We start from the raw sequence: 72089 nt of genomic DNA, 5'->3' as shown, positions 1-72089 counted from the left end.
ATCCTTACCCACTGAGGTCCGACAAGGCAGCTCTAGAGACTGAGCTGCACATCTGCTACATATGTGGGCGAAGGGGCTTGTTCCAGCTTGTGTGTTCTTCTAAGAGCTCCCAAGGGTCCAGGTTAGTTGACTCTGTCGGTCATCCTGTGGAGTCCCTGTCCCATCCAGGACCCTCAGTCCTTCCTACAAGTCTTCCATAAGAGTTCCCGAGCTATTAAAGACAGGGACACCATGAATTCTTCAGGCAAATGGATGGACATCATCCTGAGTGAGGTAACCCAGACCCCAAAGTACGTGTGTAGTATGTACGTTCTTCTAAGTAGACATCAGCCATAAAGTACAGGACACCCATTGATATATACTATGGACCCAAAGAAGTTGAACAAGAAGGAGGGCCCACGTGAGGATGCTTGAATCTCACTTAGAAGGGAGGATAAAATAGTCATAGGAAGCAGAGGGAGGGATCTGGGTGGGAGAGGAGATGGGGAAGGGACTGGAACAGCAGAAGCAGACATGGGGAGAGGCAGGAGAGAGGCCCAGAGACCGAGGAGAATGAATAGAAATCCGAAGCTTTGGGGGTTGAGGTTATGAGGGGAATCTCTAGGAAGTCTCAGAGACCTGGGATGGGGGAGACTCCTTGGAGTCGATGCGGGTGACCGTAGTTAAGGTGCCTAACATTGAGGATGTGTAACAGAAAGACGCCACATCTTTATTTAGCAAGGCTTCTTTACCTACTGGCGTTTGCACTTTTGCAGAACCTGACCTCCTCACTGAAGAGTGGGCAGCTTGTATAAGGTCCATCTCACCCTATCACACAAGAGCCAGAGAAGCCAGCCCAGGACATGTGGCATTGGACTTCTGCCTGGGTAAAGGGTCTTAGGGAGACTCTGACCATGCATCCCAGGAGCTGAGGGTAACAGTGTGCAGTGGGCGTAAGGGGAACACACCTCCTGTCACTGTGGTTCTAAAAGGACCGAGCACATAGAATGGGGCTCCTGGCTAACTGTTCATTGCAGGGCTCTTAAAAATTTCTCCCCCCAGTCCAGTGTAACATCACACACCTGAACTCACAACACTTGGGAGGTGGAAGCAGGAGGGTCAGAAGTTCAGTACCATCTGGCTACATAGAGAGTTTGAGGCCAGCCTCGGTTACTGAACCCGCTTCTCACAAAATGCATCAAAAGGGAGAGTTGGCTCTCCTTGTGAAAGGGGACTGTGATGAGAGCTCATTTTTTGTTGGTGGCTGGGACATGGCTACATGTTTCTGGTTGCTGGTGGCCAGGCCTCCAAGGATTTGCACCAAGAACTAAAGTGGAAGTGAATTATTCCTTCGAAGCAGCCAATACTTAGAGAATATCTGTGAGGTTCCAGGCGGAAGACAGCAGTAGTAACAAGCTGTACTATAGGAAGAGAGACTCAACAGAGGAAGGTGTCCATGAGGGAGGACATAGGTGAGGGGTTGAGGGCCCTGAGCTGAGTGGTTGGGTTTTGATATGAGCTCCTGGAGCACCAGGAATGAAGGCGCCTTGCTTCCCGCAGACTGCACAAACCTTTAGCATAAGCTCCTTCAGGACACTGGGTTGTCTGTCATGGGAAGTTTTCAGGAGGAATCTGGCTGCGCCCATGGAAGAGCAAAACAAAGGGGAGCCTGGGGTAGCTGACAGGAATTATTGTGAACATGTGTGAGTGAGCCACCCACAGGAACACAAGGAGCTACAGGGAAGCTCTGTCAGTAAGAATCTGCAGCGAGGTTCACCTGGTGAGGCTGCCCTACAAAGGGTCCCACACAGGAGCATGGGCAGGTCCCAGGGTTTGGACAGTCAAAGGCAGCAATGAGAGCCACAGAGAGGTAGAAACTGAGTCCTCCTGTGGCCAGCACCAGAGGCATCATCTTCTCACCTAGTGGGGGGTGGGGTGGAAGCTTGGAAGAACAGGCATTTGAGGAAGTAGGAAACACAAAAGTCACTAATCCTCAGAGTCAGAGAAAAGGGAGCATGTGGCCACTAGAGCTGTCCTCACATCTGAAGGACACACAGCCTCTCTATCCCCCTTCACACTGAGTCGGTCCATGTGAGCTATACACACTGACCATTTCCAATCTTAGCTCTAGTGTGAATGTGTATGTGTACACAAGTGTGCCTATCTGTAGAGTATGTGCATATGTGCAGAGTGTGCGTGTGTGTGTGTGTGTGTGTGTGTGTGTGTGTGTGTGTGTGTGCCCATATGTAGAGAGCATGCACATATGTCTATGTGTGCATGTACAGAGTATGTGTGTGTATGTGTGCATGCTTATGTGCAGAGAGAGAGAGAGAGAGAGAGAGAGAGAGAGAGAGAGAGAGAAGCACACATATGCGCATGTCTGTGGAACCCATAGGTCAGCCTTAGCTATTGGTTCATCTACATTTGTTTTTGTTTGGTTGTTGTTGGTTTTCTTTCGGGGTGGGGTGAGTGTTGGTTTGGTTTGGTCTTTTGTTTTTTAAGACAGGGTTTCTCTGTGTAGTCTTGGAGATCATGCTGTAGACCAGACTGGCCTCAAGCTCAGAGATCTGCCTGCCTCTATGCCCTGAGTGCTTGGATTAAGGTGTGTCTCACCACCACCTGGCTCACCTTGCTTTTTATAAAATAATAATAATAATAAAACCCTTTCACTGGGGCCTGAAATCTACCAACTAGGCTAGTGTGGCTGGCCAGCAAACTCCAGAGACCTCATTGTGCAACAGTGGGATTTTTGTTCTACCATCAAGCTACCACCCTAGCTTGATGTGGGTACTAGAAACTGAACTCATGTCCTCATCCTTGCAAGGAGAAGACTTTACTGACTAAGCCATCTCCAGTCCTGTTTATTCTGTTCACTTATAAATAGCAATGTCACCATGTTCTTCCAAGGGTACACATTTCAGATCCTGCCTTATATCCAGTGACCAAGTTAATTTTGACTGGTGTGGCTTAATGCTGTCATCACTCGGGGGAGGGAACTAAGTCTGTCAGTCTGCTTCTCTTAGAGGATTCCAGGTTATGTTGCTGCTGTGACTCCTGGACCACATCTTGAGTTTCAGCAACTTAAAACCCCCTACCCTCCTTTTCCCCAAATGTGAAACAGGGCCAACAATATTTATGATTATGGTGAAGCCAGAATAGAAAGACCCACTTGGAACCGTGTCCAGCAAAGTTTGTAGTAATATAAAGAGCTTTAACGCTACTTGTAGGATTCATTTTGTGTGAGACCCATGATGTTTGACCAGGTGCTTTTGATGAGACTGAATGTGTACGTATGTTCTAGAACAAATATCCTATTGAACATTTTTTTAGCATTTCCAACCATTTCGGTAATTCCTTTAAGTGGTTATTTTTGGTTGTTTGCACAGTCTCCTCTGGTGCAGTGGATAAATTTATTAGTGGTAATAATAAAAAATAATCATGCACTTGCATTTGATGCAGTGTATCAACTCTCTTAGTATGCAGGCCTCTGGACAAGCTACAGAAGGGAGGAGACCTTTCTTCTCCCCTGGTTGCCTTGCCCCTGATTCTCAACGGTGGTAAATGTTTGTCCTGCTGTACATTGTAGAGTTACCTTTTACAGCGCAGTTACAGACCCCACCATACTAGTAACAAACTGCTATGAGATTTGTAGCAGTTTAGGGTAAACAGTAAGCAAAAGGCAACATTGCAAAAGTCAGCATTGTGAATTTATAAAATGGTAGAAAACTATTCATGTTTATCTCAAAATAGCTTTAAATTTCTTTAGTGAGCACACCAATACCTAACATACTTTTCCTTTGAAAGACTGAAAAGAACTATCAACATTTTAACAGGTTCTGCTTGATAATCTCTTTATTTACATGTAATAATTATTTTTGACTTATTTTAAGGGATTTTTATTGCTCTTGTTTCTGCATCAAATTTTGTATTCAGCTATATTGGAGGGCGTATGGGTAATAAGTCTTAAACAATTTTTTGAGTCATGCCAAAAAATCTCTGTCCTTGGGAGGCAGTGTCAGGTAGCTCCAGGTGAGGCTCAGCCACACAGAGAGCTAATGGTTACCCAGAGCTAATGATATAGACCAGGCTGAGCTCAGACTGGTAGAGATCCTCCTGCCTACAAAAAGTGCAGGAACAAAGATGGAGCAGAGACTAAGAGAACGACCAACCAGTAACTAACCTAATTTGACACTATTAATGATACTCTGTTACACTTGCAGACAGGAACCTAACATAACTGTCCTCTGAGAGGCTCCACTCAACAGCCAATGGATAGGGATGCAGAGACTCACAGCCAAACATTAATTAGATGGAGCTGGGGAGTCTTACTGAAGAGTTGGGAGGATTGAGGGCCTCCATAGGAAGACCAACAAAGTCAACTAACCTGGACCCTTGTGGGTTCCCAGAGACTGAATCACCAACCAAAGAGTGAACACAGGCTGGACCTAAGCCCCCTGAACATTTGTAGCAGATGTGCAGCTTGGTCTATATGCGGGTCCCCAACAACTGGAAGAGGGACTGTCCCTGAACCTGTTGCCTACCTAAATGGACTGCCTTGTCTGGCCTCAGTGGGAGAAGATACAACTAGTCTTTTAGTGACTTGATGCATGTGGGATGGGGGAGTTAATAGTGAGTGACACCCCAGAAAGGAGCTTCCCCTTCTCAAAAGAAAAGGGAAAAGTAGAATAGGGGTGGGGCTTGTGTGAGGGGGTACTGGGAGAAAAAGGGCTGATATCGGATTGTAAAGTGAATACATAAATACTAAAAAAAAAAAAAAAAAAAAAAAAAAGAACCTGCAAAATAAATAAATTGCAATGCACATGACCCTCACAGAACCCAAGGAACCATGCCTTTATCGGAGCAGAGGCCAGGAGAGGGGGTGACACACAGTGGTTTCTTTTTGAGAGCGTGGTGAAGGCGAGGGGTGGCTGAGCCCTGGGGGTAGGGGAACGAACTCTTCTTTCGGGACCGGAGTCTTCCTCCTGGAGGCTGAAGCACTGTAACTGTTTTGCCTCCTTGGGATGGTGCTAACTCCTACTCAGCTGTGACCCAGGAGATTCAACACCAGAGCGCCCACAAAGTGGAAACCCAGACCTCTGCAATCTTAATGCCCCAGTGATTCTGCTGAATAGAGCACCCTATTCAAGATGACACAAGATAACTATGTATTGGTAAGGGGAGAGTCTTGAATAATCCTCACAAGTGTGAAATCAGTGTTTGGTCAGTGCTTAGATATGTGCCTGGGAGAAGGATCAGCCCGGTTGTCACAGTGCCTCCCGGATGAGTGGCAGATTCATGAACTGTACCCACAGCTGTCTATCCCTCCAGTCCAGGCACACTCCACAAAGCCATACTGCAGGATGTAAAAGTTAAATTATTAATTGCTCATTTAGAATTGTAGCGACAGCAATTCTTTCCTGTCTTCTAAACAGTCTTACTGCAACCTGAGCCCAGGAAGACCTAAAAGGATGTATGCTTACGAAGAAAGGAGAAAAGAACTCCTGAGATGTTTGTAGACTGGGTAATCAAGAAATAGCTAAAGAAAGCACAAATATCAGTGGCACTTCTGATATGTAAATATACCATGAAGTCCATCTGTAATGTAACCAGTAGAGTGACTAATGTGTGTTATGAGAGGATATATGTTTGATTGGCTTACATGACAGGACTGGGTGGGTGAACATCCAATACTCAGCCTGTAAATCTATCTGTTAGAAGGCCAAAGGAGTTGGAGTGTGGTGTCAGCCGAGTGTGATGCTCACACAAGCAATAGCAGTGAATGGCTGACACACTTGCTCTTCTTTTCTGGGCTGCTGTTGTGTCTACTTAACTGTCTATCATGGTTTCCCATGGAAGCTTCTTACATAAGTCAAAGGAATCTCAGAAAAGGTCTCTCTCAAATGGTGTGATGAATATGACATGCTTTAGTTCCATGAGGAATTGCAGCAATTCAAAGGGCTCCGTTCATGCGGCTTCTAGGTTGGAAGAGGAAAGATGTAACCATACTGGACCTGTGTCTGTGAAGAGCCTGTGGCCATGGAAGTCTCAGCTAAGAGAGGAGCTACGGTCAGTCAGTCTCTGTAACTAGAACAGCCTCCACCCTTAGACTGGAAAAGCCTTTCCCTCAGTCATTCTTCTCAGCCCTGGGGGTGTCTGCCAATTAATAGCACTCTCAGAATTACCACAGAGAGGTTGGGAGCTCAACTGGTAGAAACCACACAGGGACACTGCTCACCCTAGCTTCATGTTCATCTCAAGTACTGTAAGAATCCGTAGTAGGATTTGGAGGGCATGAATCTTGGAGTCTTGGCATAGGCACTTATAGCAATGATTCCTATCACAAGAAGGGAAGGAAAAACCCTTTGTGATCACACAGTTCCATGGGGCGACAATGTGTAACGTTAAAGTGTTAAAGTACCACATTAATAACCACTTAAATGCCAATATTTGACAGCAATTTGGTCCACACAGTACCCCTACTCCACACCCAGTATTGACCCCCTCCCCTCAGGCAACTGGAATTTGAAAAACTTTAGAAGCAGGGGGGAACAAATATTCATCTGTCCCCAAGTTCTCTAAATTGGTGTGTGTGTGTGTGTGTGTGTGTGTGTGTAGGCCAGAATGTATCTTGGGTGGTACTCCTTAAGGGTCCTCAGAAATGTTGTCTGCCTTAATATTGGAGATATTTAGTTATTGATCTCCCAATCTCTGACTCCTCAGTGCTAGGGTTTTAAGTGTGTTCTACCATATGGGGTTTGTTTCTTTTTGTTTGTTGTTTGTTTAATGTGGATGCTGGAGATTGAATTCATGTTTTTGTGAGTGCTTGACAAGTGTTTTATGACTGAACTTTTCTCAGTTCCTACCCTGTTGATCCCCCCTTTACTCTGACAGCTGTTTATCGTCTCTGGGATAATGTTCTTCAGTGAGCCCACTGTGTCCCTAAGATCCATTTTCACCCTGTGGCTTCTGGCTTCCTTTCCTAACAGACTTCAGCCCTGCCCTCTTCCCTGATGCTCTCGCCTGGCACTTCTTCCCCCTGCTCGTCAGCAGAGCCCCGTGTGCAGCCTCAGCCTCTAGGCTGGAGAGTGAGTCATAGTACCAGGACATCATGGATCTAAGGGATTCTGTTTGCTCCTTCTAATGTTTTCAAACACAGTGTTCTGACACATCATGAACAATTAACCAAATCTCCCTGATTTTCCCCTTAGGAATGTCTGGCTTTCTGCTTCCTTTCCTTCGAATTTTCTCGGAAATGAAGGGAATCTTATGCCTGCATTCCACCTTGGTATTGTTCCTCCGTTAAGTCAGCATCCATTGACCGGCATGATGCCATCTTAGGCATCTATGAGGAGCAAGACCAAGTGTAAGCTGGGAAAACTGAGGTCTGCAGGTGTCAGCTAAGGATGATGTAATGCCTCAGAGCTTAACAAAACAAAACAGAATTACAAAAGAACAACAAAACCCCAGAGTCCTGTGGCCTCCTGGGGCTTCTGTTGTTCCTCCCATTGCTTTGCTTTTGGCAAAGACAAACGTCATTTTTTGTTTAGGATGTTGTTCAGTTCCATTTTCATGCTGGGAGACACAGAACCTTGTACCACTGTGTAAGTTGTACAGAGAGGGGGATGGGTTTCATGTCCCACCATCAGCATCTTCACATAGGACCACCTGACATGTCCATCTGGACAGTCACCATGGAGAGCTGTTCATCCTTTTGCTTTTTGTTATAACTAGATGTCCAACAAAAGAGCTTGTGTGGCCTCAAAACACTGTGTTTGTCATTCATGGTCCATGGTCCATCGTGGTAGAGAAAGACCAGCAGAATGTGTGCCAGTGGAAGTGTGGGGCTGGAACTGCTCACGTCCTGGAAGAGTGGGCAGCAGAGGAAAGGAACACTGGTGTGCAGCTGGCTGACTCCCATTCAGGGCAGGTCTTCTCTCCTCTGCTAACCTCTCTGGAAGAGCCTATAGACATTCCTAGAGGTGTCTCCCACTAGGTGATTCCAAATCAATCCATGCCAGCGAGGAGGAGCCATTAGGTTTTGTTTCTGCTGAGGACAGGCTTCTGCAATGGTATTGAGTGGTTCCCATCTAAATAGAAGCTTGCCTTGGTGTTCTGAGGCTTAGACTGGCTAGCCTTTCCCTGTCTCCACTTGATGGCATTTAGGTCCCATACAGCTTTATGTCCAGGCCCCTTGTCAATCATGACTCCTGTGAGAACAGAGTCCCTCCTTTGCTTTTCCACAGTGTCACTCTTCTGTTTCTCTTTTGTCCGTGATCTATAAAATCACATGCAAAGAAACTCCCAATTCCCATCCACAGGGCATCTTGTGCTGCTGTGCTTTCTGTGTATAGCTTCTACACAGGCCTAGCACCGCGCCCTCCCCTCTGTTCCTCACTAAGCCAGGAACGCTGTTCAAAATTTAAAGCACTTAGGAGAGCTTTTAAAGATAAACTTTTATTTTCATTTATGCTAATGTGAATTTGTTTACAGGAATGTATACCACATGGATGTGGATGCTCTTGGAGGCCAGAATAAGATGCTGGACTTCTTGAACCTGAGATTACAGAAAGTTATGGCCACTCCTTGTGGCCGCTAAGAACTGCACAAAGGTAAGGAAGCCGTAGACTGAAGTTTTGAGTTCTGACTCCTTCCTTATACCATTCCTGAGTCATATGGTCTTGGGCAGCTTGGGGCCTACGTGTGGATCTCCTTATGTCTTAAAATTGAGCTATTGTGTGCCCTGCTCAGGTGCTGGCTGTGAGAAAGTTTTGTTCATGCAGTGCAGGCTTTGAGCACAAAATACCTTTAGTGTATGCATACCCTTAAGGGGACCTTGGGGAGGTTTTAGATGCAGATCAGACAAGTTCTGAGCATCAGCTATTATTCCACAGCTAGATTGATTACATGGTACTTTCTTCTCCCCAGTGTTTTCTTCACCTCCCTCTGCCACCTGGAATTTTAAAGGGAAAATACAATATTTTGTTTTCAAAAAAAAAAAAAAAAAAAAAAAGAACTGCACTTAGGTCCTCCAGAAGAGCAGTGAGTTCCCTTAACTGATGAACCACAAACATGGGAAATTTTAAGTCCCCAATCTCTCTGAGATGGTGGTAGGATAGAACAGGTCATCAGTGAAGGTGGGATCGGGCTGTGGACCATGGTAGGATCAAGCCATGGACCATGATGGGATCGGGCTGTGGATGCTGGTGGGATCAGGCTGTGGATGCTGGTGGGATCAGGCTATGGACAATGGTGGGATCGGGCTGTGGACCATGGTGGGATCAGGCTGTGGACCATGGTAGGATCAAGCCATGGACAATGGTGGGATCGGGCTGTGGATGCTGGTGGGATCAGGCTGTGGACAATGGTCGGATCGGGCTGTGGACAATGGTGGGATCGGGCTGTGGACCATGATGGGATCGGGCTGTGGATGCTGGTGGGATCAGGCTGTGGACAATGGTCGGATCGGGCTGTGGACCATGGTGGGATCAGGCTGTGGACAATGGTGGGATCAAGCCATGGACAATGGTGGGATCGGGCTGTGGACCATCGTGGGATCAGGCTATGGCACTGGTGTTAGAATTAGGCTGTGGTATTCAGGATGGTGTGATCAAGTTGTTGTAGTAATGAAGGTGTCACTGGACCAGAGAATTACTGGGGGTTGGGGTTTTCAAACTCGGGACCTGCCAGGAGCAGCTCTACACCATGGGGAAGATGCTGAGCTCTCAGGTCTCACTGCTACTGACTGCATCGCACCAGACTTGGAAGGCAAGGTCCTAAAACATACTCGTTGTCATTTTGTACCAATTGTATTCTGAGGCTCATGTTTTATTTTATTTATATTGTTTATAATACCCTTAGTATGACCATATAGATATTGTTCCTTTCTGGTTGTCCTTCCTCCTCCTGTTCTTAGCACCTAGAACAGTTTTGCTTAGAATGTAGTTCAGTTCCGTTTTAACCTGGGAATGCAGATTGGGACCAATCTCAGTTTTGTTTTTTGTTTAGTTTTTCAACTGAGCCTCTCCTCCTCCTCTCCAGAATAAGTGCTGAGTTGCAAATGTGAACCTGAGAATGGAATCCAGGACCTCCTGCACAGTAGGCCAGCAGTCTACAGACTGAGCTATATCCCCATACATGATGTATGTCTTAGTTAGGGTTTCTATTCCTGCACAAAACGTCATGACCAAGAAGCAAGTTGGGGAGGAAAGGGTTCATTCAGCTTACAGTTCCATATCACTGTTCATCACCAGAGAAAGTCAGTACTGGAACTCAAGCAGGTCAGGAAGCAGAAGCTGATGTAGAGGCCATGGAGGGATGTTACTTACTGGCTTGCTTCCCCTGGCTTGCTCAGTTTGCTTTCTTATAGAACCCAGGTCTACCAGCCCAGGAGGATCACCCACAAGAGGCTGAGCCCTCCCCCTTGAGCACTAGTTGAGAACATGCCTTACAGCTGGATCTCATGGAGGCATTTCTACAGCTGGATCTCATGGAGGCATTTCCTCAACTGAGGCTCCTTTCTCTGTAATAACTCCAGCTTGTGTCAAGTTGACACAAAACCAGCCAGTACAATGTATAATTCATTTTCATGTGCCATTGTGGATCCATTTTCTGCTGGCCACAATCCTAACTTCACTAACTTACCACTGTATGTGTTCAGAGACTTCTTTTAGAAAGTTATCACTTAGGATAAGTGTTATTGTCCTGGGCACCATGTCAACAACTAAAATGCAGAGACCCAGCCAATAGAGAGACCACGACCTTCCATTTTCTGAAACTCTGTGGGTTACTATCCAGACAGACTTCTGAGAGGGTGATCTCAGCAGGAGTCTCTGCAGGGTGGTAGCCCACTGGATTATAAAGTCATCTTTGTAATAAGACACTTCTGACCTCTAGTGTGGGAGAGATCACGGGTGAGCAAAAGGGAAGATCTGACTTTATGCTGGAAGGGGTCTTGGAGGTCTGGGTCATGCTGGGGCAAGGAGGCAGGGCAGAAGCTTGGAATCTGGCTGGGTGACTTAACTCTGATGACCATAACACTGGAGGCTTGCCTTGACCTTCTCAAGTTCCCATGGATGGCCCAAGGCATGAGCAGGGAATTGATTGTCTTAGGCTGGGCTTATGCACCACAGAGCAAACCTCTGTGCACAGGATCACCAGCTTCTTACCAAATGTTCCTCCACCCTGATGCAACAGACGGAACACAGACTGCCTTGTGTTTTCTCCTTATCTCTGGCACACTGGTGACGAAAGTGGTTTCCAGTAAGTAGAGTGAAATGCAGAAAGTAAGAACATCACCCCTCTTTTTCAAGCCAGGGAATAAACTGTGCCTCCTGCTATGACTTTCCTAATGAGCCATAGCCAGATAAGAAATGAGAGCAGGTTATGGACCATGAAAATGGGTGACCTATTATTTAACTGCTTTAAAATCTTTCAACAATGTTTTTTATTTTTTTCCCCAAAGCTCGAGTCTCACTTTGAATTCCACGCTGTCCTCCTGCCTCAGCTTTCTGTTTGGTAGGACCACAGGCTGCTCTGCCCAGTGCAGCTCTGTGGGAATGCTGCTTTTCAAAGCCGTTGTCTTCCGTGGTAGCTCCTGTTGGGAAGCTCTGTTCTGGGCTGGGAACAGAAAGTTCCTCATCTTTCCTACAGTCTAGATTCTATCCTCTGAGTTCCTCTCACCTGCAGAGATGAAGAGTCGGTGAGGAGGAACTCTGGGAGTGCTGAGACTCGGAGCTCAGTGACACAGAGGGATGGGGAAAGTCTGTCCCAGGGGTCTGGATCTCTCTTGTCCCACATGAGTTAGGATTCTAGAAGCCTCACCAGTGTCTCAACTGCCACACTGAATGTCTCTCTGCGGTCTGAGAGGTTCTCCTGGCAGCTTCTACTTCCTGGACTGTTGTATTTCTAGCTGAGCACATCTGTCCTAGCATGACCTTACTCCACTCTGGTGGTGTGAATAGGAATGGCCCCCATAGATTCATATGTTTGAATGTTTGGTCCATGGGGAGTGGCACTATTAGGAGGTGTGGCCTTGTTGAAGGAAGTATGTCACTGCAGAGGTGAACTTTGAGATCTAATACGCTCCAGTTAGGCCTAGTGTGGTATACACTTCCGCTGCCTTTGGAACAAGATGTAGATTCTCCAGCACCATATCCACCTGCATTCTGCCATGACAATAATGGACTGAAATTCTAAGTCCTAATTAAATGTTTTCCTTTATTAGAATTGCTGAGGTTATGGTGTCTCTTCACAGCAATAGAAACCCTAACTAAGATACTCCACATTTATAATGTTAAATTATTTAGTATTATTATAATAATTGCATATATATAGTAATAAAAACAGAAAACTCTGAGTTTCACAAGAAGCATTTCTAGAAGACACCTTTCTACGACAGACATCAATCAGGACCTACAGGACTTCCTGTGTGCTCTTTCAAAAACACAGCCTCCTTACTCAGAGTAGGACTGGCCCTATAGTTAGGGCTTCCTTGAGTCTGAATAATTGGCACAAAAATATTAATATTATAGACACATCATCAGCCTATAAATTGACACACATTTAGCCTGGCTGGACAATATAATTTTCTGCACATAGATACGTAAAGATGCCTTTAACTGTAACTGTATGTGTGTTAACATGTCCAGTTAGAGGGGGGTCTATGTTCAAGATAATTTTGTCATCGATCCACGTGTATATAGAATGTATATATACTATGAAAGGTTGTTAAATAAATGACATTAAACAATAGAAACTGGGAAGGTTAGCAGCAGCTAGATGTGTGCGCCGAGACTGAGAACCCAGCAGCTGCTCAGGCCAGGAGGCTGGGTGTCTCATCAGTCTTAGTCTGGTACTCAAAACCTGGAGATTTCTGCAAGAGTGCTGTGCTGAGTCCACACCAGAAAACTGAGAGGCTGGATCTGATGTCACAGAGGATGTCGGAAGTGATGTTAGAAATGCAGTAAGTAGAAGTGGACAGGTCCACACTACCTTTTCCTCATACCCTCAGAAGGCACTTACTGGAGGTGGCTTCACAGACCTGCCTGGGGTGTCTCCTGGGTTATGGTATGCAGCATTAAGTAGACAAGACCAACCATCACAAAACAGGATTACAGAAAGAATACCAGAACCCAAAATCAAGGCAGATGAGCGATTTTCTAGAGACAATGAGGTCTCAGTATCGAAGACCACAATGGTCTAAATCCAGCAAGCTAAACTACAGTGAGAAGAAGTCTGGAGTTCTCAAAATTGTGCAAATGCATCAGACAACAGGACTGTGTTCTGACATCTCCCCCCTGTTTATTTTTTTAACACAGTAAGGTTTTGTTTCAAAATGTTGTTGATAAATCTAATTGTCTTCCAATGCATGAGTATCCTACAGACACAACAATCTTGCTGTAACTTTTAACATCAGAACTTAAATTCCCTCATAAATCCTGCAAATGGTATTTAATTTGACTGCTTTTCTAGAGGTCCTGAGTTTAATCCCCAGCAACCACATGGTGGCTCACAACCATCTGTAATGGGATCCGATGCCCTCTTCTGGCGTGTCGGAAGACAGATAAATAAATAAATCTTTTTTAAATATTCACTAAATTTATTTTAAAAATCATAAAACATTTCTTACAAAGCAGCATTGCATTCTGCACATGGCTCTGAACAAAAGCCAGGGACATGTGGACTTTTACTTTCCTCCCCCTCCCACCCCCCAGTGTTACGGTAACCACAGAGCACGGTGCTCACAATAACTGCACAGGAGAAAATTTTAAACCACCAACAATGAACAAAAAATAAAAGTCGCTCACTCTGCTGCTGTTTTGAAATTTCAGTGTTGGTTTTCAAAAGCCCCCACCCCTGTTTGTAAGGAACTAAAACCTTACATCTGGTGATCAGCAAAGATTTCACTACAGCTCAAATTAAGAACACCTATGAAGCAGGGGAATGCTGGCTCTTTAAACAGAAGCAGATATAAAAAGAGATGCAGGACTCCTTGAGCTCCTCTCTAGCCTTAGAAAAACTTTCCAGAAAACTGCTTCTCACTGTTCTGCAGAAAACACTGTGCTCCGTCTCTGGTCCTGTGTTTCTGTGATGGTAATGATCCGATCTTCAGATCCTTCTAAGGTTTTATCTGTTTCAATTGATGCTCAGACTCATGACAAATCTGTTTAATCCGCCAACCACCTTTGCCAATAACAGATCCAGCCAAATCCTTAGGAATAGTTACTTGTGTAGTGATAATAGGTCCGCCAAGATCACCATATGAGCCACAACCCCCTGCATAAGAGTAATCCTATCCAGAATCACCCTGTGGTTCATAAGTCGTTTGCCATTCCTATGGGCACCAAGTGTCAATTGCAGAGTCTCAAGTTTCATCAACACTGAATCCAACCATACCATCCTAGCCGTCTCCAGGCCTTTCTCTTCTGTCGGAAGCCATTAGCTCTCCCGCTCTGGGTGGTGGTGGAGGCCCTCAACCAGAAGGTGGAGGTCCTTGACCAGAAGGTGGAGGCCCTCGACCAGAAGGTGGAGGTCCTCGACCAGAAGGTGGAGGTCCTCGACCAGAAGGTGGAGGCCCTCGACCAGAAGGTGGAGGTACTCGACCAGAAGGTGGAGGTCCTCGACCAGAAGGTGGAGGAGGTCCTCCATGAGGGCTCATATCATAATCCCTTCTAGAAGGAGGCATGGGATGCCCACCTGGACCATTCTGTCAAAACCACCTCTTCCCCGCATGGGGAATGCCACAGGCCGTCCTCAGCGGTCATCAGACATCATCGTGAAACCGCCATAATCCTAAGCTTCATCATAAAAGTTGGTATCAGAAGGTTGTGCACGTCCTTTGATGGGAGACTCAGATATAAGGTCAAGGATGATCTTGATGCGTTCTACAACCCTATCGGGTTTTCCCCCAATGAGAGAGAACAACTCTGTGAGGAGAGTGAGGGCAGCGCTCTTGGAAAAGCTTGAGTGTTGTCTGAGCGTTTTCTTGAAGTTCTTTGATTTTAGCACCTTTAACACCAAAGTCCTCCTGCCAGACTTTGATGAATCAACAGTCTCAACTCACACTCAAAGTGACTTCCTTTATAATGCTGGTAATTTAAGCATTCCACAGCATCGGATTTGAGCGGCCGCTAGCTGGTTGCAGTGGGTGGCAACTGCAGGCCCTCTTTCCTCTGGATGATTTTCCTCAGAATTTCTCCTCCTCAGCTTCTCTGCTGCACAGACATTGCCATCTCGCTAGCCTCCCACTCAATTGCGGCCTATCGGTGGATCCGTTTAATTCAAGAAAAATGGAGATCGAACAACCAGAAGAAACCTTCCCCAACACCAAACCCAACGGTGAATTTGGTAAACGCCCTGCAGAAGATATGGAAGAGGAGCAAGCCTTTAAAAGATCTGTGCATCCTGGTGAGATGGTTGAATTTCGCATTTTGCTTCAGAGCAAGAAAGCTGGGGCAGTGGTTGGATAAGGCAATATTAACGTTCTGCATACAGACTACAGTGCCAATGTTCAGTCCCAGACAGCAGTGGTCCCTGGTGCATACTGAGTATTAAGGCCGATATTGAGACAGTTGGAGAAATAAATAAATCTTTTCAAAAAACACTGTTGCATAAGCATAATCTAGACTACATCCTGTACTAGTGTATAATAGGTATATATTATTATAATAATATTGTATATCACATTATGTAATATATTAATATTGTATGTAATGATGGTTACATTATTATATTGGTTAGGAAAGTCCAGAGAAAAGCTCAAAGAGAGACCCATGTGATTAGTAATTCTGGGTCAGATAAAATATAAGTACATATTTTCTTTCTAATAAAGATATAGATTTTATGATGTCCTATGCAAATGAGGAGTTATTCGAATCCAAAGGAAAATTAAACTCTATCCGACGGATGAATGAATCTATTGTGGCCCCGAGGTCCAGGCATAAATACAGAGCCATTAGTAAAGATACTGACAGACTTGGTGAGAGGCAGGTGCTCACCACAGATACAAAGCAGGTCAAAGCAGTCAGCAGTGCCAGAAAAGGCTTCTCAGGTGACATAGGGCTCTGTGTGTTTAGCAGAATATGTTTTCCCTTGGGGCATAGGGCCTTAACTTGGCCCCAGGCGTGCAGACTTGTCCTCTGATGACAAGACCCATATCTCCCTTTGCCTCTCAGGTATAGATTCATTATCTTTGTGGTGTCTTCTACTGTTTCCGTGCCCTAAACCCATTGGTTATGGTGGCCCGAGGCCACAGGAGCTGGACAGGAATCCATAATGCCTCAGTGGATCCATCTGCAAGGATAGATAGGCATCCACACATCTCCTCCAAATCTCTCTCAACCAAGCAGGCTTCCAAGTCTTAAACCACACAGGAATGTCTAAAGGTAAACTCTTAAATGTGTTGCCTTTGTTGGGATCCAGGAGTTGCCCCACAAACCACATGTACACTGATCTCAGTCAGACAGGGATAGCTTATTGAGCATGAGCATTTGCCCCAGGATTGATTGATCAGGGCCATAGATCAGACACGGGGTTGACTATGACCCCAAGACAGAATTCTACAAAGCATTTTAAGCCTGAAATCCACAAACATCTGTGCCAAATTATTCTGCCAATCAGGAATTAGGGATAGGGAACTTTAGGAACATGTCTTTGCTGTACATTTATCGTGTTCCCATTGGTTGGTTTATTCAACTGTGGAAGGGTGACTTGGCTTACCCAGCATTCATGTCCCAACTTGTCAACCAGGATGTCAGTTACCCATGTACAAGTCTCCTTCACCAAGTAGGATGTCAGGTCCCAGGGCAGTCTCGGGTTCAAGCTTATCACGGCTAACTACAGGAAGCGGTTCTAACTGACTCTTACTGTGATTGGTTCTCAAGGACAAAGCATAGAATATAACAGAATATGCGCTCAACCAGGGCATGAGCAAGGTTTTTCGTAACATTAGTAACAGCATAAAATGGCTGACTAGACAAGCAACACTTACCCAGGCCTTGAGGCAATTTCTTTTTTTAATTAAGAGTAAATAAGGAATGTTCAAGAATATCTTTTGGTATGCACCACCCTTTATTTTTTAAGTAATTGTTATTTTAATAGTCTGTCTCTTTTAATTATGCCCTGACCTCGAGAGTTGTAAGGAATATCTGCAACATGATTAATATTCCATTTTTTTTTTGCAGAGGTTTTAAAGTTTTGCTGCTGTAGGTTGACCCGTAGACGGTTCCCATAGACATGAACACTCGCATGACAGCAGAAGTTTGTGTAAGAGAACAGGCACAGATGTTACTGTTCTGGGATTTAAATCCTCTAATTGTGTGCATTCATTTACAGTGAGGGCTGTTTACTTTAACCTCCTACAGTCCCAGTGACAGGCAACCTCCTACACCAACAGTTGGAGCAGCTTTTCAGCTTTTTAGCATCGATAACCACAGCTGCCCTTGACATTTCTCCTGAGTGGGTCTGTCCTGACTTTCCTCCTGCGCAGGTTTGTCCTGCTTCTATTCTTTAGAAACAGAGGCACTAGAAACATTTCAATTGCGTTTTAACAGGATTTAAATAATTAAAAAGTTATTTCGAAAGCAAGGGCACTCGTCTGAAGGAGCACAATAACCCTTTATCCCTTTCTTGCCTCCTCCTTTGACTTCTGCATGTGAGCTCTCTTGTCTCATCCGTTCTGACTCTGTCCATTAGACTCCATCCTTGAAGCATCTTTAAATGCTTTTTTCCATGATACCCTTTCTATATCCACAACCCTTTGCAACATTCGCTTTCTCTTGTTAGGTCAGTTTTTATTCTTAGTACATCTCTCCTTCCTGTGCCAACTTACCCGTGAGGTCAGTTAATGCTGAGCCTCAGTCTTCCTTCAGGATGAAGGTGTGCAAACTTGGGTTCCAGAGCTGTCCATAACAACTGGAAGACACCGATTCTTCCTCAGTCCACCCAATAAACTGTCATCTAAATTTAAATAAATAGCAGAGTCAGTAAAAACATTCACTGGATCCTGAAAGTGTGTGTGTGTGTGTGTGTGTGTGTGTGTGTGTGTGTGTGGTCAGATCAGTTGAAATTCAATTGCTTTGCCAACATCTATCTTTGAACAGCATAGATTTCTAATGTTGCTAATTTTGCAGTTTCTAAGTCCCGACATTTCAGCCAACTTTAGAAAGTCTATAACACTTCCTGTCTCTCTCTGAGGCCCGATTAACCCTTTGCAATCTTCACTAGCACTATCAAAAGTTAATTGTTTTAATAATAACTTCAAACCTTTTTCCCCTTTTACTTGCTTTACAATAGCATCTTTGGCTCTCCCTATGAAATCAGCATATGGCTCAGAAGACCTTGCATAATTCTCTGTGTGTGTGTATGTGTGTGTGTGTGTGTGTGTGTGTGTGTGTGTGTGTGTGTGAGAGAGAGAGAGAGAGAGAGAGAGAGAGAGAATTGAAGACAGAGAGAGACAGAGACAGACCGACAGACAGAGGCATACACAAGGATAATTTCTTTTTATTCTTACAAACATAGTTGCATGTTTAAAATAAATCATGGCACATACTCCAGCATTCTGAGGACCTGTACTAAGTTGATGTTCAGTTTATCATCTGACCCACAACATTGCTAAAACTGGAAATTCTTCAGCTGATTCACAGCAGCTTAAGTGTTGGAGGGAATGAAGGAGTTAGCAATGGAAGAACACGGTGAGTACGCTGGCTCCTCAGCCCCTCCTCCAAGAAGGGCCCATTTGGTGCCTGATACTTGCTGGTAGAGCTTTCCTATTAGTTGCTATTGTCACTTCCTTTGCATTTATCCATGAAATGGTACCTTGCCCAAAGCTACAAAAGTATAGCCTCTTATTAAGAAAAAAACAAACAAAAAGCAAAGGGAGAGAAAGAAGAGACAGAAGAAAAAAAATCCCAGCAAATATATTCAATTTCCTTCAAAAAAAATCTATTTATTTTATGTATACAGGAGTTTTTTCTGCCTGCACATGGGAACAGAGTGTGAGATTGCATTATAGATGGTTGGAAGCCACTATAAGGTTGCTAGGGATTGAACTGAGGATCTCTGGGAGAGTATCCAGTGTTCTTAACTGCTGAGCCATCTCTCCAGCCCCCCTTGAATACCTCTTTTAAACTCTATTTTGTTTTTTAAAAAGAAAGGAAGGTTCTCATAAGTGCCCCAGGGGCGCACGTGTTCTCCTGACTGTGGAGGTGGAGCAAAAGCAACACTGGCTCCTTCCTCCTACCTGCTAGAGGATGCGTTCAGGACACGGTGCCTGTACCACACAGAAACCCTGAATCACAGCACAGGAGGCCAGCTCCATCAGGTAAGAAATTCACATGGTAAGGAAGCGAGGCTTTGAGTGGAATTTTGGGAAGAACACAGTGTGTGCAGGGAGAGGACATACCCAAACAATTAGCCCCAAAGCTGAAGCCAAACTAGGCCAGGTAATATTGGTCGGATGTCTGAGATGGTCTTGTTGGCTCACAGGCCCAGGGCTGAAGTCAGCTCACAGCTAATGAGCACAGGTCGGGGAACTTTAAGGGATTTGAGGATAGAGTCCATAGTTGCTTTCTTTTGTCACATCCTTTCTTAGGTTTATAGAGGGTTCGTTCTTCTAGCCTGTTAATGAAGCTATGGTCACTTTCCCTTTTACCTCAAATTCTAAGCCTGCTCATATCAGGAAAGATACCCCACTAGATCTTAGAGTCAGTGAAGGCACCCCACTACATGCAGTCAGACACTGCAGTGCCATGTGTTAGTTAAAATTCCTTACATATATCAATTCATGCGACCACCAGGGAGGTCATATGAAGTAGACGCACTTCCTCTCTCCTGCCCCGGGGCCTGCCTTGGTACTCACTAAATGCTGATGATTCCTAGAGATCCGGGATTTTCCATGTTACCAACAACTTTCCACAGTGTTTGGCTTGATGTATAGGCAAAAGTCTACTTTCTTTTCTGGCCTGGCTATTACAGTTTAGTAGACACAACCTATTTCCTCTTTCCTTCCAAGGGGAACATATTTCACAGCATCTAGGTGACCTGGTTAGGACACTGCAACTGAAGAGAGGTAGGTGGCATTACAAGGACCCTGAGCCAAGGCAAACCTTCCAGCCCAGCAGCTCTGATGCGTCTCCAACACAGGGCACAGCTCTGTTTAGTGCACCCAGCCCTCCAAGTAACTTGTCACTGCCTGGCTCATATAAGAGTGTACTGTGTGTGAGCGTGTGCGTGCATAAGACCAAATTTCCTTCCTCTTTATATTCCAGTCCAAATGGCTCCAGGAACATAATTTAAGAGGACTGTATGCGAAAACAGTTCCAAGTTGCTTTTCTGTCACACCTTTCTATGTAGAAACTCTTTTGGATTACCCCCCCCCCCAAAAAAAAAAGAAAATCACCAGAGGAAAATACTATTTTTATTTTATATACAAAAATAGGTTATTACTTTTCAACTCTGAAGTACTGAATTGTTGTGAATTGATTATAAGACTCCTGTAAGTAATATTAGTGAACCTTGCTCTGGAAATATGCATGGGAGAATTGAGTTAACAGCTGGGCTGTAGTACTTCATGATAAAATCTATGCCTCATTAGTTAGGAATGACTGTATGTCCACCATACACTCGGATATTTGGATAATTGGTTCCCAGTTGGTAGTGCTCCTAGGGGAGCTTAGGAGGTGTGGGCTTGCTGGAGGAAGCGCTCCATTGGAGCTGGCTTAGAGCTTTCGAAGCCTTTTGCTATTCCCTGTGAAGCACACAGCACCGCACAAAGATTCTCGAATCACTGAGAAGTCATAGAAGAGAGAAAGTCACTATAAGGGCAGAGGAGATGCAGTGACACGGAGGGAGGGGTCTTCTCAGAGAGAGTGACTACAGAGTTGCTTCAGACAGAGAAGGATGAGGAGGTGCTGTGGTCAGAACTGGTACCATGTGTAGGGAAAGAACTGTTCTGAGAGTTGGCCGTGTGGCAGAGTTGTAGACTCTGGTTGTGTAGGAATCGAGAGGGTTAAGAATCTAAGTGAAATACAGAAGGCAGACCATCATTACTGTATTCTCTGATAAAGAATCTAGACTCTTCTGGACATGGTGGCTCATGCCTTTGACACCAGAACTCAAGAGGCAGAGACAGGTGAATCTCTATGAATTCCTGTTCAGTCAGGTCTACACAGTGAGTTCCAAACCAGCCAAGTCTACCCAGTGAAGTGAGCTCCAGGCCATCTGGGCTTCCTGATATCAGTTTTGAAGAGTTATGTGCATGAATGGGAAGATAGGAACAGGGTAGAGTGTTGGGTGGGAACAAGTGGTGTTTGGATTCTAACAGAGATAGTCACAACAGAAGCAACGCCAAAGAACAGAACACTGCTTTTCTCCTTCAACTTGAATGTAGTCTTTTTTTCAATGAAGGACGCAGCTTATCGAGACTTATTTTTAATTCCAAAACTCAAATTCATTCTCTAAAAATGGGGAACTTGTGGCTTTCCTTGGTTCTAACTATAAAATGATTCCTATTGCTTCTTCGTATTTTCATCTTCTGTCTCGTAGACGGGAACTGTCAGGACAAACAGCTGTTCTGTGGGGTTGGTTCGTAGTTAATCTCTCTACCCTGAAGCAGTGCAACAAGGAAATGCCTTTCTGTATGAACCGGCTTATTCTGTCAGAGGAGAAGACACGGCCAAAGTGAAAGTTCTGGAACATTTCAGACACTTGCATTCTCACCTGATTGTCTCAACCACTTGCACACTTCTAGTCAGCTCGAAGTGGATGGAGCTCTGTACTATTAGCAGCTAGGGGCCTGCTCCCCTGTCCCTGAACCACAGGGAACCACCACCCCGCACTCTGTGCCCCTGAATTATGTCAGTCCAGAGAGCTCAGAGCCATGGAATCATGGGACATTCATCCTTTGGAAGTGACTTGCTTCATTTCCCTACATGTCAGAAAACCAAAGTCCTTTCCTCCAGTGTGGTCTTTCTGCTTTCTGACCCCACGCAGGAGCAACAGCTCTTAGGCGCTAACCAGGCATACAAGCACCTGCCAAACTTCCTACCCAGCTCTTGAAGGCCACGCCCCTGTCCAAAACCCTGAAGTGAGCTTTACCTCCTTCTATAGATGAGGATGAAAAAGGAGAGGTTTTGGTAATTAAAAAGGTTTGTGCAATTTAAATAGGCTCCAAGCAGCAAAGCGCTTTCTCCTGTGGTGTTTGTGATGGCAGCTCTCTAGTGCAGAAGCAGCGGGTGGTGATGGAAAAGCCTGCCTTGGCAGAAAGGGAGAGATGGGTTTAGCAGTTTGAAGAGCCGCAAAAAGCATTTCTAAATTAGCGCATAAATCAGTCAACTTTTATTTTAATTAACCTAGCCAAAAAACACTTGTATTAAAAATAAAACTCCTTGCTGGGGTTCAGGACAAACTGTAAATCATTCGCTAATTTAAAGTTATATAATATGCACACAAGAGATGCAGAGATGATACATATACTGTGGACATTCATAAGTCAATGGACAAGTCCTGAGCTCTGTCCAGATGCAGAAAACATTAGTGCAATTCAAGCAGGAGCTCTCTGACTTCTCCCTCCTTTCTCTAGTCCACAGCCACCAGTTTTGACTTCGAAACATGTTGATTAGCTTTGCCACAGTAAACAGGTGGGCTGGCTGGTGCTTTCCTGTTTGTCTTCTTTTGTTTGCTGTCAAATTTCGTTTGCTATCTGTTTCTGAGATAAATTCAGATTAAAAAAAATTTTAGAGGTTTTGTCCCCTTTGTCATCCTCATATAGTACTCCATTGTGTAAATATACTAATGTTTAATCTTAATTATTTTTAAAGATTTCACATATATATAATATTTTATATATATACATATATGTGTGTATGCATATATACATATATGTGTGTATGCATATATACATATATGTGTGTGTATATATACATATATGTATGTGTGTATATATACATATATATGTGTACGTGTGTGCATGTGTATATATATATGTGTGTGTGTGTGTGTGTGTGTGTGTGTGTGGTGTTGCAGAGGAATTTTAATCCAGCAACATGGTTACTCTGGCAAAGGATTACGCCCAGAGACCTTCTAGGTCTGAGTGATCTGGCTGGAATGCAGATACGTATTACAAACCTTTAATCTCACTGACTGGAGACAAGCCCGAGTGCACATCTTTCCAGCTCACTTTCTGTTAATCGTGCATACTTAAGTCATTGCCAGTCTGAGCCATTCCTGACAGACCAGCTAGGAACATCCCGTTCTATAAAGCTCAGGGGCATACTTTTCTGTTAGGTATGTGTCCAGGAGAATTTATTAATTCCATTTACTTACGTTCAGCTTCGGGAAGTGATAATATCGATTTCCCAGATGACCGTACTAATTAGGCCCCTGTTTACAGTAATGAATGTGGCCATTTTCCCCCAACTCTGTCAGTGGTCGGTGCTTTCTGCTTCCTCATTTCAGTCCTGCTGCAATGGAAGACTTCCATGCGACTGGTGAACACCCTCAGTTGCTTTGTTTTGTTTTGTTCCGAGGTGCCTATGACAGATGCATAAGTAATTAGGTGTATTCATGGTGTGTGCATGGGGCCACAAGTCCTCTGTTAAAGGTAATGAATTATTGTTGCCACTCCGGGGGTTGGCTTTTTACTTATAACAGTGCATTTTGGTGAATGTGAGTTTTAAATGTTAAAATAACCACACCCTTACTTTGTATGCGTGGCCAGCACTCTTGGGGTCATTTTTTTTTTTCTCCAAAAGCTTGTTGTTTGCTTTGTATTTAGAGCAGAAGCCACCATGATTTGGTGTAAATTTCAACAAAGGGGGTTGCGATATTTACGTGTGTGTAGACGGTGTTGCCTAGTATTATTTATTGAAAAGGTGTTCCCTCTTCACTTTGCATTACCCATGATTCTTGGCCAGGCTGACTGATGTATGGCAATGGTCTGTTCACTATCTGTGCACATTCCCTGTGCTCCTCTGGGACTGGTTTAGCCAGCTCATACCAGAATTGCAGTTCACGAAGGTTGTGCTCCCCCCATGCATTTTAGTTATTTTTCATTTGTTGTGGTGATGTTTATCCCTTGGTGAGGGTAGATATTACATTTGTTTTTCTATTCATTAATGTTGCTTACATGTAGAAGTCTAACTGGGGTTTTCGAATTGGCCTCATGGTCAAAAAGACTATAGACTCCGCCAGTTTCACTCCATCCTCAGCTCAGTGAATGAAAGTTTTATGTCACAGGATAATAATGTAACATGCCAATGTCATATGAGCTGTACTGCTTGAGGCCTTTGTACTTTCTTCTGTATTTTTCTTTCATGTCATTCTCTATATTTAAAATGAAGTGTTTCTGCAGATATGAAAAGGTTCCTGTACCAGCACTTTAGGATTTTTAAGGCACAAAACTGCCATTCCCAAGGAATTTGATTTCTGCATTTGAAAAGCTCTGCCTTGCCTTTCAGGCTGTCCAGGGCTGTGTTCCAGGCAATGGTGAACACCCTGAGCTTCTAGCTCTCAATCCCAATTTCTAAGACGCATTTCCAATATTTTGTCATATGACATGTTGATATATGACTTTTTTAGATTTGGGGGGGGGGTGTGTTCTTTTGTTTATACAGAGCAAGGACTTTCTATCTGTGTCTTTCTTAGATGCTTTGGGGTGACTCTGTGACTGCAGTCAGTGTGCTTCCTGCATATTTAAGGTTGATAGGATTCTCTCTTTGCTCTCAATTTAATATATTGATTACCAACACTGAGCAAATTTTCAGTTCTTGCCCGAGCTCAGTGAGTTTGAGAACTGTGCTCTTTTGCATACTCATTGCTATGAACTGTCCTAGCATGTCTGCATGTAAGCTCTTGGAAGACTGATCATTTTTCTTTCCTGTAAAATCTTGTCATATAATAGAATCAAGCTGGTGCTGATGACAGAAAATGGAATCAAAAAGTGTTTGTGTACTTCAGCTCCCTGGAAATGTTTATGGGAACAAAGGTTGCTTCCTTCTTATGTATTTAGTATTATCCACCGATGAACCATCTGAGCAAGCATGGAAGTGCTTTAGAAGACAAGGATGCACTCAATTTAATAACCATGTAGCTATGTAGGTCTTCCCTTTATTGCATAGAGCTCTGCTAAGAATTTGCATTTTTTTCCAAATGTACTAATGTAAAGTTAAGTATTTTTATCTTACTATTGTCCCTGTAATGTCTATGTAATTTTCTTTGGTGATTTGCTTCTCATTCCTGATATTAATTAAATCTTTCTCCCCTTTTAATAATATTACACAGATTTTTGCATAATTTTCGTGAACACATAATGTTTACCTATTTTTAAAAAGATTTGTAGTGAGAATTTTGGTCTCTTAACCAAAAAACAGTTATGTTAAATGAATACATTTTGGTTTTAATTCCCAGTGTTCAGATTGTCCACAGCAGCTAAATATGATTTGTCTCATGCTCTAGAAGGGTTGTGATTCTGCTAGCTGAAGATAGTTTATGTTTGAAATTCTGGAGACTCTTGAGAAGGGTATAAAAATGCAGAGACAGCTGTTCCTACTGCTGCTCCTCACTGAAGTTGTTCTGCTTTGTCAAGTGGTCCTAAGCAAAGAGACAAGAAGAAATTGAGTATCCTAACCATGAAGATTAGACTTGACCCAAGGAACTCAATGCCCCTAATCAGCAGGAAGTAGTCTAAAGAGGTCTATGCCCCCTTTCCCTTCTAAACTTTTCTCTTGCCTACCTAATATTAGGGGATTAGAAATGATTGGGGTGGTAGGTTAAAAAAAAAAAAAACAATAAAGTAGCCAGAAAGCATAGTAAAAAAGACTTTAATTTTTATTTTTGCATGCAGGTATTTTGCTTGCATATATGTCTATGGTTGCCTGCAGAGGTCAGAAGAGTATGAGGAATCTTCTGGAACTGGAGTTACAGACTGTTGTGAGTCATAGTGTGGGTGCTGAGAACTGAACTCCATTCTCCTGCAAAAGCAGCCAGTGCTTAGCTACTGAGCCATCTCTCCAGCCCTGGGCTTATCCGACTTGCTGTTGTCTCATTCTTTCCTTTGTTCTACATTCTTGTATCCAGTCCTCTGTTCTTGGGTTACACGGGTGGGCGTCCATCTTTCCTCTTCCCTACTACGTGGCTGAGCAACAAGCATCCCTTGCAGTCACCGTTGCTCTCCCAAGGTTTGGTTTGCCACTGATTTCAATCATTGAGCATTTATGTCACTGCTGTGAGTTGTTATTTATGACTCTCAACTTCTAAGAACCTGGCAATTTTCTCACATCCTGCTGTCAATACGAGATTGAAAAGGCAGTCAATATTGTACTTCTTAAGGGTTGTAGGTAATTTTTTTTGTTGGGGACACGAAGGTTGTTGTGCTCACCGATCACTAGGAAAAACAGGAATGTCAAACACTCAGGGGCCTCTCCTCAAAGGAGGAATTAGCTGTTTTCTGCCAAAAGCCTGAAAGTGGATTTTGTTAACAACTTGATGACCTTTGGCTATGGCAGACCTCACTAGAGTCCCCAAGAATGAACACCCCAGACCCTCCCTCCCTAGACCTTTATTTTTAGCTTGTGGTTAATAGAAACCATCCTTAGATGAGATATCACATGTACCTCATAGCCTGCTGACATCCACACTATCTTAGTCAGAGACCACACAAGATCCTAGGTCCTTTAGCTAGAACTCACCTGCATGGCCACATGCACTCTGCAAAAGAGTTCCTATGTATTCACCTTAAGCTTTATTGTGCACCTGGGATGGTTGGAAATAATTGTTACCTGAAAACTTTTTATCAGATTGTAGTGTGTTTTGAATTTGCTGACAATGAACCACCTAGCATCAGGCTCCCCAATTCTGTTCCAGGTTGAGGAAATCAATCGGAACTGAGTCTTTGATCTCATGCCTTTCTGTTTTCTTCCCTGACTAGACACCTGCATGGTCCCCCTTGATCTTTCAGCATTTCTCCAACTAAGGCATCTGTGGGATTTTTATAGATAATGTGTTACACAGTTACAGAAGCAAAGCATATGACTCTAAACATAAGAATGTTTAGTCCCATTAATTCAGAACATTTCGTATTACCTCATTTGTTACTTAAACATACTCTATACAAAAGAGAGAAAGAAAAGAAAGGAAGGAAGGAAGGAAGAGAGGGGGAAGGAAGAGAGGGGGGAGGAAGAGAGGGGGAAGGAGTGAAGGAAAGAGGAAAAGAAAGAACAAAACAGAAAGAAAAAAAAGGGGGAAGGAAAGAAAAAAGAAAGGAAAGGAAGGCAGGAAGAAAGGAGGGAAGGAAAGAGAAAAAGAAAGAAAGAAGGTTAAGGTTTGCAAACCAATACATGACAGAGATTCTGAATTATCCTCAGCCCAATGAATAATGATTATTTCTACAAACCACCTCATTTGAAAGTAACTAGGCATTTTGTTCCCCTAGGGAAGTCTTCCCTAAAGCAGGTTTCTGAGAGCTCTTCAAAAAACTTCTTTCCTGGGGAGGCATAAACAAATGTCTTCCTCTCCTTAAAGAGCTTAAACTACAAACCCAAGTAGAGTACCTCTGAAATCTACTTTGGGGAACCAATGAGGTTATTGGGCTTAGTTACAGAGGATGGGTGAGAGGTTACCCCACAGCATCTGCAACCATAGAAAGTCTTACCTCAGCAAAGATAACATAATGCCTTCCCCATAGTTGCCTAGATAGAGACTCCCTTATAAGTTAATCTTTCACTCACTGTACACTTGGCCATGAGGTCACCTGCAATTAGGACATAATTACATACTGAGAGGTGCAGGAAGGAGCAGCCCAACTCTCTGGTGACTTTGTCCACCCCATTCCTCCTATAGGAATGCCAATAATCCCCATCTCTGGGTTCTATTCTAAAAAGTCAGTTCCAATGAAAAATGTGGCTGTTATGTTTAAAAGCTTGCTTTCTACAAAAGGTTGATCCATACCTGTGGCAGAAAAGAAAGGATCTATATCACCTTTTCTTTAAACATGTCTATCCTTGCCTTCTGCTCCCCACCAACTCTGCCACCACTGACAGAAAATTAGGCATAGTACTACTACCTGGGGACCTGGCCATACCACTCCTAGGCATACACTAAAGACACTCCAACATATAACAAGGACACATGTTCCACTATGTTCATAGCAGCCTTATTTATAATAGCCAGAAGCTGGAAAGAACCCAGATGTCCTTCAACAGAGAAATGGGTATAGAAAATGTGGTACATTTACACAACAGAGTACTACTTAGCTATTAAAAATAATTACTTCATGAAATTCTTAGGCAAATGGACAGAACTAGAAAATATCATCCTGAGTGAGGTAACCCAGTTACAAAAGAACACACATGATATGCACTCACTGGTAAGTGGATATTATCACAAAAACTTGGACTACCCAAGAAATAATTCATAGATAATATGAAGCTCAAGAAGAAGGAATACTAAAATGTGGATGCTTCAGTCCTTAGAAGAGAGAACAAAATACTCATGGGAGGAAATACAGGGACAAAGAATGGAGCAGAGACTGCAGAAAGGTTATCTAGAGGCTGCCTCACCTGGGGATCCATCTCATATGCAGCCACCAAACCTAGTCACTGTTGCTGATCCCAAGAAGTGCTTGCTGATAGGAGTTTGATGTTGATGTCTCCTGAGAGGCTCTGCTTACTGATACAGATGAGGATGCTTGCAGCTAACCACCAGACTGAGCATGGGGACCCCAATGGAGGAGTTAGAGAAAGGACTGAAGAAGCTTAAGGGGTATGCAACCCCATAAAAAGAACAAGAGTATCAACCAACCAAATGTCTCTCCCCTCCCCTGAGCTACCAGGGACTAAACTGCCAACCAAAGAGTACACATAGCAGGACCATGACTCCAGCCACATATGTGGCAGAGGATGGCCTTGTCTGACATTAATAGGAGAAGCCCTTAGTCCTGTGAAGGCTCGTTTCCCCAGTGTAGGGGAATGCCAGGGTGTTGAGGTGGGAGTTGGTGGGTGGGAGTGGGAGCATCTTCACAGAAGCAGGGGGAGGGGAGAAGGGGGAGGGTTGACATTTAAAGTGTAAATACATAAAATATCTAATAAAAAGGAAAAAAAGATGATCTGATATTAACTCCCTCATTTTTATCAGTTCAGCCTTTAGTGCAGGACACTTTTACAGGTGCCTCTGGGAACATACTGTTTGTTCTGGGGCAAGAAAATTTGACAGAGAAGGACTTCCCTCAGTATGATCATTCCCTGAAGGCTGCCTGGTGGGAGGCAGCATCTCTAGCTGGCTCCTTACAGGAGAGTGCAGCAGTTTCTTTCCCTTTGCAAGAGCAGCGCATACTCTTAACTGGTGAGCTCTCTCCAGCTACTCACAGCCTGATTAGTGTAGATGGTGAAGGAAAGCAACATCAGCTGACTCGGGGACACTGTGACTGGTTTTCATTTGTTTCCAGCTTGTTTGTTTTCTCTAGCATCCTAATGGTGACACTAGCCATTCTTCCATCTCCTCTGGTTTGTTTCTCAATTCCCAGAGTTCCTCCCATCCCATCCAAGTAGGTGATAAGCCTCCCAGTGACCAGCACAGTCTTTCTTTTTCTCAAGAAAAGAGTGGTCACTCCTGGCAATCCCAGGAATCCAGAGAAGATAGAGGAACCTACCTTTAGCCTTGTCTTAGCTCCAGTGGCTTCTGCCCTGTGCTATGTGACTATGTTCTTTGTAGAATTTTCAATATCTGCCTCAAATCATAAAATGCTTCAGTGTGGGTCAAGGGTGGTCTGTTGGGGGATGTTTTGTGCACTGTGTATTCAAATGCTGATTTCTTTACCCAGAGTTCTGGTTGCAGTCTGAACTTTGGTATTGTCAGTATCGTGAGGCATTTCCTGACTCAGAGCTTTGTAAAACATTGTTCTCTACCATCTTCTGATTGGTCAATAAAAAGCTGATCAGCCTATAGATGGGCAGGAGAAGAAAAGGTGAGACATCCAAGCCCAAAGAGAGGTAGAACCTAGGGAGTTGCCATGGAACATGAATGGAGAAGGAGGTGCCAGAGAGAGACTAAGATTACAATAACAGGCCACATGGTTAGGAAGTAGGTCAGGCCAGCATTAGAATAGATCAGTACCTGCCCGCTATAGTAGCTGAAGGGTCTCCCTGTGATTATTCCAGAACAAGGAAGGTCATAGAAATCCCCTATATTTATGGTGGTCTGTTAGTTAGACATTCATGCCATCTAATATAAAGGTGAGAGCAAGCATTCCTTTACAAATATAAGAATGTAAATCACCTTCTCCCCAATTTCTATGAGTACATTCGTTAAAGTCAGTTCCCACACACACCAGATATGATGGTTGATTACTTCAACTTGGTAGATTCAGAATCACCATGGAAGCAAACCTCCTGAAAAGTCAGCTTAACTGTGCAGGGAAAATCTACCCTAAATATGGTGGCACTCCCCATGGCCAGAGAAAACGAGGAGCTAGCAAGATGCCTGTGAACAAGGGTACTCACCACCAACCCTAACAACCTGGTTTCAATCCCTGGCACCCAGATGGTGAAAAACAAGAATCAGTTCCTTTAATCTCTCCGCTGACCTCCAGAGAGGCACAGTGGTATACCAACAAAATAAAGAGTAATAAACAATATTCTTAAAGGAGAAAGTGAATTGAGCTTCTCTCTCTTTCTCTCCCTCTCCGTCTCTCTGTCTCTGTCTCTCTCTCTCTTTCTCTCCCTCTCTCTCTCTCTCTCCCTCTCCCTCTCTCCCTCTCTCCCTCTCCCCCTCCCCCCCCCTCAGGTTAATATTTGTAGCCCCAAAACAGCTTTTATGGAAAAACAAAACAGAACTGATCTGCAATTATTTTTTTTCAAAGAGCAGTTGTTCTGCACAGGACAAAGTATTTGTTGTCATCCCAACTTTCTGTGACTGAGGGAAGAGACCGTGGTCACCACGATGACTCTGTTGTTCCCTATGTGTTGCTGGTAAGTTCTCTCAGTCCCTCTTTCTTCCCTCCTACCTCTCTCCCAACTGGCGAGCAGGCATGTAAGGGCTGACCTGTGAAAGCTCCCCTGTGCTGAAGCAAATGGGATTTGGGATGGAACCACGGGCCCAATATGAAAGCCAACTTCTGTTCCATTCACTTCACGCACATTTCTCAAGAGAGACATGTCTGCCTTCAAGATCCTGAGACCACCTATGTAGCAGCAGGCTAGAGATGTGTGGCCTCCTCGGGTAGGTCTTCGCTGGGCACAGTCTCCCTTTCCTCTAGGATGGAATGGGAGTCATGTTACATTAGTGTATGTTAGTTATAATAGTTATTATATTAGTTATGTTAATATAGATTATATAATAGTTATATATATTAATAATAGTTAATATATTAGTTATTTTAATTATGTTATAATAGTTATCATATTAGTTATGTTAATATAGATTATACATAATAGTTATATATATTAATAATAGTTAATATATTAGCTATGTTAATTATGTTGGTTATAATAGTTACATTAGTTATGGTAGTGATATTAGTTATGGTAGTTATGGTAGCTATAATAGTTATATTAGATATGGTAGTTATGGTAGTTATATTAGTTATGTTAGTTATGGTAGTTATATTAGTTATGGTAGTTATAATAGTTATATTAGATATGGTAGTTATGGTAGTTACATTAGTTATATTCGTTATGTTAGCTATGGTAGTTACATTAATTATATTAGTTATTCTAGTTATGGTATTTATATTAGTTATTCTAGTTATGGTAGTTATATTAGTTATGGTAGTTATAATAGTTATATTAGTTATGGTAGTTACATTAGTTATATTAGTTATGTTAGTTATGGTAGTTATATTAGCTATGTTAGTTATGGTAGTTATATTAGTTATGGTAGTTATGGTAGTTACATTATTTATGGTAGTTATATTAGTTATGGTATTTATGGTAGTTACATTAGTTATGTTAGTTATGGTAGTTACATTAGTTATATTAGTTATTCTAGTTATAGTATTTACATTATTTATGGTAGTTATATTAGTTATAGTAGTTATGGTAGTTACATTAGTTATATTAGTTATGGTAGTTACATTAGTTATATTAGTTATTCTAGTTATGGTATTTACATTAGTTTTTCTAGTATGGTAGTTCTATTAGTTATGGTAGTTATGCTGCACAGCGGCTTCTAGGTATTCAAACTTTCACACAAACAGATGGAAGGAGGTGGGAAAGGTGGCCTCCAGCAACTCCTCTAAAGCATGCCTTCCCAAATACCATCTGCTTTGCCCAGACTCCCTCTTCTCATTTATTCCTGACCCCACACACTCTAAGTCCCTGCAGCAGGGCCCTGACTTGCTTCAGTCAGTGTGCAGACTTGAGAACTAGCCCTGTCCAAGTCTCTGTGGTTGGCACATTCATTACTCATGAAAGAACCAGGGAGCCCCGGCTCTCCACGGAGCCTTTGGTCTTTATTTATTTGTTTATTGATTTTGCCACAGCTCACCCTGGACCCCAGGGAGACTCTGTAGTCCCGACCAAGTCTGTGAGCTTTGCTAGAAAGAGCCAGCCAGTCTAGTGTCTTAATTAGACAGTCTTGAGACGTTTTATTTTCTATTTTCTTGAAATGACCTCAACAACAACACAAGATGTCCATGCAGCCTTTCCTGGATACTTGGGCATATACTGCTTTTAAACACCATTGGTAATGGTGCAGGGGAAAGGCCCTGGCCTTCGAAACAGTACTTAGAATAACAATACGGAATGTAAATAAAAGGGAAGGTTCTTCCTGTAAGTTGCTGAAAGGTTCTGAAAATAGCTCAGAGCCCAAGCCAGAGTTAACACAGGTTCACAGCCAGAATCCGCATGAAAGCTTGGGGACCCTAGTTGTTTGTTCTAGTAAAGTCTCACAAATATTCACACCAAGATGCTTTGCTCACCAGGGCCTGTGAGCCTTTCACAGAGTGAGATTCCAGTTCTGCTGCCCACTCTACAGTCAAGCACCTTCTGATGTTTCAAGGTTTTTAAACCTGGGCTGTACTTTACAAAACAACATAAAACCTGGGAAGGCTACTAAGTCAACATCCTCTGAGTATGTGTGCTCATGTACCTGTGCAAATGTCTTTGTGTGTGTATGTGTTTGTGTGTATGGATCTATGTGTTCATGTCTATGTAGAGAAAAACTAGCTCCCAGGACACCACTCTAGCAGGACAGTGAGGTCACATGACTCCCCTTTGCTTACAAAACAATGAACTCCACTTTAAAAAGGCCATCCAGTTTTCTCTACCCCTCCTCCAAAAGCAAGACTGAAGGTCTGGAATTACAGACTGGGAGAGACTGTCATGGCAGAGGGATGAGGGAATGTGGGTCATCTATAAAGAGGACATGTTTGTTCTTTTCATTCTGTGAGACAAAAGTCTTGTTATGTATCCCAGCCTGGAACTCTCTTTGTGGTTCAAGATGGCTTCAGACTCACAACAATCCTTCTGCCTCAGCCTCCCCTAGGCTACAATTACACAGGTGTGAGATTCTGATAAGTAGCCTACGCTGATCTTGAACTCACATTCTACTATCTTAGCCTCATGCAGGCAGGCTGATCAGGAGTTGATAATAAAGGACTGTGCACAGACTTTGGTTGTGTCTTGGTTCACTAAAGCTCCCCCTTGCTAAAGATAAAAATTGACCCTTGATCTTAGTAATAACACCTGGAGCATCTCTTGAGCCTCCTTCCTAAACCTGGACCCTTCATCACAGGAAGTTCTCTTCCCTGCTGGATATTCTTAGTGGTGTGAGCATCAGAACTTACAGATCTTGCATTCTGGACGTCCTCTCTTCAAAGTCTTTCTTCTGTCTCATCTGAACCAGTAGGTATAGAAATTACTACATTTTCTATGGCTGGCAAAAACAAAAAACAAAAACCAAGCAAACAAACAAACAAAAAACCCTGCCTCCAGTCATACTACAATATCTTTAAGGTCCAGGGAGGATATCATACAGCCATGTTTGGGAGTGGTCAAAGGAACAAGGTAATGCCCCTTTGAAATGCAGACAGGGTTTTAAGTGCAAAAATTCTATTGTCCAAATAATCTACTTGGTTTGAAGACTTTCCTTTACACAGTGACTTTTTGGTCATTTCTCGAATATTTTAAGTGGCCTAATTCACTTGGATGAAAGTTGTGTGGATTCAAGATATGTGTGGCTATGGACCCTTAGTGGTGGCTCTCAACCTTCCTGTGCTGTGACCCTTCAATAAACTTCCTCGTGTTGTTTTTCCCCAACCATAAAATTGTTTTTGTTGCCACTTCATAACTGTAATCTTGTGATGTAAATATCTATGGTTTCTCACGGTCCTAGGCAACTCCCGATGGGATGTGACCCTCAGGTTGAGAACCACTTCATTAGTCTCTCTACCATTTACTCCAACAATCCCCAAGGGGAGTCGTGATCCTGATGACCACCTCTAACTTCCCTCCTCATGGCAACTTAACTCCAAAGATATAAAAAATGAGATATGGGGATGACTTCTTAAATTGTTCTCAGTGAGGCCAAAAGATGAAGTCAGGAAGGTCAGGAGTTCAAGCCCACTCTCAGCTGCTTAAGACCCTGTCTCAAAATTAAAATATGGTGCCAGTGGGCCATATAAAACTTATATTACTTCATCCTAGTGGCAGCCTCTCTCCTCTGGTATCTCTCTCTCAGCAGAGGGTCTAACCCACACTCCAACCAGCCTGACAAATTAAAAAATTCTATAAACTTGTAATTTAACAATGGCTTTATCTCAGATGCTTCTCAGTAAATTTTGCAATCCACAAAATGTCCACACCATAAACTCAGAGCCCCATGCTTTTAAAATATTCATAACAATCTGTATCTAAGCAGAGACACGCGGAGAGGATCATCTGTGTCTCCCTACATTGTCCCTCTCTGCTTCTCTTCTTCCTCTTTCTAAAACTTTGTTCCCGCCTACCCTTCCTTCTCATCCAATGACAGGCTTTGTACCAGCCCTCTTTTAATTTCAACCACACAGTTCTTTTGAAAAATCTTATGCTAATGACCAAGCCTCAGGGAGCCATATCATTTTGAGATTGGGTCTCAAAAAAAAAAAAAAAAATGTGTATCTTGAAGCCTAATCCACCAGAAAATGTAGCCAAACCCATCAGAGAGTTTCCAACTCTTAAGACTAATTAACAAGAAATATTTGTCATAATAACAAACTGTGTGTTCACCTTTAACTGTGCCTTCCATTTATTAAATTGGCTTTTCCCTGCATCCTTTGCTCTTCTTGACCCCATTCTTCTCTTCTACCTTATACATCCCAGGACAGTCCCTCTTAATGCTTGAAAGCTTATCTGGTCTCCATGGTATGATCACTTTAGATTTAATATACACTGGAATGGACCCCTCTCTTATCTCTGATTTATTTACTATATTTCAATAGTGTAATTAGCAGTTTGTGTAATGCTGTGTACCTGTAAAACTAAGGCAAGAAGATTATGAATTCAAGGCCTGACGGGGTATACTGGCTGGTTTTGTGTGTCGCCTTAACACAAGCTGGTGTTAATCACAGAGAAAGGAGCCTCAGTTGAGGAAATGCCTCCATGAGATCCAGCTGTAAGGCATTTTTTCAACTGGTGATTAAGGGGGGGAGGGCCTAGCCCATTGTGGGTGGTGCCATCCCTGGCCCAGCCCATTGTGGGTGGAGCCATCCCCGGGCTGGTAGACCTGGGTTCTATAAGAAAGCAAGCTGAGCAAGCCAGGGGAGCATGCCAGTAAGTAACATCCCTCCATGGCCTCTGCATCAGCTCCTGCTTCCTGACCTGCTTGAGTTCCAGTCCTGACTTTCTTTGGTGATGAACAGCAATGTGGAAGTGTGAGCTGAATAAACCCTTTCCTCCCCAACTTGCTTCTTGGTCATGATGTTTTGTGCAGGAATAGAAACCCTGACTAAGACACTGGGTTATGGTGTTAATATAAAATATAAGTAATTTATATTTTAGTTTATGACTGCACACTGAAGAAAGCTGTTTATTAATGTTTCAGAGAGAACATTGACATTGGACTAAAAGACAACAGCTCAAGTCCTGTTTCTCGAGGCTGTTGCTGAGCACCTGACTAGAAGCAGCCTAAGGAAAGACAGGTTTATTCTGGCTTACGGTGTAGAGTACAGTCTTTCACAGTGAGAAGGCATGGCTGCAGCTGTAGCTTGAGGCTGTGTGGGCAGGAGTTTGAAGCTGCTCATTCCCAACTGTGTGGATCAGGAAGCACAGAGAGTTGGAAATGATATTGCATTGCAAGCCTCAACCCTACCCACTGCTATGAGCCAGTGCCTCCAATTAGACCCTGCCCCCTAAATTTTCACAGTCCCCATAACAGTGACACCATGGAGGAAATGAGCATTCAAACACACAGCAGCCTGTGGATTTTCTGTTAAAAAAAAAATCTCAGCCCTCTCTTTCTCTCCTTCTCTCTCTCTCTCTCTCTCTCTCTCTCTCTCTCTCTCTCTCTCTCTCTCTCTCTCCCTCTCTCTCCCTCTCTCTCTCTCTCTCTCTCTCTTTCTCTCCCTCTCTCTCCCTCTCTCTCTCTCTCTCTCTCTCTCTCTCTCTCTCTCCCACGCCCCCCCCCCGTGTGTGTATGTGTAAATGTTATGTACCTGTAAAGAAAAAAATTAAGTTAAAATGTTGGCAGTAAAATGGATGAACTTAAAATATATAATATTATTGAGAGAGGTCACATGATCTCAGAAAGGAAAAAACCATATTCTCTTATATGTAAATTCTAACACAGAATATTGGTATATGTATAAATGAATATGCATGGAGATATAGTACAAAATGAAGAAAAGAGAACAAGAAAGGCTAGATGAGAAAGGACTTAATACAGATAATAGACATGATTTAAGAAATGATATAAAGCTAATTGGTTTTCTGGTTCTAACTTTCACAGATTTTTTTGTATGTTTGTTTTAGTGGTAGATAAGTGGATAAAATATATTTGATACAAAATGTGTACATTTTAATTTAGAATAAGCATTTGTTACAAATAATTATTCTAACTGCATACATATTGAGTTGCATAGACTTTGGGTCTGGTTAATTTTGATGTAAAGTTTATGTACTTTTGAAGAAAAGAGTATGGACTTAGAATAGACTTTAAATCACTCCACGGTGTATATGAACCACCACCATTTCTGGCATCAAAACTTTTATAAGAAAAACTCAAGAGAAACCTTAGGGAGGGTGAAGTCCCACAGGAAGGATAAAACCCCACACTGAATGTGGATTGGAACACGGTATCTACCAGTGAGGACCTCAGTCCTCCACTGCTCACCTTTCCCCAAGTGAACATGCTCTTTCCATCTCCGTTCAGTCCCGCCTCTTCCATTACTTCAGAAGCTCCCTATTACTCCTGAAGACCCCCTCCATCTTTGTCTTCATAAGGTTTAGATGATGAGACTTCCATTGTTCTCCATCATTTTAGTTTTTAATACATTTGCTCCAATAGTTACTTAGATGCTATAGTCATAGCAGATAGCCATCATTTCCCAAAGGAGCTGAACCTTCCCAGAGCCAAATGAACTGAGCTCCTAGAAAACCGACACTCTTATAGCAGCAGTTCCAGACATTGACAGCGTCTTTTGAAAGTAAGCACTCAAAATCACCCATTACACTGTTTTCATAGCAGGCATCTAAACAAAACACTTTACAGGAGTTAGGGAATCGAGGGAAAAGGGTAGCTGTGGTGTAGTAGTCAGCATCCTGTGACAGCCAAAGAAAACTAGAGAATGATTCCTGGATACCCAGTGGCAGGTAAGACTCAGCAAATAAGAATTAGCTTAGGGAATGTTCAGGACAAGCAGCCTGTTTGCCTTCCTTGGATAGTTCAGGCTATGAATGCTGTTGGGGAGAGTCAACCGCTGCACTTATGGAGAAAACTGGGTGTCCTTTGCAAGCATGGCCAAAATCAAACATTCTGCTACAGCGTTCTCAGATGAACACAGAGCCATAGTTGGTGGAACTTTCCCTACTTTATGCAGTGACATTCAGTGGCTCAAGGGATAGAAATAAGCATGAGGCACACAAACTTAGTCAATGTGTGTGCAACAATGTGACCGTTCAACCTGATTATACATGATACGCATAATTTATCTGTGTGTATTGTATATTTATGTATGAACATGTGTTGGGGTACTCATGAACCTGTGTACATGTGGGGGCCAGAGGTCAATACTGGGTGCCTCCCTCAATCTCTCCCCATCATGTTTTTGATTTGTTCTGTTTTGTTTTATTTTGAGACAGGTTCTCTCACTGAACCAGCAGTTCATAGATTTTTGTAGACTGCTGGCCAGTGAGCCCCAAAATCCTCCTGTGCCCATTGTCCCAGCAGTGGGATTGCAGATGTACACTTCTGTACCCAGGATTTTATGTGAGAGCTGTCTGGGCAAGAACTCAGTCCTCGCACTTGTATGGTAAACTCTCACAGCTTGCCCCAGCACCCCTCGGCCAGTTATTAAACAGTTTTCATGCCGTGAGGGAAGCAGGAGTTGGTGTCTTCTAAGAACTCACACTCCTCCTTCTTCCACTCTCTCACACTCATGATTGCTTACAGTCTAATCCGTGCCGTTTGCATGTGTATCGTGTGGTTCAGTGAAACAAAGGCAATCTCTGGAGGAGCTATGATGCCCCCCTCAAGTGTCAACTTTTCATGCAGCCTATGCGGATCTTGTCTGATGGACCCGGGAACTGAGGGTTGGGAAGAATGGAGCAAACTACAGTCTAATGCTGCAGACAACCTCACTTCGGTTTCAGTGTGCTTTCATACACAAATGTCACACAGAAAGCAACGATACAAGGAAGGCTGTTTGAGTTCAGAAAAACATGTGAATAAATGTCAGTATGCACATTCTAACATTCCCTTTCCCAGAGCTTTCTAGGGACAGAGCAATTTAAACACAATTTGGGCACATACTACAGATTATATCTCAGAAGGGACAAAAGCAGGGCAGAAGGCCAAGCCCAGATTCAGGGCACACCGGCAGCACTCAGCATATCCTCTTACCAGGATTGGGTTCCATAGCTATGTTCCAACATCTAACAAGAATAAACATGTCTTATAAATTGAATGTAAATGTTTTTCACAGAAAGCATAAGATCATGTCCAAGAGCTATCCAGGGAACACAATACACCAAGGTAAACAGCCCTCTGACTTTCCCTCTGGAGCCTCTCTCACAGTTCTCTAAGGCATTGTCCACCACAAGTCCACACTCAAGGGCTCCTATTCCAAAAGACTGTCATTGAAAATGAAGACAAAATCACCTTGACTCCTGGAGAAATCTGTCAAGCAGGTGATCCAGTCTCAGAACAGCCCTGGTAATAAATTCATGGTAGCAGTAGGCACACTCATTGTCACACAGACATGAGAGTCTTCCTTCACCAAAGCTGGAACCCACACCCCATCCATGAGACACCAGGAGATGATGAACAGACCACGGGTGCCTGAGATTTGCACCTTAAATAAATGAGGTTATCAAGCATCGGGGCCTCCTGAGTTACTGTACTGGATAGAGCATAAAGATGTGACAAACATGTGAGGTAGTGCACAGGGAAGGACTCTGGGGTGGAAGAAGCTGACTGATTATGTATAAATGAAAGATCTGAGTAACGTCTGGCCTGTTGTTGGTCATCACTATCCGTGTGGCTTTCCAGTTGTGACCAGTTTGTCCCACTCGTGGAAGGTGTTGGCAGGCCTGCCCAGGAACTGACTGTGCGAAGACTCTGTGTTATATCTGCTGACTTCTGAGGAATCAAATAGTAAAATAGGGTCCACTTAAATAAAGCGTAGCATATTGTCTCCCACAAAGCCCACAGTATGTTAGCCATGCCTCAGGTATGAGTCATACCATCACTGTTCTAAGTCAGAAAAAGGCATCACGGTGATGGCCGTGCACCCAAGAAGAGAAACTTGTACCTATTCCAGTAATTTTTACTGCCACCCTAACAGACCTACTCATGACTCCTTCCTACTAAAATGAAGGCAAGGAAGGCGAGATGGAAATCAGAATTTATACTCCCAAAGCTATAAACGCAGGCAACTAACTTTTGCTCTCACAAGATAGAAAAAATAAATATATAAAGCCCCACACTGCTCGAAGAGAGCAATCCTTGAAACTTGTTGAAAGGCTTGAGGTGCTAGGATACTAAAGTCTACTAGTCTTGCTTAAAGAAAACAAGAACAGGGAAATTCTATCTGTTTTCCCAGAGCAGAGTGTGCAAAAAACCACGTAGGCAGGTCCTTAGATATTCTCTTTAGTTGTAAAAGAATTACAGAAGGGAAGACCTTTTTAATTCATGAGGCATCTAGGGCAGATAAAGCCACTGTTGGCTGAACTTTAATTATCCTGACTGAAAAGCCAGAGCTTGGTGCCTTCATTGATCTTAGAGCCAGTCTCTCGTCTTTCTGTTTAATGCCACCAAACCCAGAAACTACTCTGGAAACAGCCATTTAACAAGAGAAGAAACAGGATTTTGTTTAGAAAAAAAAATCAAAAGTCATTCTCCAATGGTTCCCACAATTCTTTGGAGAAGCCTGGGCAGCCACAATAAGTTTATCACTTTCTGTTGACGGAGACAACAGAAACCACCCAAAGATCTGTGGGAATCAGGCACCACAGAGCAGGAGAGATGGGGGCTTTCTGGGAGAGATCCCCAGGCAGCTTGTGTAAGCATCGCTCTAAATGAGACTAGTGGGAATTTCCAAAGGAGACGGCACATTGGGGGGTGGGGGGTGAGGCACGGCTGAGGAATGGGAGATCTGTTGCTTTTGGAGTGAAGCTGGTAAATGTTTCTTTTGAGTTCAAGGACCCTCCAGTTGGAGCGGCTTCTTAGAGTTAAAATGATTAATTCCCGCAAGGAAAGGAAGCAGCGCCTTCTTGTTGAGCTTTGTATTGGGATTCTTATGAATCTGCGTAAAATATTATGTGGGCTTAGTGTAGCCAGCCAGGAATTGAGTTGCAGGAGCCAAGCTGAGGGTGGGACCTCAGCCAACAGGAGGAGGGGGAGATGCAGAGGAAGAGCCTGCTGCCAAGCCTAGGCAGAGGAGAGCAGGAGCCACAGTAACACAGGCGAGGGCCACTCATCTGAGGGTGCTCCAGAGAGTGTTACTGCTATTCTTCATAAAGTGGGTTTTCCCACTGTCCCTTTCCACCAAATGAAGTGCTTACTGATTTTTTTTGTTTTTGTTTTTGTTTTTGTTTTTTTAGCATTGTGAACCATATGCCCGCTGAAGATGACAATGAGGTCTGTTTGCTTTTTAGATTCAGTTTTGCTCATAAAGCTCCAGCAGAGTAAGAAGTAGGAAGGAGGATGCTGTTCCAGCTGCCCAATGTCCAGAGACAGAAGGTGGAGGAAGGGGGGGGGGAATGAACAGGGAGGTGACATAGATGATAAGTATATGATAGATAATAGACAAACAGATTGATGACAGTAGGCAGAGTAGTGATAGCTATAGGATACATACATGATGATGTGTAGACAAATAGATAATCGATAGATAAATAGTAGACAGATAATAGTAGATATATAAGATTGAGGTCAATGATGGTAGACACATATATAATGGATAAATGATAGAAGGTAGGCAGATAGGTGATAGATCAATGACAAATGATTGTAAACCATTAATAAATATATGATAGATAATACATAGATAATAGATTGATCAGTGATATATATATACATATATACATACATACATACATACATACATACATATATACATACATACATATGGTAGTGTGTAGGTAGGAAGATGATAGTCCATACCACTGTGTTAGCATTTCATGTAGTGTGTAGTTTAGAAGATACATAAATGATAGTTCATGCCACTGTGTTAGGATTTTATGTAGCATGTAGGTAGGAAGATAGATAGATAGCCCGTACCACTGTGTTAGCCTCGATAACTTTGTCCAGAGAGTATGTATGTTTCTCCATCACCTTTTTCTGTTCTTGTCTTCTTCGGGTAGTTCTCCAAGCTTGGATACTACCAGCAGCCTCAGTCTCACTGTTCACCGTTGGGTTTCACAGCCACATTCTATTGGGATGAAAACACACAGGATGGTTAAAAATTGGTGGTAAGGATCACAGTCTGGTTGCATGTGCAAGAAGCCTGCCAGCGAATCCTAACCGGTCAGAGCACAGTGTGCGCCCACCAAGGCGCTGTGGTCCTTAGGGGAAAGCAGAGGCTTGGAGGTGCAAGTGTGTTTTCCCCAGCAGCAGCAAAACCTTCCATCTTGCTCTCCTGTTCTCTACTGGGCAGCCCGAACTGAGAACGCCCAAAAATCTGTCAGCAGCAGCTTCTGCAAGGCTATTGAAGGGGTGCCTCCCCCAGACTGAGCCAGCAGGAGCTGCCCTGCTGTCTCCACGGGGGAATTTTTCCTGGCTCATCCTCCAAGCCCTATGCACAACATACACAGTGTACCAGTACATGAAGTGAACCCCAGCTCTGAGGCCATCATTCCAGAGTGGCTCCTGACACACACACACACACACACACACACACACACACACACACACCAAAGAGCTCCACACTCTCAAGAAGAACAGAAACTGCTGAAGGTGACACTCCCCTCACATCTAGCTGGGTGAAACCCACGCTTTCCTCATAAACACAAACTGAGAGATTCTTGTTTTCTGGAAAGACACGGGGTGAAGTCTGGACTCTTGCCTTAAGCCATCATGGAGGGAGTTCCCCTCTTGGAAAGGAACATCCTGCCAGCAAGGGTTGGCATCACAAGTACTAGAAATGGATGTTTCCAACAAAGTCTCTGCCTGGGACATTTTTCCTCATCTGGTCCTGCTTCAAGAAAGCCCACTTTTGGTTTGCAAGAGTCCAGGAGGTTAAGTTTTCCTAGTATGGTGCTTTCTGGCCATCCAGAGATGAGGGTCCTGTGAGTTTCCTATGAGACATGTCCCTGCCCACAACAGGCCTGAGTACTTACTGAGAGTTGGAGGAAGGCAGGGTGAGAGAAAGACAGGGTGGGCTACATAATGTAGCTCTTAGTCACAGCTGGCATTTGCTCACTTCTCATTCATTCTCATGACAACTCACGTGATAAGCATAGTATTTCCTTAATTGTTTATGTGTTCGCATGTGTGTGTGTGTCTGTCTCTGTGTCTGAATGTGAGTGTGCTTATCTCCATATGCCTGTCTGTGCCTATGCATGTATGTGTGCCTGGCTTTGTGTGTGCATGTGGGTGTGCACACACCTGAATGTGTGTTTGTTTCTGTGTGTGCCTTTCTATCTATGTGCCTCTTAATCGATGTTCTTTTGCGGTGAAGAAATACAACAATGGCAACTCTTATAAAACATTATTTTTATTGGGGTTTGCTCATAGTTTAAAGGTTTAGTTCAGTCACAACAGTAGGAAGCATGGAGGCACGCAGGCCAAAACAGAGCTGAGCTGAAAGTCCTACATCTGGACACACAGGCAGCAGGAAAGGGGAGACCCAGGACCTAGCCTGAGCTTTTGAACCCTCAAAACTCATCCTAGTGACACACTTTCCCCAGCCAAGACATCTCTACTCCAACAAGGCCACATATTTTAATCCTTTCAAATAATGCCACTTATTGGGACCATTTTCATTCAAACCGCAGTGACCTCTGTGTGTGCATGTGTGTATGCCTATCCCAGTGTATGCATGTGTGTGCTCCTGTCTCTTTGTGTGTGCATGCCATCTATGTGTATATGTGTATGGAGTATGTGCATCTCTGTCTGTCTGTCTGTTTCTGTCTCTCTCTGTGTTTGTGTCTGTGGTGTGTGTGTGTGTGTGTGTGTGTGTGTGTGTATGTGTGTGTGTGTGTTGAGACCAGAGAACAGCATTAGGTTCTATATTCAGGAAGAGCATCTACCTTTATTGTTGTATAATTGTAGTTCCGCCCTTGATGACATTGTGTCCCTTAATGTCCAACCAAGGACTCTACCTTCCAAGTCAACAATGCTGGGAGCTGGGCAAATAATTGGTTACATGGGCGAATGGAGAGTATTGTCCTCAGATCAGAAAAGGCTCTGAAGAAGGCAGAACCCTGGTAGATATGTGAGGTCAAGCTTTTCCATCTCTAGAAAAGAGTGCAGAGCAAGACTAAGCTCTGGATGCAAGGTTTAGACTGAATAGTTTTGTTTTGGGTTAGTTACTATTCTCATCTTTGTTTTGACCAAATTCTTGACTAAAAGCAGTGTAAGGTAAGAAGAAAGGTCTTATTTTAGCTGCTGGCTTGAGGTACATCCATCATGGCAAGAAGTGGCTCATAGCCTTAATGGAAGGAACTCGTTCACATCTCAGGGTGTGGGAAGCAGAAAGAGAAGAGCAGGCACTCAGCTCTATTCCCCCTTGTCGTCTTTATTCAGTATGATGCCCCAGGCCCTGAATAATGCCCATATTTGAAGTTGATCTTTTTCTTCAGCTAAACCTCTTTAAAAACCCCCTTGCAGACACACATAAAGGGTCTCATTGTTGCCCAAGGAGTTCCTTAATGTGAACTAATTGACAAGCAAGTACACTATGATGTAATTCCTGCACAGGAAGAGAAGGTGTTGGATGGTTCTTACTTTCATTAACGTAATGGAGAAGAATGTAGTATAGTTCCAACTGTTATGTTGTAGAGTCTGCTGATGAAGACCTGACTCCACACTAAGACTTCTTCAGTGATGCAGGAAACACAAGCAAGAAGTGTGGTCCCTGAGTGAGACCATCTTTACCACAGCACTTGGAAAGAACAAGGCTGCCTGGCTAGCCTGCCTGAGCTTGCCTCTCATTTGCCAGCTGTGGAGACTGGGCCCATACATGGATGTTAGATCTGAAGTATACACACAGCCATGTGTGGAAGGCTTGTGTTCTAAGATTGTGATGCCACAGAGAGGTGGGGAGGTGAGGTTTGGTGGGAGAAAGTTAGGTTTTGGAAGGCTTGCGCTTGGAGAGGATATGGAAACCTGGCCTCTATCTACATTGGAACTTGCAATGAAGTAAGATATTTTGTTCCACCACACTGCCTTTGCCATCTTGATCTAACTTGCTGCCCAAATACAATGGAGCTAGCTGATCATCAAAATCTCTGAATCCGAGAGCCAAAGCAAACACTTTCTCCTTTAAGCTGATGGGACAGAGTGTTGATTAACCACAATGGGAAGCTTTCTGGTGATGCTCTTACTCACTTTACTGATCCTGTTGGAGAGCAAAGGTGTCAGCTGAAGATGACCCTGCATTTCTTGGGGTTGGTTGAGAAGATAAAAATGGCAGAAATGGGGCTAAAGAAGGCTTTCTTTGGGGTATTTCTAGACCATCTTATCTGGAACTTCAGAGGAGAGGAAGGGACACCCAAACTCATTGAGCGTTCTGAAGAACACACAACGAAACTGGAACTAGAAGGGATGGGTTTGTTCTTTGCTGTTTTGTTTGGGGTTTTTGTTTGTGATTTTTCTTGGATAATCAGTATCAATAATGGACCAAAATGTCCCAACTCATGTGTGACTTTCTCCAGAACCCTGAAGGTTTTCCAAGTTCCGGCTTTCAGCATAAGTTGTGATTGTGAGATTCTAGAAATGTAACTCTGAGTAAGGCTTAGGGCACCGTTCAGCTTTGGCTTGATCCTTACAGTGCTTCTGAAAAATGTAAGCAACATGTTTTTATTGGTAAATTGGATTTTAATTCATGTTTATACTTTGCAGCTGATGAATTATGAGACTAGTAGTTTTCATAATTGGAGAGATTCAAGACACCAGATCTCCTGCTATATAATTTATTATGTAGACCTAAACGCCGTTAGACAAAACAAGAACCCAATTTAGCTGCCCACCAGCCACAAAAGCATCTGGGCCACATAATATTTTTCTCTAAGGCCTGGATGACTGTTTCTTGGACTTGTTTATTTGATCTGGAAAACACAGCTTAGAAGCAGCATCTGGATTTCAGAGGTTCCTATATTTGCCCCAGAGTTCTTCTCCAGTAGGTGGTGTCTAAGTGACTCATCTTCAAGGTCAGACAGTTGAGTCTCTTGGCAGAGACTAAAGCTCTAGACTCTCTGGATGCTCTCTTTGACCACCAAATCCCACAATCTGGGGATGTGGGGCAGGGGAACCTGGGTGAGGTTTTTCCAAAGCCACTAAATCGATGGGAGGAATGCAAGATCCTATTTCCAGATGGCCAAATATGGGGTGCTCAGTCCTGATTGGAGGTTGAGTCTTAGAGTTCATTTGCCTTATTTAAAGATCTCCATATAAGAACTGAGGTTAGGAGAGGACCAGTGAGAGAGCCATTTCTTTTTCTTGTTTAAGTGTGTAATGTCTGATAACGGCCTCTTCCTAAGAGTCCTCAGAGCCGGAGGCAGCTTTCTGAAGAAATGGGCATCAAGAAGTTCTTCTTGAGCTCCAGAACCAGATGAATGAAGGACAGACCAACATAATGCCAACCTTACCAGTAGCTCTGAAAAACCCAAGAACTATGATGTTTAAATTAGGGTTTTACTGCTGTGAACAGTCACCATGATCAAAGCAACTCTTATAAAGGACAACATTTAATTGGGGCTGGCTTACAAGTTCAGAGGTTCAGCCCATTATCATCAAGGTGGGAGCAGGGCAGCATCCAGGCAGCTGTGGGTCAAGAGGAGCTGAGCGTTCCACTTCTTGTTCTGAAGACCAACAGAAGACTGGCTTCCAAGCAGCTAGGACATGAGTCTTAAAGCCCATGCCCACAGTGACACACTTCCTCCAACAAGGTCCTACCTACTTTAACATGCCATGCCTCCTAGTAGTGCCACTCCCTGGGACAAACATATTCAAACCACCACATTTATTTTTCCTGGTCCATTATTTCCTCTATCATATGATTTCTGGAAGCAGGCCACCTGCCCTGACCACAGAAACTGCCACTGAATGTTCCAATGTGGAATTCGATTATTTAGACAACACAGCAGCTCCAGGTTCAGTCAGAGACTATATCAAAATATAAAAGCCAACAGAGGCAAACATCTGAAGTTGAACTCTAGCTTCCACATATGCACACTCGGGCAAGTACATCTGTACACATGCAGACACTCACAAAATAAACACACACACACACACACACACACACACACACACACACACACCACATTGAACACCTGGTGTTAAAGTCTGACAATAAAGACTTTAACATGAAATAGTAACAATGGGATTTAGGATTTATCAGTGTTTGTCCCTTGGAGAGGATTGTGCCCTCTGGCCAATATCACCTTTTATTTTTCACAACTACTTCTGAATTTTCAATTGAATGCCTGTCACCTTTGATGGCAAGTATAAAGCACAAACTGTTTTCGTACTGCTCTGTGTGGAGGTCTTAGTGTTACTTCCGACATCACACAGGAAATGAAGCTGACGCCACTCTGCTGATGATCAAGGTCATTTCATTCAAGAAACGGGGATGCAAGCTGTCACAACAGTTGTGCAGGGCAAATCTGTGTGTTCCTCCATGGGGCTAAACAGATGCCATTGATACATTTCCTTGTCCACAGGTTAAGAAGTGACTGTGAGAGTGTCTGTGAGCTGCTCTTGTCTCAGTGACTCTCTAGTGTGAAGCAGCTGTGAGCTGCTCTTGTCTCAGTGACTCTCTAGTGTGAAGCAGTTGTGAGCTGCTCTTGTCTCAGTGACTCTCTAGTGTGAAGCAACTGTAAGCTGCCATTGGCTTGGTGACCCCATTTCTAACTCACTTCCCTGTTGCTCAGAAGAAGACCTGCTGAGCTGCAGTTGTTCATTTAGATTCACTTTCCTCTTAAGCTCATTTTGCTGCAAGTTAAAACTTTGTGAATGTGCATGGTAAATTTAGTTAAAGGTTTAACTCTAAAACTGAAATTACTTTATGGTAAAAGTATAAATCTTGGTGAAACAAATTCCAATCAAAGACAATATTCTTACTAAATTTGAAATTTATGTGTCATTTGTTTTGACACATAATTGATATTTATTCCCAAGGTATCTGCTGTTATCTTTAATATTGGGATTCATGGTAAATAGTGTTAAGTTAATATAGATAATGTCTTTCATGTATATAACATATTAGAACGTACTTAGCCCATTTACTTTCCCTCCCTTTAATCCTTTCTTTTCCTGCTGGTTTCCTCCTTCTCCCAATCTTATTTCTAGTTTCATGTCCTCGTGTGTGTGTGTGTGTGTGTGTGTGTGTGTGTGTGTGCGAGAGTGCACACATGCATGCACGTTATTTATGTATCTGTAAGGAATTCTGGAACCCACAAATTAAATCACACACCATAGTTTTCATTTTGCATCTCATTTAAATATTTTAATTATTATTTATTTAAGAATACCCAGAGTTGTACCCACTTTCCAGTAGATGATATAATTTTATTCTTCTTTATGACTGAATAGAACTCCAGTGTGTATGTATACCACATTTCCTTCCTCTCTTTCATATGTTGGCCAGCACTTGGACTGCTAACAGCTGTTCACAGACTTCTGTTTCCTTAGAGTTTCACAGAATCTGAATGTTTGAGTTTCTAAAAGAAACATCTTCTAGTGATTTCCATAGTGATTGGTCCCAATATTAGGTAGTTTCAAAGACCCTGCTATTAAACAATAATAATAATAATAATAATAATAATAATAATAAATAAAGCAACATAGCAGGGCAGCCATGATGCTTTGATACTTGATTGACATCAATTAAGTGTTTGAAATGTTTGAGCCTTTTGAGAACAAACCCCTGTCAGTGTTCTGTAAAGCTTCTGAAGTTCTTTGTAAACAAGACCTCTAAGGCCTACTTTCCTTGTCTCAGGTCTGATTAGAAACTCTTAGTGAAAATTCAACAAAAGAAACAATGTGAAACCTCTGCTATCAGAGTTTGCTAAGTGCAGCTAGACATTGAAGCTTCAGTGGAAGATGTACAGTGATTTCTTTTTTTTTTAAAGTGGAAAAATAAACTAGGAGACCTCAAAGGATAGAGAAGACTTAGCTTTAAAAACACCATAATTGAGATTTGTGACATTTTAACTTGTCATGAGGCTCTTTTGATGCAGCTCCTGTTCTTAATTGGATAGATTTATTTTCTAAACAGGAGGTAATGAAGTTGAAAGGTTCCGCAATTCTGTAGCACATAAATTTAGCAAACGCTCAAATGAACCATAACAATTTGTTTGATTAATTTTTCCTTGTAAAAATATTTTTTCAAAAAAATGCACCCTGCATGGATTTACAAAGACAGAACCTGTGAAAATATTTAGACTGAAATATTTATACATTTCATTATTTAAAAAATACTAAAATGTATTCCAGAAACTTACTATGAAGTTGGCCTGAAGAAAGAATACTCCCTCAGTTAAGAATATTTAAAACTACAAAGAAAGACCAGTGTTAAGTGTCTTTGATTCTGAAGGCAATTATATTTTAAAAAATTTACAAGACACTAAAAGAGGACAAATTCTTTAATATAGTAACATTCATGGTAAAGACAGCCAAGACACTAATGAATAAATGAATGACATCAATATTACCAAAAATAAAATTTAAAGACTGAAAGCCTGGTTCATCAGTTAAGAGCACCGGCTGCTCCTGCAGGAGACCTGGGCTTGGTCTCAGCAATCACATAGTGACCCACAACCATCTCTAATTCCAATTCCAGGAAATCCTGACTCCTCTTCCGGCCTCCACAGGCACTATGGCACATGGTGCACACACACATATACAGGCAAAATACTCGTACATATAGAATAAAACTAAGTAAATAGCTGGAAATCTATTTTTAATTTAATTTAGTTAAATACAGATACTCTCTGTATTTACATTTGAATGTTGTCCCTTTGCCCACCCCACTCCCACTCCCCTCCCCCTCTACTTGTCTTCACAAAGGTACACTAACTTCCACTCACCCTCTCCACCTCAGTGCCTTGGCATTCCCCTGCATTGGGAAAACGCGCCCTCTCTGAATCAAAGGCCTCTTCTTACAATGATGTCAGACACTGCTATTCTCCTCTGCATATGCAACTGGAGCCATGGCCTCTCAATGTGTGCTCGATGGTTGGTGTCCTAGTCCATGGGATCTTTGGAGGATTTGGTTGGTCTTCACTGTTGTTCTTCCCATGAGGCCAGAGCACTCTTCAGCTCCTTCATCCCACCCTCCTAGAACCTTCACTGAGGTCCCCGTGCTCAGTCTGATGGTTAGCTGCAAGCATGCTCAGCTGCATGACTCTGGCAGAGCCCCTGAGGAGGCATCCCTATCTGGTTCCTGGCAGCAAGCACTTCTCAGCATCAGCTGTGGTGCTTGGGCTCAGTGGCTGCACATGGAATAGATCCCCAGGTGAGGCAGCCCCTGAAAGATCCCCTCTTCATTCCCTGCGCTTCCACTTGATCCTGTGCCTCCTCCCATAAGTGTTTTGTTCTCCCTTCTAAGAAGAACTGAGTCTTCCACCTTTCCGACTTCCTTCTTTTTGAACTTTATAAAGTCTGAGAATTATTTCTTGGGTGTTCAGAGCTGGAAATGTATTTTCATGGTAGAGTATTTACCTAGCATACACAAAGCCCTGGTACAATTCCCAACACCACAAAAAATTTAAATAAATAAATATTTAAGGTGATTTTATATACTCATACTCTATAAATAAACAAGCTTATTGTATGTGCTAAGGAAAACTGAAAGGATAAAAAAATGTAACCTAACCCCTCCAAGGACCCCAAGCTAAATGAGCCTTAACCCCCTGTGCCTAAGAACCCCTAAATAAATTAAATTCCAAACCCTGTTCTCTGCCAGTAAGTAGATATAAGATCACACTCCTTGCTGTTCCAGAGCCTGCATTTTGTATGAAACTGGGTGAAAGGGCGTAGGGTAGGACAGGTCCTAGGATTCACAAGCCGAGCCTAGTATGTTAACAGGAGATAAGCTGACTTAACCGCTTATCTGGCTTCTGCAAACTGCTTGCACCATAGAAACCCCTCACCCTAGTGACTTATCCTGAGTGCCATTGTCACCCCCTACCCAGGAGACCGTGCAAGTACAGATCTCCGAGACAGGGAACTGATTGTTCCATGAAGCACAGGCTTAGATAGTTTTAAATGATTGGTTTGTGATTTGTGGGCCTTGTGAACTCTATAAAAGCTGTCCCAATCCTCTACTTAGGGCATGCAGTCCTCTACCCTTGCGAGGTGTACGACTGTGGGCCCCAGTGCACTTGGAATAAAAATCCTCTTGCAGTTTGCATCAAGACCGCTTCTCCTGAGTGATTTGGGGTGTTGCCTTTCCTAGGATGGAGCGTGGGGGTCCTTGTTTTGAGGATCTAAAAACCCATGACATGCTATTTGTATTTCACAGGATTTTTTTTTCTCAAAAGTGACTTTCAATAAAATCATTTTACATTCATCATAAGACAATGAAATCAATTCTAGGTCAATAAATAAACATTTTGAAGATTACATTATTAAACTGTATTACCTCACAAAAGCACCCAATGAGGAATCTTAATTATATGGTCACTAAAGTTAGAAACAATGTTTTTTTACAAAAGAAACCTTAAAATTTACATAAAAAACAATAGTTTTTTTTTTTTAAAAAAGAAACCTTAAAATTTATATGAAAAACATGTGGAAAAAAATCCACATACCTGAAACACAATTCAGCAAATATCCGGAAAGGAGCTAAGCTGAGCTGAGTTGAGCTGAGTGAAAATGTGCTTAATCTTATGGAGGCAAGGATCAGCACACTCCACAGCAATGAATCCAAAAATCCTTCTTGAGGTCAGAAAGTAAGTCCTGGAAAGCACGAGAACAGACAAGTACAACAAGATCTGAACACAACCTTGGTGCCTCATTATCCGCAATTGATATGGTTATGTGCAAATGTGCAGTCATAATCTACTTTACTAAAAGTTAGTACTTCACTAAGATTGCCAGTTAAAGGTCAATGGGGGTGCAGTTGTGTTGAAGATAACCGCAGCAAATGAAAATGAAAATTAAGTGGAGTGGGGGTGGGGCGTGTGTTGGGCACACATGGGTGTAAGTGTGCCTGGGAAGAAGTAAGAGGAGGAACTGCTCCATCATATCCTGTGTTGTCCCTTTGAGAGAGGAACTGTCACTGAACCTGGAGCTAAGCTGGTGGCCAGGAAATCCCAGCCATCCTCCTGTCTGCCCTGAACAATGCTGAAGTTAAGGCACCTATGGCCATCAGCAGCTGTGATATATGGGTGGTGAGATGTACCGCAAGCTCCCTTGCCCACCAACACATTGCTCCACCCCTGGAAATTTAAATTTTAAAAATGCTATTTGCCATTTTCAAAACATTACATTTGTAGAGATAAACCTAAAGAACGCCTTGTCAAACCTTGATCTGGGAACTTCCAGCACCAGGGAACTAAAGAAAGGGTGGAGCTAAAGAGGACACATTGCTTGACAATTCGTTCTCCCCTCGCTGATCTCCATGGTTCTCTAAAACTCTTTCCATCCGATTAAACTTTCTCACATACTTTTAGTGAAGCACAAGCTGATCCTAACATTTATACCAAAAGTTAAAGAAAGCCAAGTTAAGACTTAGCCTGACCGATACCAGTGTAGATGCTTGCAGCCAACCATCAGATTGAGCACAGGGACCCCAATGGAGGAGTTAGGAAAGAGGCTGAAGGAGCTGAAGGGGTCTGCAACCCCATAGGAAGAACAACAATATCAACCAACCAGACATCCCAGAGCTCCCAAGGACTAAAACACCAAGCACAGAGCACACACAGGGGGACCCATAGCTCCAGCCGCATATGTAGTACAATATGACCTTGTCTGGTATCAGTGGGATGAGAGGCTCTTGGTCCTGTGACGGCTTGAAGCTAGGGTGATGATGTGGGAGTGAATGGGTGGGGAGGGAGCACCCTCACAGAAGCAGGGGAGGGGTGAAATAGGGGTTTTCGGAGGGAAACTGGGAAAGGGGATAACATTTGAAATGTCAATAAATAAAATGATCAATAAAATAAATAAATGAAGGAAGGAAGGGACAGAGGGAGGGAGGGAGGTAGAAGGAAGACTTATTGGAAGAATTGGGTAGGAAGATCCTCTCTCCCATTTATTATACTGCAAAGCGACAGTAGCTCAAACAGTGCTCACTCAAGAAACAACAGATAGACCAGGGACAGTGGGCATCTCAGTACATGTCTTACAGGTGGTAATGTGCCTCCCCAGAAAAAAAAATCATCATTTCCTTAAGATGTGCTTGTAGTCAGGTACCCACGAATCAGACGCCTCTCAATCCACACCCAAGTGTTCATTGCCCTAAAATGATGATAAAGGAAAATGAACTTTCTAAGTCATTGTATGAAGTCTTCCCTCTATCTGAGGAGGGGAAAAGTATGGGAAATATTATCATCAAAAGAAGTTGCTAACAAATTGAACCCCATTAAAAGCAAACATACTGTTGCTCGGCATCATGAAGACAGTGAGAAAGGCGTGCCATGGAGAGGGCATGTTCATTTCATGGGAAAGTGACAGAAAGGTGAAATCCTACATATCTGCAACAGTTTGCTAGTGAGAGATGGTCAGAAGCCTATGTCAGAAGACGAGACATTCAGCCAACCAACAAACACTGAGAAATACTCAGCCACGCCACCGCCTAGGAAATGCAAACTCGCATCACCGTCTAATAGCAGTGCAGTGCACTGGTCAGGACTCCGGTGCCATGGCCAGCACCTCCCTGCGCTGTCAAAGATCACAGTGCACTGGCTGGGGTGACAGTGTCCTCGCCAGGCCTACAGTACACTAGCCAGGACCACAGTTCTATGGTCAGAGCAGATCACAGACAGAAGCTGCTGGGGTCATAGAGAAAATACAACTCGCTGCTGGTCAATATGTAGAGATGGGTAGGATCTACTAAGACTGAATAAATGGTCCCTCACAAGCCAGCGGTGGCTCAAAAGGCAAACACACTCAAGTCTCTGGAAAGACAAAAGCACTGTTCACCGTGATTCACGAGAAAGCATGAAAAAACACTCGACTCTGGCATGTTCATCTCTGTGAAATCCGTCACTGAAAACAAAGGGCAGCTATACACATCCCGTGAAGATGCTCACAAATACAGTTTAACAGAAAGCCCAGAGTATTCACTGAAGCATACAGTGTGAGTACGGGTGTGAACATGCATGTACACGTACACACACACACACACACACACACACACACACACACACACACACACACACACACATCTGTAGGAGGAACGGCGGTGGCCACCTCTAAGTAAACACCAGGGCCATGCAGCTGCAAAGGCACCTCCTGCAGGAGGACCTCACCACTGACTTCCTGAGAGACCAAGGATTGCCGACACCGACAATGCCAGCCAATCGGAAACTGCTGTTTAGGAGAGACGCTTTCTTGGGACCAATGGGGTGGAAGGTGTTAAAGGAGCTTGCAGCAGCATTTGGACAAGCTTGCTGAGGCTTGCTTGCTCCTAGAGTCTGTCACTGGTTCAGTACCACCTCACCTCCAACCCACAAGGGCAGGTGGGGTCCTGTGGCAAGTAGTCCCGGGCACAGGCAGCATACATGTACACACACATGTATCTGATGGGGAAATATTTTCAGGTGATGCTCCTAGACGAACTCTAGCTTACGTCAGGTTGATAGAAATTTAACCAGCACAGATGTAGTGGATAGAAGAGGACGTTTATTTAGCCGGCCCTTCGTGGAAATCACACTCCCTATGTATACATACTAACCCATACGTACCTTCCTGTCTGTATTAGAGATGGGCTTAAATTGGTCTCTGGGTACAAAGAAATGTTTGAGGAATAACTATCCAAGAACCAAGATCAGAGAAATTTAAAGAAGCAGAACCCAAGACCAAGAAATTGGGTCGAGCCTGGTGTTTTTTCACTTTGGTTAGGGGAAAGTGAATGTACTGTCTGTTTCTATGACCGGTATGGGCGTGAGCTGAAGGAAGTGAGCGTTGTGTGGGGGTGTAGAGCTATCTAGTGAGGAGTTTAAGGGACTGAGAGGGGGCAGCTGGCCCTCCTTTGCCATGGGTAACATACTGGTTGTCCACACAGAGCTGTGGAAACAAAGGGGCTTGTTTTTCATTTCCTGAAACTCCTATAATCTCTAACTGCGTGAAATGCAAAGTGCCAATTCTTTCGTCCTATATTTTCTGTAGAAGAAATTTAATCGTGCTACCAATCGCCCAAATACATAATAACTTTTAATTAAAAATGATCTGCCTGATTATTTTGTTGATAGAGTTGTAGATGTCAGAAACCCAAATGAGTATTAGGGTTTTTTTGTTTTGTTTTGTTTTGTTTTTGCCACATGTAAGATTAAAACCTGGAGATTTTTGAGTAGTTTAAGATAATCAAAGTCCTAAAAACTGACGTTTTTAGAACAAACAGATCAGTAGACAATTATTCATTTGACAAAAGTCTGTTTTTCTAAGGACTCTAATATAGAATTTCTTTTTGAAGTAACAGAATTTTCTGGTATATTTATGACTCAAAAAAAATTTTTTTTCCATACCAGGGATTCTGACCAAGTGAAATATCAGGTCGGGTCAGACTGGGTTTGGAGAGTATTTTGATGTTCTGGTTTTATTCCATTTCAATTTCCTTAGAGAAATGTGTAATATCAGTTGCAACTCAGCCTGACTCAACAAGCCCTTCTGAACAGAGGGCAGCTGAGACAGAGAAGACCTGTGGTCTGTTCACGGTGCCATTGGAAAGATAATTCAGGGCTTCAGTTTCTTTCAGGTTTGAATCTGTTAACGGAATTCTTCCTGCTCATGGTTTGATTTTGGCAAACACTCTTGATTTACATGCAATTTTTTTCAGAAAAGAAATTTTCTTTGCAGAAAATGGGGTCAATCTGAAACCCACATGGATCCCTCTAAAAGTAGATGCCAATAAAATTGCAAATTTCTTCATGATTCAAAGCACATGGTGAATAGCACCTTGGTCCTTTCTCTAAAGTGATTAGCCCAGGCACCGTGAGCATAGATAGCTCCCAACTCCTGACTTCTGTTTTCTGCTAGTTTTCTCTAAAACATTTGTAACATCTCGTCTTTGTTGAAAAAGACAAACCTGCACTCGATCTATTATTAAAGACTTATTAGAGTCTGAGTATCATTTCCTGTACACTGTTCTTCAGACTATCCGGCTCTTCCCCTTCCTGTCTTTTAAAAGATAGTGAGACATGTGGATGTCTGTGCTCCGAGCTGTTACCGGCTCTTACAGGAAAGGCGGTTTCTTTTGCAGTGGTTTTGGGGACTTCAGATTTACTGTTGAGAATGAGAGACACTGCAGGCTTCTGTGACAACACCCCCCCCCAACACACACACACTGAGAGGAAACAGTCTAGACAGGAAGCCATTAAGAGTCCTTAACAGTGGTGATAAAGATGCTGAAGTATAGCTCTTCACAGGTGATGGCATCTGGCAGGGCCTTAGGGGAAGGACTCAGTTATCTAAGGGGCTGGCCAGTGGGAGTATGCATGCTCTAATGAGTACACAGGCAACACACATATGACATGGAGTTACAAGGGTGGGAGAGTGGACCTGGGAGGAGAGGGAAGTGAATATGAAATTCCAAAATAATCAATAAAAATAGTACATTGAAAAAAATATACTAAGTTAGGTATGGGTTTGTCTCCCAGGCCTTTGATAGATTAGCATGCATCAAGTAGTCCTTACAAAGTCCCATCTCCAATCCCTCAGCACAGGTCAATCAGGACTTTACAGTGTTCCTGCGTGACTGGAAGAGAGAGAAGGTATCTTAGGCCAGAGAGCATGAACTTCGGATCCTGAAGCTCTGCATTTGAATGTCAGCCTTAGGCGTGTTCACCATGTATCCTGGAGACATTTACCTAGCCAACCTGAAGCCCAAGCATGTGTCTGTGCCTTTAACATGGCGGGGTGTGAGTGCGGTCAATGGACCACAGCAGTGAAGAGTTCTCATCATTATGGGAATGGTTTAGTGTGCACATGAATGCCCAGTATACCTTCACCTGCTGTGCATACAACCTTCTTTTACTCTGAATAAAGTCCTGAGTCCTGAGACTGTGTAAGGCTTGACAGAGCACTTTGGGCCCCATTTCTGTGCCCAGCGATCTTTCGCATAGAGCTGAGGTGTCTATTCTGATAGCTGAATAGCAACAAGAATTTATTTGGGTCACTTGAGTAGAGAAGAATGATTGTCTCTGGAATTCTGGGAGGTTTTAAGTCCCCAGCTGTTTCTAAAACAATAACTAGTTAAATCGAGTGTCATAGGAATAACTCAGTATTGTTCAGATTGTTACAGTTTAAAGCATTCGATTTAAAGGGTTCCATATTACACCTACCTCAAAAGAGCTTCTAATGAAGCACACCAGATGTTCTCAAAAGCAAGTAAGAATATATTTTCAGGTCTTAACATCATTGCTGGAGCACGAGACATGACCAAAAGTCAACATACATGCTCCCATTAAAAGGGTTTGGAGATACTGAGTACAGAGGTTTAAACAATGACATCAGTGGGGATCTAAGGTCTGTGGTCACTCAGAATGTGTTGTGTTGAATGTTCTAGTGTGGTGGCCAATGCAGGGACTCATCATATTCCATTGCTGCAGTGGAAACTGACTTCTGGCTACTTGATAGGTTCCCTCTTCTACAGCCCATCTCCACCCCTATTCTACATTTCCAACACCCCAACACTGTGTAGGAGGAAAAGAAGGCCAGAGGGGAAAGGGGCATCAATACCGTTAGACTACTTCCCACTAATTAGGGACTTTGAGTTCTTTGGGGCAAATTTCCTGTTTCACCTGCTCTGTCCACTCATCTGAGGTGACAGTAGTGTCACTTCTGCTGTGGGGTTTTCATGGGTGGTAGTCATACCTGAAGCAGAGCAGATGAATGAGGCGTCTACAGATCTTGGCAAAGCTGTGAGACACTAACAGGAAAAGCTGGAGGAGGGACAAAAGAGATGCACACAAGTTTGCAACATGGCCTCCAAAGGCATGACCAGGTCCAGGTGAATGGTGTGAGAGGAAGGAGAGCAAGGCAAACCATCCTGAGCTTTTAGGGGAATTTTTTCTGGTCCTATTTAACTCTTGGAAAATCCCAGATACACTTGCAGACTTTTCTCCCCCTTTAAACCAAAGCACTTGAAAGGTAAGAGACAGACTATCTGTGTATCTTTCCTCTTCTTCTGAGTCATATGTGGTCCATTGAAGCTGCTCAGAAGAACACTAGCTGGTCATCTACATACGCTTCATGAATATTCAAATGCTTAGAAAATAGCTTTAATGTTTTCCTAGAAATTATCTAAATATGAAAGACCAGTGGTGGCTTTGAACATGTCCCCAGCTTGGTTGGATCAGGACTAAGCCAACCAGAGGCAGGAGTCTGCAAAGCTTGCTCCTCCTTTCTGCAGGCTTGAGCATTGTTTCCTATTGTCAGTATCTTGTCTTTTCTCCCAAAATTACTTTAAGAACACATGGCTAATTTTGGCAGCACTCCGGATACTCAGAACTTTTTATCTGGCTGTGTATACCAACCATTTTATTAAATACCAATGTCCCTAGTTTACGTATCTCCTTACATTTTAATGGGCAAACATGTATTCTCTCTTGTGATTCTCAAACTAACCTCTTCAAAGAGGATAATTACTGTTGAGTCCATTATCTATGTGGAAAGCTGAAGTCATTAGAAAGAAGCTGGTAAGTCAGAGTTCAAACTAGGTCTTCCCTCTGCCTCCCACAGCACAAGGACATTACATCCTGGTACTTTTTTTTTTTTTTTCAAGCTTTACTCTGGAAACATCTAGAGAGCACTTGTGAGCTCAGGTTTCCTACATACCACCATCTCTCTCTTTCTTGACCACATCCCTTCAAAATGCCCTTTGCAGATGTTGACCTCAGGGTGTCTCTGGACTTACATAATCTATTTGTTCTTCCCAGGGTAACCAAGTAAATTATAACAAACACAAGGAACAGCAGAGTGGGCAGATACAGATATGTGTTAGCCCATTAAATCACCCCCTCCTGAGAACAATGCTTCACAGAAAAGGAACTATGAAGTCATCTGACCAAGCCTCATGCCAAAGCAGGTTCAAGGCCAGAACACTGCTGCCAAGTTGCCCTTTGGCTTCCAGCTCTGGCTTTTGATGTTTGGAAGATTGTATCTGCTGCTGGACCTGCTTCTAAACAGGGAAGTGATCTCGCAGTTGGAGTGCTAGCTGCATCCCATGGGCTCTCGTTGCTCTGCGCAAAGTCCGATTGTTTGGGACTCCTGTGACAAATGTTGCCTTCATCAGAAGGTGATCCCATGAGGTGGTTCCCAGTTAACTGGCTAAGATTAAAAACTGAAAGTCATGAAATGCTTAGGAGCTCAATTCCTTTCTGAACACAAAAATGGCCAATGGGAATGGCATAATACACAGAGTGCTTGGGCCACCAGGAAACAAGCCAAAACTATGCTCTGCTGTTTTCTCTATCATTTCCTAATTAATCTCTGAGTCAGAACAGGCAGCCAGCAGGAGTGTTGAGAGATGCCAGAGGTCCCCAAGTGTCCTCTAAAGTCATCACCATTTGAAGAGCAAAAGTGACACGTTGATGTGCCCATTACGTGGAACCTCTTTCTTCAGCTCTTCTCTTGTGTGAAAGAAGGTTTAACTCATGATATTCTTCATGAAATGTTACCAAAAGAAAGCTGTTGTGTGTTCCTAAGGCATTCGGAAGAATACAGTGCTAATGGTCTTTAAGAACATATTATATAAATCACTTAGTCACATGACAATAAACAAATCACTTCCCTCTTCATAGGAGCACACATGATAACACTCCCAAGATCACTTTTTCTTCTCGTGTGAAATAAGCTCAAATAACTGTATATTTTAAGTGAAGTCTGTAGAAAAGGACTATTTTTTTTTTTATCCTTTGCCAGCAAACATTGAACCTGACCCAGCAAGAAAACAAATAAGAGAATGGGCTTCCTGTGACACTCTGGCTGTTCAAGCTTAGTTTTCCCAGTCACATTTATGAAGTGGGATTCTGGGAAACAATGACTTTGATGCAGGGAGTGATCAACAAGTGATACTTGGTTTCCTGCAGACCCTGTGCAACCCTCTTCTTTATTCTTCACCCCCTTACTTTCCAAGTCCCCAACATGCCACTCCTATACTTTCTCTACAAAAGTTTTTACATTTTATTCCCCACATCCCTTAAGGGACTCCTTATCAATCCCCTTCTTAGCAAACTCACTGTTTCAGTTGTGGCCTCAGTAGAAATCAAATGTACATACATGGTTAAATGATAAATCTTGGATCAAAATTATATACTTAAACTCAGCTACATTTGAAGGGTAAACTGTACATCCCTTCTTTTTTGTCTCTCTTCCCCTATCCCCTTTCCAGATTATTTGTCTTGGAAACTGTCTTTCCTGACTTTGACTTGCCCTAAACCTTTAAGCCTCTGCTTCTTCCCAATATCCATCACTGTATCTGTCTCTGCATCACTGTATCCATCACTGTATCTATCATTGTATCCATTACTGTATCATCACTGTATCAGTCTCTGCATCATTCTATTCATCACTGTAACTGCCTCTGCATCACTGTATCTATCTCTGGATCACTGTATCCATTATTGTATCTATCATTGTATCCATACTGTATCATCACTGCATCTGCCTCTGCATCACTGTATCTGCCACTATATCTGCCTCTGTCCCACCTACCTGTGGCCTTCCTGACACCCTTCATCAAGAGGTAATTTCATATATAGTCTACCCATAGTCCCCAGCTTCCAAAATTTCAAAGGTTTGTCACATCCAGCTGTAAATCTCTATTCCTGAAATCATTAGATTTGAAACTTATTGTACTTCTCCCTTCACAAATCAGCACAAAGGCCTTTATTCTCAAGTTATTTTTGTCCTCCCAGCTGTTTTTCTTACTAGAAAAATAAAGAATAGGATGGGGCTGATAAAAGAAGACAGGAGAAAAATGGAGTTGCTATGTCTCGGTTTTGATCACACTAGGGGAAGCTGAATTCATGAAATTTTCTAGACCAGAGTCCAGAGATTGAAAATGATTCAGGCGGGGGAGACACCCTAGTGGATAAATGAGCATAAGTTCAGAGCTCAAACTGGGTGCCACAGTGCAGGAGACAGGCGAGCTCTGGAGGGAAAGAACAGCATGACTCCAGGGTCTCTCTGATGCAGCGAGCTCCAGGTTTCCTGAGACCCTGTCTTGAAGAGTAAGGTGGAGAGCAGCAGAAGACTCTGACATCAGCTGTGGCTCACACCTGCACACATATTCATGCAGCCTCCCAACAGACAAACAAAACTTTTCAGTAACATTACCCGAGTTGTGCGCACACTCGAAGCATAAAGATGTGCACACGCATGGTGATCAGTTATACTCTACCTTCCATCTAGAAGTTGGACCAGAGGTCACGTGACCACTTGTCAGCTATGCAGACAAACTTTTTAACCTCCTAGAGTCATAGGCTTAGAATCTGCACATGAAGCTCACGTACAAAGAACCACCCCTCAGCCACTTCAGGACTGGATGGATGACCAGTAGTTAACAAGGAGGAAAGCCATGTAGGGTTCTAAAAGTCACCGGTGGCAAAGACTGCTGGTGTTTCACAGTCACTGGGGACATGCTGGCTAGAAGGGCTGGGGATGGAGATCTCACACTGAGGCTCCCCGGCAGCCTGTCTGAGAGCATTGTGTCCAGGACAGCCGCGCCGATCCCATGAGCTCTGGACTCTGGATACTGTGGTTCTCTCAGATGAAGGTTCTGGTTATTTGTAAGGTCGCCTGAGACTGCTTTGCTGGTGTGGAGGTTGACTGTTGGCCCTATATCCAAAGAGACTAAGAACAACCCAGGTTGGGGCCTGGAGCCTGGGCTGTACTCCTTTTTCAGAGATCAGAAGGCTCACAGGCCATGGTGGGCTTTGGCAAAATGGCCCAGATAATGACCCCAATCTTCTATAGAGGTCAAGTCTCTTGTTGAGTGGTGTAATGTTTGAATGTGAAGTGTCCTTGCCAGGCTCATGTGTCTGAATATTTGATCTCCTCATGGTGCTGTCTAGGGAGTCTGTGAAGCCTTTGGGCCTGATGAAGGAAGGGTTCCTGTTTCCTGTCCTGTCTCTGCTCCCTGAACTATCAAGATGCGGTGAGTCCCAGTCACACATTCCTTCTGCCATGGACTCTGCCTTCAACTCATGAGCTAGAAAAAATCCCTTCCCACCTAAGTCATTTCTTGCATGTGTTTTGCCAAAACAATGAGAAATGTAACTGACCTGCCAAGAACTGTGAGGAGAGGCCTCCACGACATAAGGACAACTCCTCGCCTGGTCCTCTGGACATCTCTGCAGTGTGCATCCACTGCAGGAACATCATGGGCCTGCGTGTCCAGCAGCCTCACCCTCCAGTGTAACCTCTAAAGAGCCTTCTCCCAGCCCACCCTGTCACACACTTCCCCAGGAAAGGAAAGGACAATAACCAATGTTTGACACTTTGCTGTCTTTAAAGCAAGTGTGAGATGTTATCTTCAGCCCCTATGGTCACATAGCTATGTTGACAGACAACTACAAAGAGCATTCTGAGTCTCCTCAGACCACACAGCCAGGTCCCACCATGTAGTACCCAGCCCTTTCCTAAATATGTGGGCACACGTGTAATTTCATGTAATCGAACATAAGCATCGCTCACTAGTTGCTAATTAAAATAATAATGTACAATTTAGTGTAAAATGGAAATAAATGGCACTTGGTATCTTTTTCACTAAATAGTTTTCAATTGCTGTTTAACCTAATGGGTCTATTTCCATAGAAACAAAACTGAGCTCAGGCTTTTCTGCAAAAGTCTGAACAGCCTTCCAGGGATACACAGATGGAGCATCGCTTGGAAGCTGATGCAGTTTGCCAGCCTACTTTAGTCTTCTTGCAAGCCAGAACTGTGTGTGAAGCTTTGGGGAGGGCCTGCCCTCACAGAAATCTGCCCGCTCCTGTCCTTCTCTGCTGCGAGGAAGCTCATTGGCTGAGAGAAGGGAACAGACTGGGTATGGGTCTGGAGCATCTCAGTCTCCCTTCTCAGAGATGGGACCACTTGCAGGCCACAAGAGGCTCTGTATGAATGGTTCTGGAAGAAGGCCCTTCTGAAACAGCCCAACCAGGAAGAAAGTCACCTCTGCCCATGAACCATGAAGGAAAAGCTCTCAGAGAGGCCTGACTTAGCTCCTGGTGCCCTCCCTTCCCTCCAAGAGTCCAAGCCCTCTGAGGTGTTCCTCCTTCATTTCTCCACCAACTTCAGTAGATGCCTGCAAACGGCCTTGCTCTTTCTAGATACCTGCGGATCTACTTTTAACCAAAGGAGACAAACTGCTTCCTCCTTGCGAACATTGCAGGCTTTCACTGGACGACAAAGCCCGTTTGTATGAAGACTCTCCTGCTGGCAGCAATTGCAGACATGGCAAATTAGAGGGAAATGTTTTTGCGTGTGATTTATGCAATTTCAACATAATTATTTGCTTGTAAAATACATGAGAGGAAGAAAAAGTCACGGGGGTATTTTCTAGATCAGAGGAGAAAAATCAAAAGCAGGATTGGATTGTCCAGCCTAGAGATGAAAGTGCTTAACTGCTTGGGTTCAAAGCCTGGCTTTGCCAAAGTGTGTTGGCAACAGAGCAAACTACTTATCAGTGTCTTGGTTTCCCCATCGGGTTAATAAAAGAACCTACTTATTAATGGTGCTGTGGAGACTGAATATGTTAAGATGCATAGAAAAATCTAGAAATACCTGACATATAGCAGGCACCACATAACTAATTACTATTATTATGTGTAGGCGACCAGGTTGCAAGAACAAGGTAAGTTTCCCAGCATTCTCTGGGCTGTACTTGATTCTATACTGTGGTTTATTGTATTTTTTTTTCAAATCTGACATCTTTGCCCTTAAGGAGTTTGAAGGAGTTTGCATTATCCTCTCAGAAGTTATTTGGTAATATTTAAAAGCATCCTTTCTGGAATATATAGAAACCAAGGAACTAATTGTACAGCTAGCTTAATTATGGGGGGGGGAGGCCAAATGCTCCCCCTATCTCTTTTGATGCCCTTCCTTTCAACTAAATCCAGCTGGCTTTCAAGCTAGTTCAAGGTCCTGTTTGCTGTGGAAGTCATACCGTCTCGGTCTCATCTCTTTATTTTGTGTGCCCCAGTATATGGTAGAAACTTCTGGGAATACCTCAGGAGACCCACAAAGAGCTGAGGAGACCCCTATGACTACTAGACAAAAACTAAGTCAGTCCACACATCAGAAACCATCAACATTCTTTGATTTTTCCACTTATCTGCAGGAAGCTGTTTGGGTTATTGATAAGCAGAAGCATAGTATGCAGGCAAGAAGAGGAATCTTGGGGAAGACTAATGCCATCTTCCAAGAAAATAACAAGTTGGGAGAGGGAGAGGGAGAGGGAAAGAGAGAGAAAGAGAGAGAGAGAGAGAGAGAGAGAGAGAGAGAGAGAGAGAGAGAGAGAGATGTGGGGGGCGGGCTGCTCCATGTTTGGGCAAGCATTGCTTTGTCATCTGTCACAGTTACAACACCTGTTCTGCAAGCCGTCTATGCAAAGGACAGCTTTAGGGAGCAGGTGTCTGTCTGGCTGAGTTTACTGCTGCCATCCTGGGTGAGCCAGTCCCATAGGTTTGGAATAAACACCTTCTAGTACTTTTCAGTGTTTGCGTTTCTAAAAAGTGTCTGGCCTGCCTTCTTACATCCTGCACTCAAACCCCTGTATGTTTCAGGGGAAATCCAATCCACACATCTTTGATATGCTTATACTTAACACATCAAAATACTGCTTTGTGGAAACCACTGGGCATTCAGGTTCTTCTCAATGGACCTTTTTAAAAGCTCTCCCCACACCACCTAGAAACAGGATGTCCTGTGTGTGCCAAAAGTTAAAAAGAACTTGAGCCTCAAAGACAAAGGGAAAAAGTCTTTGGCATCCTACCTGGAGCTCCAAGTCCACAGAGTTCCAGGGGCTTCTATATTGGCAAGTCCTGCCACGTTTTCAAGCTGAAAAACACTCTGGGCGCACCCACCTCTACATTAGGTGAGATATAAAACACCAACCTTCGGGGAACCATGGTGACCAGGCTACGCATAACAGAAGCCCTTAGTGCTGTGGTAAAAAACGTCAAAATCTGCAGCAGGACCCTGGCTGCATCCACGCCTTAGGGGTGAATTTGATGACTGTAAATGCTCTGTCAATTACAGGCTCCTCAGGACTCCTAAGTCCTTTCTTTTTTTAAAAATAGAAAGGGAGAGGTTTGGGCCAAAGGTACTGTGTTGCTACAGAACGCAAATGAAAGCAAGGCCAGGAGACTTAGCTGTAAACCCAGGGGCTTATGGGTGCAGGGAGAGAACAAGGCTCTTTCCTCCAGGACTATAATTATGGGATGACTTTACATGAGGACCTTGCCAAGGATCAGGCCCTCTCGAGCGAGCGCTCACTGAAGGCTTCACTTTCCCGCCCAGGGTCTCCAACCTAAGCCCATTAGAGAGACACTGAGTCGTTCAGGTTTGCTTGGCATTTGTGGGTCCTCTGCCAGCTCTGTACTTTAAGAATCTCATAAAAGCTTTTTTTCTAGTACTGTCCTGACATGATTTTCTATAGTCACCCTGAGATAAATATTTTCTGTAATGCTCTAACACTGGTAAGTCCTCGATACCCTCTCAGGTCCATGGTGGGAAAAAAATACAAAATCCTCACGGTTGGGCTGGGGTGATAGCTCAGTTGGTCAAGTGCCTGCTGCCCAAGCACAGGATTTAGTGATCACATGGGCAGCATTCTTGAAATCCCAGCTCAGATAAGCAGATACTTGGGGCACTGCGTAGCCCTAGTTGATGAAATTCAATGAGAAACCCTGTTTCAAAAACAAGGATATCACAGAAACAAGAAATGACATCCAAAGTTGACACTCATATGTGTGAGCATGTGTGTGTGCATATGTGTGGGTGTGTGCATGTGTGTATGCATGTGCATATGCATGTTTGTGTATATGTGGGTGCATGTGTATATTCATGTGTGTGTGTATATGTGTGGGCATGTGCATGTGTGGGGGCATATGTGTATGTACATGTGTATGTTCATGTGTGTGTGCATGTATGTGCGTGTGTGCATATGCATGTGTGTAGGTGTGTGCACGAACATGTGTGCATGTGTATGTCTGTGTGCAGGTGCATGTGTGTGTATGTATGCATGTATGTGCATATGCATGTGTGTAAACACATGTGTAAATGTGTATATTTGCAGTCACATTTGTGTGTGCATGTGTGTGCTTGTGTATTTGGAGAGTGAGAGAAGGGTAGAGGAGGTTATTCTCAGTGTCATGTCAAGCTGCTTTTCTGTTTACAGGCATAGACATGGGGCACTGGACTGAGGCTATTGAGAGCTCCCAAGTTTCTTGCTCTACCCTGCATTCCTCCACAGTGTTAAAGGCCAAGCTTCCCACATTCTCTTCTGTCTTTAGGACCCAATGTTTGTGTGCCCATGTGACAGGGGCAGCTTCCTGGTCCCATGTCACACATGTGGTCAACACACAAGGTGTTTCCCTGTCCCTTAGTATCCAGATCTCTCTGCTCACTGCAGCATCGGCAAGCATTACCACACCTTGGAAGCAGTGGCAGCAAGCATTGTCATGTTAGGTCTTGGGAGAGGTTAACACCATGGTTCACACCAATTCTCACGCCTAAGGCTTTAAAACCAAGTGCATGGCAAACGACAGAGCCATATCGTCCAGCATACTCCTTTAGGCGTGTATGCGTCTGACTCAACATGTGTGCCATTCTCACATACACCCAGAAGCCTGGCCTGTGGGAGGCTTCAGAGTTTGGGAAGCCTCTTCTGACTGGGAGACATCCTGGCACTGGGGTATACTGGAGTTAGAAAAGATGTGAAGCTTTCTGTTGGCTTCCTTCCCTATGTGTGGCCCTGGTGACTGCCCAGGGAGAGGAAAGCCCCCCTCCCTCCCCGTCTAGGACTTGAGGCAACTTCCTGTTCCTTGGCTGCATTTACAAAATCTCTCAACTAGCTCTCATTTCAGCTTCCCCGGGGAAGGCTCTAAAAGTCCCTGGCAATGCACAGGGTCTGGGGTCGGGGGTGGGGGTGGGGGGGGGGAAATAGAGGCATGGAGGCGTGGAGCTTAGAAGCAGCTGTGGCCCGAACTGATTTTTCTCTTAAACTTGGACTGCTGATGTGAAAGCATGAAGAAATGTCACATTATCCCCCCCCTCAAGCTTTGCGTGCCTTGCTTGGCATGGAGTCTGCCAGTTTAGACCACCTATAATGCAGACCTGCCTTGGAAGAAAACACACTCTGTGTAAACACACCTAGGAATCTGTGAGGCAAGAATGCCCTCTAACGGAAGCATGGGGGATGCCTTTGATTTACCGTCCTCCTTTTTCACAGCTAACAGTTCTGCCCCCTGTTTTACATCCTGGGCTCAAAGCTCACATTTACTTTCAACCACATCTATCAGGATGAAACTTAAAATGTTCACTGCCTTCTGTCTTGGGTCCTGGACCAGGTAAGCTGCCAAAAGATTCTTCTGTGGCTCTGGTCTTCCGTGAATCCTTGCCCCTGCATATAATTTTTACCCTTACTTATGACTGAGAAATGAGGGGTTTCTGGGATCAACTTCTCTCAGGTTTTGAGATGAGGTGGCCACAGTGCTTTCAGTCCCATCTTCCTCTGAGAAGTGTCCGTGCTTTTTCCTAAAGGCATGTGTTAACCATTTTGCCAATTCTACTTGGCTCAGAGCACCCTGAAGTCCTCTTACAATGATGCAACATCGCAGAGCGAGAATCCAAGCTGATCCGTGTGGGTCTGCATAGGAGGGCTCTGTTCAGACTTGCTGACTGCACTTACTGAGAAAAACCCAACAGGCATGTTCCAGAAACAGTGACGATTAACTCAAATTGAACCCAGGATCAAGCTAAGCTCACTGGGCATTACATGCCTCTCTCCTCTGAGAGCGAATTAAGCCATTAATACTTAGACAGGAGAGACAACTGCTCAGATGCTGGGCCATGTCTGAAGGGCCTTTCTACCCTGTCACTTGGTTGTGAGGGTGGCTCGGACAAGAAACAAATCCAGCTAGCGTTCCATGCCACCCAAGCAGAACCAGGCCGTGTGTTGAACGTCAGACCATGGGCTTCCAAAAGCTATGTAGATTGGTGCTGGGAACTTGCTGTCACTAGAAGCAAGACATATAGATCAGTGCCTCTCCTCTGTTATACTGGAAATAACTACCTGGCCTGTAGGTGTGTGAGTTATAACTGGACCTGAACCAGGAGGTTGTCTCTCTCAGTTGTCTACTCTCAAGGTTTGTCTCTCACTTTTGTGGTCCCTAACGTTAAATCACAGTGGAGCTGGGGGATGACTCGGTGTAAGCATGAGGACTGAGCTCCATCCTCAGCACCATGTTGATGAGAGAGAGAGAGAGAGAGAGAGAGAGAGAGAGAGAGAGAGAGAGAGAGAGAGAGAGAGGCAGGGGAGGGAGAGGAGGGAAGGAAAAAAGGAAGGAAGGAAGGAAGGAAGGAAGGAAGGAAGGAAGGAAGGAAGGAAAGAAGGAAAGAAGGAAAGAAGGAAGACAGAGACAGCAAAATCCCTGGAATTGGCTGGCCAGCTAGTCTAAACAGTCAGTTGAGCTCCAGGTTCAGTAAGAGACCCTGTCTCAAAAAACAAAATGGAGATCAATTGAAGAAGACATTGGACAGTGCCGTCTGGGATCAATGTGCAGACACATACATGAACACACAGTTCTAGTGAGACTGATCTCACACCATTGTCTTTCTTAGTACATTTTGGAGGGCTCGGGCTCACTATCTTTTTGTGCTTAGAAACAAAACTCTACTGATCTCCTCTGCGGGGCTCACCATGACATTATCTCTGTATTTTAAGCTTTCAGTGCCATAGGCAGGGTAGAAGCCTATGAACCAGCAGGAGGGAGGCAGAGAGCACTTGGAGCCCATGTGTCTGTGAATCCAAACCGCCGTCATCTTCCTTGTGAGTGCTCCCTGCTCTAGGATCGGATGAGAATAAGGACCTGAGTGGTCCCTCTGGAGATATTTCCAGGCTCCAGCAGGGAGGAAATTCAGTCTTTGCCTGACTCTCAGGACAGAGTCCAAGGTGAAGAGCAGGAGAGGCTGACACACTACCTATACTGTGCTGTGGGTCAAGGTGCAAGTGGATTGAAGGAGCTTTGTGTGGGCACAGGACATATCCACAAAGTATGGTGTGGGCGGCCTGGCCTCAGGGTTACACAGAGAACTGTGTGGCAAGATCCTCATGTGACCTCTGCCAAAGTTGACTCAAGTCTGTTGCAGCCAAATGTTATTCATCTCTCATTTTTAAGAGTGACACAGCTGCTCACCAACTCCCCAAAGGCTTGGAGCTGATCAGACTTCATAAGGAGCCAACCCCCCTCCAAAAGGGATTTAAGTAATAGACCTGGTGATTGTCTATAAGCTTACCTTTGGGGCCCTCCAGTGGTTACCAGAAAAACTGAGAGCTTCGGCTCCAGTCCCTCAGAAATGGTTCAGTCAACCTCACAGCCAGTGTCCCATGTCGCAGGATCTAAGACATGTCTTGGGAAAGGGGGGAGAGGATCTTGCTATTCCAAGACTGTAGCGAGCCATACATGGGATGGCAGACATCCCAATGTGTTCTACTTCTTCCTCTCCTCAGATGCAGGGCTTCTGCATCCCTGTCTACCTGGCTAGCTACGGTGTATGTGTATGTGCATATGTGTGTGTGTGTGTCCATATGTGTGTGATTATATGTATGTGTGTATATATGTATATGTGTATATGAGTATATATGTATGTGTATACACAAATATATGTGTATGTGTGTTTGTGTATTTGTGTATATGCATATATCTGTCTATGTATATTTTTGTGTGTATATTTGTGTATATGTGTGTATGTGTGTGTTTATGTGTATATATGTATGTTTGTATATGTATATATGTATGTGTATGTGTATGTACATGTATTGTATTTGTGTGTGTATATATATATATGTAAGCATATGTGTATGTTTGTGTATATGTGCATACATGTGTGGGTATGTATATGTGTGTGGGCATATGTATATGTGTATGTGCATATGTGTATATGAATGTTTGTGTATATGTGTGTATATATGTATGTGTGTATGTGTTTATGTATATGTATGTGTGTATTTGTGTATGTGTGTACATGTGTGTGTAGGTGCACATGTACAGTTTAGAGCTCAGAGAGCTGTAGCCAGGTATCTAGGATATCTGCTTCCTTATACCTCCTCCACAAGTATAATTGTTAGTTGTACCATGCCTAATGGATTTATAAACATGTTTTTATTTGTTATTTCCTTTCATAAGTTCCTTCCCCATTATTTGGTGACTGCCTCTTGGTTCTTCTTTGAATCTCCTAACTGGTACTCTCTCTCTAGCACATGGTCTACTGATGTGAGGTTAATGCTGTTTGTGTGCTATGATTTCATGACAGCAGTTTCCTTAGCACCTGTTGTAGTCTCCTGGGACACCACACCCCCCCCAACAGAAAGCTAACTCAATATTCTCTCTCTCCTTCTTCCCTCACTTCCTTCCTCTCCCCTTTCTCCTCCCAAACCTTCTCTTCCTTTCTCCTTTTTAATCTCCTACCTCCAGAAGATTTAACCTAAAAAAAAAAAAATCACCTGAGGGACTAATAGAAAGTGTAGCATTAAAATCAATCTTCTGTCATGTCCAAAGTCACAGAAATATCTCTCACTTCACAATTATTTGTGAGGATTTACCAGTGGGTTTTTTTTTCCCCTCAGGACTGAAGTGGAACCCAGGGCTTTTCCAGGACTCTGCCATTCTAGTTCCATTCAGGTTTCTCAAAATCATTCCCCCAACACTCAAGTGACAATTGGACACTGGGACACTCTGAGAGTGTTAAGGAGATGTGGAGTACACAAAAACCTCCTGATGAAAGGCTATATGGACGAGCAGAGAACACAGAGGACGGGGAAACAAACCAGAGCCAGCCGAGCTGCGCATGGTCTCCCAGCATGCCGTGTGGTAGATCTTGCATTAAACCTGATGAGTGAGTGTCAGATCTAGTGCAGAACTAAATAACCCAAGTTCAGAGGTTATATCATTTTTTTAAAAAGTAAGAGTGGACTGATTTGGGGTCTCATACCTGTCATCACAGCACTGTGGAGGCTGAGGTAGGAGGATCATTACAAGCTCCAGGCCAATATGGCCATCTCTGAAACACAATGGAAAGAAAAGTGGGTGGACAAATGACTGGATAGATGGATGGATGGATGGATGGATGGATGGATGGATGGATGGATGGATGGATGGGCTTAGCAAGCTCAGCTACTGCTACTGGTCCATGTGTTGTTCTCTGTCTTACGAGACAGACTGCATGTCACAGATGTTCTCAGCCCAGTAACTGCTGTTGTCTGTTCTTCTGCAGTGTGGCTCGCCCTCCCTTTACCAACCAATGAAATGTGGATGAGCTCATGGCCACTGTCAGGGTCATGGTGATCTGGGTCACCATGGACCAGGCCATAAAAGGCAGTGCCTTTCCCACTGCCTCTTAGGATCTGTCCTAATGCATAGCTCTGCACAGCATCCCCACAGAGACCTGAAAAGGATTCAACAGGAGCATGTTCTTGTGCAAGGGATGCTTTAGGCCATGGAAGGCTAACATGTGGACTTTCCTCCAGTCTGAAGTAAAGCCTCTTAAACATTTGCCACTTGCAACTCCTTTTGCATGATAAGTTTTACACAACCCTGGGTACATATTACAAGTAAATGAAAATAAATGTATAAATTAGCTATTAATATCTCATAGAGCATATTATTTAAAATTATCCTTATATATGGTTATGTATATGTCCAGAAAGGTGGGACTGAGTGCTTATATATCAGCTTATACCTTTTAAAGATGAAATTGAAATTGCTTTTGATTTTACATGCTAATAAGAGAGAAGTACTTATTTTTTGCATTAAGAAATCTTGGCTGATATTTGATGCTGCAAAACACAAAGCTGATCAATATTTTGATCTCAGAAATGATCAGTGGTGAGGGCATAACTTCATGCCAGTACCTCCTACAAAATGATAGCAGTAAGTTCAGAG

At 43.5% G+C, this 72089-nt stretch overlaps 1 pseudogene across 1 annotated transcript; it reads right to left on the bottom strand.

Annotated features, from left to right (window-relative positions):
• Positions 1-13987: 13987 nt before the first annotated feature.
• LOC308418340 (heterogeneous nuclear ribonucleoprotein K-like) lies at positions 13988-62307 on the bottom strand (annotated as a pseudogene). Its single transcript has 3 exons — positions 62211-62307; positions 14560-15175; positions 13988-14448 (listed from the first exon to the last, which is right to left on the bottom strand). The product of its transcript is annotated as a heterogeneous nuclear ribonucleoprotein K-like (transcript).
• Positions 62308-72089: the final 9782 nt, after the last annotated feature.

The sequence above is a fragment of the Micromys minutus genome, assembly GCF_963924665.1.
Source record: "Micromys minutus genome assembly, chromosome: 3".
NCBI classification, from domain to species: Eukaryota; Metazoa; Chordata; class Mammalia; order Rodentia; family Muridae; genus Micromys; species Micromys minutus.
Note: the sequence above shows the minus strand (reverse complement) of the source record. Positions and strands in the feature narration are given on the sequence as shown.